Source organism: Lethenteron reissneri, chromosome 12 (genome assembly GCF_015708825.2).
Source record: "Lethenteron reissneri isolate LAM-NWPU_2019-01 chromosome 12, ASM1570882v1, whole genome shotgun sequence".
NCBI classification, from domain to species: domain Eukaryota; kingdom Metazoa; phylum Chordata; class Hyperoartia; order Petromyzontiformes; family Petromyzontidae; genus Lethenteron; species Lethenteron reissneri.
The window spans coordinates 3,727,585-3,794,981 of NC_083790.1; the positions used below are offsets into that span (position 1 = coordinate 3,727,585).

Below are 67,397 nucleotides of genomic sequence, written 5' to 3' on the forward strand. Positions count from 1 at the left end.
TACACTGTCCAGGGGGCTACAGTGCAGGGATGTTCAACCTGCCAATGGTGTAAGCAACGGCCAGGCAACAGCACCTTGACGTTTTTTTTAAATTATCATTTTGCATACACTGTATATACATTTTAAACAGTTTTGCCATCAGCATTCCTGAGAGCAAACATGATTACAGACAACAATGCATAAATCACAATTTGGCATGTATGTGCATAAAAGCCAAGGCCGGGATTTGATCAGCTAGGTTATTCAGGACAAAAGCCTTTGGCCAAAAGATGAGTGGGTGGATGGATGGTGGGTGGGTGGATGTGGATGGAGATGGGGAAGCGGGTTTGCAAATGATCGGAGGGAGGTAGGCATGCATGGTGTGTGAGGGTAGAGCGTTGGAGGGGTGGGGGCGGGGGGGGATGGTCGTGGTCGGCGATATTGAGGCCGGGAACACGGACAGGGAGGGGGTCTGGATGTCATGTCTCCACGCAGCAGGGATGCAGAGGAAACAAAATAAAAAAAATCCCTCCTGCACAGAGAGTGTTTTATGCACTAACCCGGGAACTCGCCTTTACAAGTTGCACATGCGGACTGTGCAATGCGTAATATGTACCCCGGCCAGATTTGTATTTGCTGAACCGAAGACGAATTATTGCTTTGGAAAGATTCTACAATGATTGCACGCGTTGACTGTGAAGTATAATGCATAGAATATGTAATTACACGTTGAATGAAAGGTCATTACGTTTTGATTTATGTAATGCTGTATTACTAAATACTTTAGTGTAGTATCACAGCCTTTTTTTTAAACGGCATACTGAACATTGCTTATGACAAAAGAATTAGGAATGCGTTCACTATCATCTGATTTGGCAAGCTAAGCGGGGCTGAGCCTGGACAGAGCTTGGATGGGTAACCACTATGCATGCCTGGGTGTCATGGGAAGTGGCTACTTTCAACGCCAACCCGCATTGACCAGCGTGGTGAAGTATGGTCACATCCCAACCCACCCCCGCCCCCACCCCCAAGAGCCGAAAGCCGCGTATGGAAGCTTCCCTCATCCAGCAGTGGATTTACAAAAAGGTCCGTCCGCACGTGCTACCGTGATCTCCGGAATTTCAAGGCGCGCTTTTACTCCCTTGTACTCTTCACGGGGGAGGGGTCTTACAATGCGGTACACGTGTGCGCGACCGAATCCGGAATCTTGATTTCGTATTCTTAGGTTTTTTCGGTAAAGTCACGTAGGTAAAAAATTAAAATTAATAAAAGTAAAATAAAAATAAAATAAAAATCACGACGTTTCGGAGGCAACACAAGCTTCCGTCTTCAGGTGAAGACGGGGGCTTGTTTTGCCTCCAGGTGAAGACGGAAGCTTGTGTTGTCTCGGAAACGTCGTGTTTTTTATTTTATTTTTATTTTACTTTTATTAATTTAAATGTTTTACCTACGTGACTTTACCGAAAAAACCTAAGAATATGAATCATTGCAGTCACGAAAGCTTCAAATCTAGAATCTTTATTTCGACTGCGGAAAGAATCCGATGAACTATAAAGCTCTTCTACCCAGGTGTCCAGTAGGGGGCACGGGGTCTGCGAGTTACGTCAACGAAACAGTACAAAAAAACCCGACATCAGAGCAAGACAGAGCAAAGGTAGGCAAGTCGCTCAATAAATAAATGCGCATTAATTAAGTATCGAAGTACAAACATTGCTGCCGATTTGTCCACACCAAATGCAAACTTGGGCAGAGGCAACGAGACAACAACAACAACAGTCCCAGACCACACCGACACAACACACAGTCCCTCCATTGCATTGCACATTAACGTTTGATATAACTGCATTGATACCGGGAGCACAGGTTCCGCGGTGCGTCTTACTTTCCGGAGCGTTTTATAATCCGGAGATTACTACGTTACGCACCGAATACCCACTCAAGAACCAGCCCCTCCGGATTGTGTGCCGCGATAGGCTTACGCAGTCTCGCACAGCCAAAATCGAAGCCGCGTAGGCTGTGCAGGAGGTTAACCAGTAACTACTCACCGAGTCTCCAACGTGTTCATTACAAGCGACAACCCCGACGGCTTTGTTGGCCAGAGCCCAGCTCGATACACACATTCATTTGCCTGTCACCGGCGCTACCTCCATTTCCACAATAGCCCGCTCTTAAAAGTCCATTAAAAACACAACGAAGCCAGAATGGATGTTCCTGCAGGATGCTACCACTGGAAAGTACATTACCAACATGGGTCCTTGACCAAATGAAAAAAAAGAGGGCTTTTTGGTCGAACACGTGGGCTTTCGCGACCAATGTTATTTTATTTTTATTTTATTAATTTTTATTTTTTACCTACGTGACATTACCGAAAAAAATTAAGAATATGAATCCTTGCAGTCACGAAAGCTTCAAATCTAGAATTATCCATGAGAGGTTGTTTTTTTTTTGGTGAGATATAAACGTGTCGTTAAACCCGCCACCACCCGAGACAGCCGATTAGTAAAGTTTATCACGTGAACAAAACATGCCAATTCGTTACTAGTTCAGCACACCGGCGTGTTGGTGAGTAAACCCACAACATTTACAATCTGAGTACGACGTTTCGTTGGTAATTATAACCAGCATCATCAGGCAACAGCCAGAGTTGTGGGAAAATCATCCTGCTTCGGTCTTAAATCGAGGGATGAACGTGATGCCACTTCTGAGTCAATCAGCGTGGGAGTGTTGATGTATGCATGCAAATCACAATGGGTATACATTACCGGTTGCGTTATTCATAGGGAAATCGACATACATAGTGAGTCGATTATCCGAATCAACAGAGGGCTTTTTTTCTTACTTTTCGACCAGCAAAACTATCCACTATCAAGTGTAGCTCTACATCATGTTTTCCTCGCGTTTGAGATTGGATGAGAAAACACTTGAAACTGATCAAACAAAGTTTAATCATTGGGAAACTGCATTTGTGCATCAGTCGCTGTGTTGTACACAATCCTACCGGGCCATTGAGGGAGGAATAATCCGTTCTTGGAACGAAGGATCCAAACGTTCGTGATCAAAGCTGAAGTGTCGGCTGAGAAGTCAATTACTCTATTATTATAGGAAAAGCTGTCGGCCTATTGGCAATACGGAGGTGCGTGTGCGTGCATACACACACGTCTGTTATTTGTGCTGCTCACACATCAAATAAAGAACACTGTCATGGTGCAAGAGACCGGTGGCGTTGTGTCATTCCAAAGAGGAAATACTCCCAGAGACCAACCACCACGGATTGCGACTGTGGCCCTGAATTGATCAGTTACTGTGTCTCGATGACCACACGCAAGAGACTGCTCGGCCACAGCTCCCGTATTGCGATGGCTGCGCAACTCATTTTTTTTATAGGGATGCCTCGGATTGTGCCTGACCAAAATGACAGTTTGAATGGAGAATTTTAACAGCAGAAAATGTTTGTTTAAGAAATGTAAACATTGTAATTGTACGTGGATAATGTTGCATTTCCACTCGTATAGCCTCCCTCCTCATTTCCTGAAATAAATGTTGCAAAAAGACTGCGGGGAAAAGAACATTTCAAAACGTCATCTGAATATTTTGCAGCCCAAAATAGGGCAACCTCGTGGGTTGAAACGTTGATACGCGCTCCCCTGGGTCGCATTCTTCAAGCTCCCAACTTCGACATCGTCATAAGCCGTGGTCGATTCAAGCTGACCCCACCTCCCAAGATCCTGCAATGTTAATAATTCACATGAACGTATTTCTTGAATCCACCGCCTCCCTGTCAACTTATTTTGGAGATGAAAACGTGTAACGATGGGAACATTTATTTATACCATGTGAGACGAGGCTCTAAGGAAAGCTGTCTCGGGTGTGGACCAATGAACTTCAAGGACAGCGCATACGTTATCAGAGTTATGTTTTTGTTTGCATTATGACTGCAGGTATTGTGGTCTATGCAAACATGACTCCTTGTAAAAAAGGTATCAGTTTTGTTGCCAAATAAAAGGGTAACAAACCAATTATCATATTTTTTACTGGCAAATGAGGTTCCAATGATTTATTTGGTTATGAAAAGCGGCATAAGAATGTCCTAAATCGAAAAGTTTCCACTCAGCACACATGTCCTGCTTTGAAATGCGATTGGGAAATATGGACTCTGACTAATTTTTTTTTTACAAAAACTGAAAAGTGTATGACGAAGCATTGAGAAATAAAAAATTGGGAATTATGTTGAGAAACAGAAATACAAATGCATAGATCAGAATACAGATGAAAATTACACATCGTAAGGACTGTCTATTAAAGTACATGTGCATGGGTATAACGCATAACTAGAAAGGATGATGGCTGGTGGAAGAGACTGATGATGGCGTGACATGCCAAAGAGGAAAACACTCCCAGAGGCCAACCACCACGGAAATGGAGCGTCGGTATTTGGGTAGGTTCAAGACGACGCGAGGAGGCCTCCACATCCTGCAGTTGATCGATCGTCACTCTTCACGATGACAACAATAATGGGAAAATAATGAGCGGTTGTCAGGTTAGTTAGAAACCCATCTATCACGTGATGCTGTCACAAATGAGCATACTAGATACACAATGTATGTTGTAACTATGGACGTTGAACTTCTTCTGCGCCGTACGTAGCAAAACGTGCAAATCGGAGGTAACCTGGCCAGGCCAGGAAGCTGAGAATAAATTATCAGCGACTGCTCACGTAGTCTGCTTTGAGAGAAAAAAAAACACGTGCTATGAATTACAGGCAGCAACTCGCCCGCTCGGTGTGCTTGCCCGTCATTTTCATCTTCAGGTCCAATCGTACGCCCATGACATTGCACTGTGCCACCGTATCGTCAAACACCGACGTCTGCCGATGTGTGCGTGGATGCACAGATCCCATGATGCTGTTCACATCATTCGGTCATTTGAAGCGGAAGCGCGTTTGCCGCTTGTGGAAGATGCCCGCGGTTCATTAAAGATCACGTGACGTTGTTCGTGTAAGGGTGAGCCACGTTTACCGGGATCGTGGTACACATTTGCCACGTTTGTTAGGTTACTTGCAAATTATTTAAATGGAGTAGGCGGGGGGGGAACTCATATTGCAAAATTGCTCCCTAACTGCCAAACTAATGCCCACTTACAGGCTGGTGCTGTGTACACTTTGCCACAAAAGGATAGCTGCCACTGGGGGTTCCCTTGGCTAGAATGCAGCAGGGGTATTGGCATGGTGGAGATGAGATGTAATGCAAAGGTGTATTGTGTTGCTGACGTATTTACGCTCTCTATAAATGTAAATCCTTACATCGGTCTTGTTCGCTGATGTTACGAAAAATATTTCAATAATTAATGAATCAGCACCATTTCTAAAATGACACGTGCCGGGAAAGTGGCCACCACAGTGAAATATATTTCCGGAAAAGACACTTCGTATACAGATGACAATAATACCATTTATGTATACAGGAAAGCATCACTGTGTCTCGGCAAGTATTCAGAGATGGAGCGATGACATCAGTTCATGTCCAGGAGTGAGATAGATTGTTGGTATCGCAGAACCACGTTGGATAGCAACGACAAAGGGAGGCTGATGTTGATGTCGGCTGCTTTGCAGTGCTAGGCCAATTCCATTAATGAGCGTTTAGCACTAATTACTATTATTTTCATCATCACCTATCATATTTTGAATCACCGTGCTGCAGTACAGAGAGACCGACAATGCGCGGCCCATTAGTACACAAGCACTTTTGTAGCAGTGCTGCCACTTGTGCAAAAGAGGACATTTCTGGTTCAATCTTGCCATGACAACAGCGCGTAATTGTCACCTCCTGTGGAAATTGATATGGGAGCCATTCAAGTGAATATGGATGCAGAGTGCAATTCAATGTGCACCGGGCGTACATATCGATGATGCTTCCTCTTACACTTGAGCGGAAACAAGGTTGGTGGAGTATCCAGGGTACCTTTGTGTTCAGGGTAACTGCATTACAAACACGGGATGACCTGTTTTGTCCGTAGAATTGTGCACTGTTTCCACTGTCACATACGTAGAACAACCCTTTGCAGTGGTCCAAATGCGCCATTATACAACGACACATCTCAGAATACTGGAAGGCGTGTACAGGCACTTTCATAACGGTTCCTGTTCCTCGACTACAATTTTTTCCAGCAAATGTAAAACGGCAGTGAACACGGGCAGCAGGATGAATAGGTTTCGTACCGACATTTCTGAATCACCATTTCGACCAACTGGCCCTTGGTCAATCCACTGCTGAATGGTTTCGGGTCGGTTGTTGGGATTATTTGACCAGATAACAGCATGGGTTTTCTCAGTTGTTCCGCAAAGCTCTTGAAGAAATATAGCTCTTGATATTGACGGAGTTCTTCCCACGAAAAGCGACACATCGGATATCGTCGCTGTGCCCCCGCTCCACTCTTCTATGTAATATCTTGAGAAAGTGCTTGCAAATCAATCTTGGCAAAGAATGGAGCAAAGCATGTCATGTAAGTGAGAGAAAACCCTAGGCTAATTCTGCAAAAGTGCACGTGTTCTATAAAGCTGGAATAGAGAAGCCAGATTCATCCTATTAAATGGGAGATCTCAGGTGACCATCTGAGCTGTTGTCAGAAGTACTTACTGCAGTCCTTACTGTAGTTATTACCCGTCTCACACTTGGCAGTTACTCCGGCTGATAATTCATCCAGAAACTTTAAACATGCATGGCGGTTTGTGTAAGAACATTTGGATGCTAGAAATACCAATGCTTGTCCCATTGTTATTAACCAATAGTCATCATAATGCACGCTCATTTCTTGATAGCCGAGCAAACAAAACATTTGCACCCGAGGCATTGTTACCTATGACTGTATTGTATCTATAAAAAAAAAAACACAATTAATATAACATTAACAAAGCCACGATTCCACCGTGACCATTACACAGCGCTGTATTAATCACAGAAAAAGTGTTTCGGCAGCTTGATTTTTTTTTCTGCCTCGTCAAATAATCGCCTAACGTGTGATTGAGCAATTGTACAGATCTAGACAGCTGGGGAGGGAGTGAGTGACAGACGAGGCGAATTTGGCAGAATAAGACTGAGCTGTCCGCCAAGATACAGCAATTCACGTCACATGCTATCCCCCTCCGCAATGTAACCGTGGATTTGGCAGTCTACGCCCACAGCCTGCATCCACGTGTCGTGTTGTTAGAAATTGCCACTTATTAATTTCTCTGCAGTTCGCTCTCGGGGTGATAATTTGCCGAGGAATGGGGCCTTGAGAAGGCCTCATTAGACTGATTGCCCTGTTTCTCCGATTTCATCGTGATTCGGGAACACTGATGAGGGTCACAGCTCTCCTGCCGCAACAACAACCTCCGCTCATCAGCACATCAGCCCTCATTTGCAATTCATGATCCCTCGGTGTGGCGAATCAAGAGAGAAAGATAGTTTCAAATCCTTTGGGGGTGATTCGTACTTCAAAAGCATACAGATAAACACTGCATTAAAAAAAACTGAACTGTTACATTTATCACAATTGTGTTCTCAAAACAGTTTTTTGCCTTCTCAAACCAGTTTTTTATTGCTTACTCCAAGAAAGCCTCTTTGCGACGCAAGGGCCTGATTAATGTGTTGACAATCACCACTGTTCTGCTTATTGTCTGACAAATGTTCATTTAAACTCCCTTTCTCCCAACACTACACAAAGTAGAACCAAGATTTAACCCCCTCCCTCCCACCAATGATTTCTTACTTGATATTGTTTGGCCAATTCATTTTCAGAGTTATTATTATTTGGGCAGAACGACCAATCTTCTTGGTTCTTTCGGTAAAGTCACGTAGAAGGGAAATAATAAAATAATACAAATAAAACATAATAAAATAATTGTTGACAATCACCACTGTTCTGCTTATGGTGGTGTTTCATTCTGACACTGTCTTTCCGACAGACCTGTTCTTCACCCGAGGACGGCTGCTTGCGTTGTGGCCGAAACGTCGTGAGAATTATTTTATTACGTTTTATTTTTATTATTTCCCTTTTACGCGACTTTACCGAAAGAACCAAGAAGATGAATCCCTGCAGTCACGAAAGCTTTAAATCGAAACAGAACGACCAAATCACCCACAACGCCCTTGATCTCGTCAGACCTCGGAAGCTAAGCTGGGCGGAGCCTGGATAGGGCTTGGATGGGTGAGCAACATGAATGTGTCAGAGACAGGTGCGATAGGCATTGTGGGTAATAGAGGGCAGTGCAGCAAAAGCCTTTGTTGTTTTGCACTCCTCCAACGTGCACTGACTAGGGTGGTGAAGTATGGTCAAATATCTCTCAAGAGGAGTGGGGAGTCCCCAATTCAGCTTTGGATTGACAAATGGGCTGTGCATGTACATGAGGGGACTCGTGCTCCTGACGAAAACCCACGTATGTCACTGCCAATAAGATAGGTCTTATTGGTTTTTTCGGTAAAGTCACGTTGAATGGAAATAATAAAATAATAAAACATAATAACATAATTCTCACGACGTTTCGGCCACAACGCAAGCAGCAGTCCTCAGGTGAAGAACAGGTATGTCGAGAAGACATAGTCTGAAATCCCTGCAGTCACGAAAGCTTTAAATCGAAAAACAAGATAGGTGATAAACCTACTTGTTGTACTGCCTTCTGCAGTTACCTTGCTGCCCTGCAGGAGGATTTCTCACTCGCAAATCCAACTTGGCATGATCTACTAGCCCAGCTTCCAAGTTGTTGAATTGCAAGGCATGTAATGATGCTTGATTGATCGATTAATATTGATTCTTACATTCAGAAAGCATTCATTAAAAATGTATGTGAGAATACATTACTTGTGTAAGTATAGCAATAGGTGTTGCCCGTTCTGTTTGCATGTTCACATATATGTGGTCAATGCGGACATGATTCCTTTCAAAAGGCTTCTGTTTGGTGTTTTAACATCTTAACACTTGTTTTATTGCCAGAAAGGTTAAAACCTATTGTTATATTGTGATACTGGCAAGGGAGGTCCCATGACATTACTTTAGATTTATGCAAATTATATACAAATTATATGCTCTCGATATGTTTCGGCCAACAGCATCAACACAAATGTGCAAATGATAAAAACAAACAGTACAAACAAGATGGAAAAAAATGAGTTAAACTACCGGTGGAGGTTTCGTGAATTGGCTTAAATTACCACCATGAATTAGAACACGTGTGGCTCGTGGCATATGAATACAGGCGTGCATTTTAAATTATCCTCTGTAGTGGTGAATAGCCAGGACAGCTCATGCCGTGTGGAGTCAACCAAAGAGGCTCTAACGTGGGCCTCTAGAGCTCCCTCTCGGTGCGAGGGCCCTTCTGCCAGCACATAGCTCGAGTGAATAGATGCAGAGCTGCACCTTTACCCCACACCTCGTGTGAGCTGCATTCATGATTTGTTTTGTATCCGAAAGCTGCACAACATAACTGTACATTTCTATTATTATAGTTTCGTGCACGGTAACGCTGTCTGTGCATACTTTTTGTATCATTGGACAAAACAATATCATTATCTGCACCTATAGCTTTTGTAGAAACACTGCATGTGCTTTTGTTCGTTTGCTGTTACATATCAATGGACGAATGCTCCAAAAAAAGTGACTGAATAAAAGCGGAAAAAGATGGCTATTGAATGTTGGTGGGCGGGGGTTCGGGGTGTCGCGGTGATTCATTTTCTTTTTTTTCAAAAGGCGAAGAACGAAAAAACCCGATGCACAAGAAGTAGTCGCGCCAGCGATGAAGCAGAACGTCGCAGCGCAAGGCGAGGAAGTGTTCCTCGCTCGGCACGCCGTAAACTATTCCCGTGTAATTGCCTGTTTGTGTTATTACGTCATAAAAATGCATACATAATACGTGGGTTTTAATTTTGTTGTAATGCAGCTCCGTTGCGATCATTATCGGCCCATGGGCTGGAGTGTTCCACCACGCTGGGAACATTGCACTTTTTTTTCGTAATGTATCAGTTCGTTTAGGCATTATACATTTCTTCACGAGCAGCGTTCCATGCAAAATAAAATAAAAAAAGTATGCGCACTGTTATCATTGTTTACAATTGCAGCTCAGAAAATAGCAAATTCGTGCGATCACAACAACGCTTCGCCATTTAACATATCCCTAATTCTTCTTACTCTGCGGAGAGAGAGAATAAGATGAATGCCATGCTGCATTTCAGTCCAATATTGTGCAGGTTTGGATTAAATGTGGCACGCCACGTCACATTCACAGCCAGTTACCTCCACCGAGACGAGTTCTGCCCCTAAAAAATAATCCTTTTCCCCTGCAAGGTGTATACACATACATGCCGTTGATCATCAAATGTAGCGGGGCCCCGAGTCAGCTCATTATCCGCATCCTGACGAAGCAGGCGTAAGTGGGAGAGTGTAAGGCGTTGTACCGAGCAGTGCGTCCTGGCTTGTACTGGAATCTGAACCTCTACGGGTGAATGCCCAGCCCTAAAGGTTGACAATGGACTATCGTTAGTCTCTCGATATTGTGAGCTCGGCCACCAAAGCACAACACTGTGAAGATGCGCTGCTGCTGGACACTGCCTACCGTCACGGGCACGACTGCGTAATGGTGTTGCCGCTGTTGAAATAAAATATACATAATAAAAATAAAACATAATAAAATAATTCTCACGACGTTTCGGCTACAACGCAAGCAGCCGTCTTCAGGTGAAGAATGAGACACTGCCAAGCTAGGAGCTTATATATAAGCTTATATTTTATTACTTCCCTTCTACGTGACTTTACCGAAAAAACCAAGAAGATGAATCCCTGCAGTCACGAAAGCTTTAAATCGAAAAATATACATACTTTACCTCCGGAAATATTGTTCATGAAATGTGCATTTTGCATATGGTTTGTGTGTTAATATGTGGCCGGTTTTTTTTCTGTTGGAGTGAAATACTAAATCAAATGAAAGTTCTAATTAGCACTAGTAAGCCGTCATTATTTTTTGTACACATGGAATAACAAAAAAAACCGAGTCAAATGACGTAAAGCAAACTGTAATTTTCCGATGGTAATTCTGAGCGGGGAAAAAAAAAATCTTAATTAAATGTTGCTTCCAGTCAATAGCAGTAAGTCACTTATACAACTTTGTTATTGTAAATTTTTGTAGTATTATTAATCTTCGTAACATGTTGCTGACTCGAGGAAGAACGGCGTTTACGCTTAGGTGTGCATTTGATCCGCTTAACAGGACTCCCTTTTACACCATCCCAATTCCCCCAGAGCAACGCACATTTTGGTTTATACAGCAGGAAGGTAATTCCATTGTGGCTGGTGTTCTACCATCGTAGAAAGCGGTTATTGTTCCAAGGTTCTTATTATTTTAAATAATAGCTAAAGATGCAGCAGTTAATTTTACGGGGGGAAATAGAGTGCTTGCCTTTTCGCAGTTAATTCTTTTTTTTTATTAATCTGACCCCTTATGCAAGCATCACGGTCTCAAGACGGCTTTGAAAACGCTCTCGACGAGCACACGCTAATGCGTTTCGCCCCCCCCCCGCCGCTCACCCACTCCCCATTGTGTGCCACAAACACTTTGAACCCAGGCAAATTCATTCCGAGATTTAGAATTTATGAGAGCTTTCATTAGAAAAAGCCAATTAGCCGCGAAGAAAGTTAGCGGGCAGAAAGAAAAGAAAGAACAACCCGTATTCGTCACGGCTTTCGTATCCAACACAGTAGGACACGTGGGGGACCGTCCATATGGCAGGCACATGGCACAACAGAGAAACCTCACTAATTGTCACTTTTAAATTTTATTATTAAAAGGGACGGTATACTGTACGTTGCCGTTAAACATTTGTGCGAGGTTTTTTTAATATTCCGATTTTTAAAAAGCAAAGAGAGATGCCTGCTTGTAGGAACGTGTTATTGTTTTGAGAACATATGCACGGTTAATTACATCATTCACACGTCGCTCAAAGGGATGACGCTTGGTGGTGAGGAATAATGATGCAGTCGCAGCCATAGGGCGAAAAACGCATGTCGGTTAGCCCGTAAACCAAGGAGATGGAGCGATTCAATCGGCTCCTCTTGTAGGTCCTACGTGGATTCGCCACGTAGGCTTTCGTGACCAATGTTCGTAATAGATTTTTTTTGGGGGGGGTTAGATCGCGTAAATACAAATGTGCTGTTAACCACGACCCGACACAGCCAATTAGTGAGGCTTATCATGTCAACAAAACGTTACAATTAGAGACTACTTCAGCCCACCGGTGTGTTGGAGGATATGTGGATTATTACTACGCAGGATGATGAGACACGAAGACGTCTTGGGGAGGCCTTCATCCAACAGTGGATTGACCATAGCCGATGACGATAATGATATGGCGATGACTGGATTAAATCAATCGAGTTGCATGCTAGTGGCCTAGATGTCGTCTGTCTTGTGTGTACTGTGTGAATTGAGAACCATGTGAATGCCATGTTTTGTTTAAATATTTTATTAGAAGCCATTTATCCATCATCCGACAACAGTGTTTGTTGAACATGAAACGCCATGCTTCTTTTTTTCATTAATATTTTTTTTTTAATATAATACAAACATTCTATAAATTAATAAGTACCGTACATTACACGTCCTATGCTGTCTTATCGAAGGTTGGCATCGTTGAATCTTCAAGCCAAGAGTGTGTAAGTTGTTGAAGCAGAAGGTCACTATTTGGACATCCAGATATTTGTGTACATTCCAAGAACACGACTGACATTCAGCTCTCTGTTGCAATGCATTCATCGTCGTGAAATGTTCGTCACTAAAGAAAATCAACTCACGGCGTACGTTTTAGCAGTTGTGCTGCACGGCTCTCAGGGTGAGTTTCCCAGTCACACCACGTGTTTGTTCGGCACCAAGTCCGACATTTCCCCGTACTGGGAGTTCTTCGTGGACTGAAATCTATGCGATTATTGCGCAGGACGGCAATACGTTCGTTCGGCAGCTAAATGGCAATGTGAAGCTCTGCTAGCCACCAAGGGGAATGCATGAGAGGGTTTTGTGACGCTTTTGCGATTCCTCCGGTGAAGGGAGATGCCAGCCTTTATTCGGAGCCCAACACTCTGTGTCGTGTTTCGTGTTACCTTAAAGACAACTAATACAGTCACTAGGCGAAATAGCCGTTCCAAATTAAAATGCAGATATGGCCAGGAGAGCTGAATGCCGAAAAGAGGCCTTTTCACGAGCCAGGGACCGATTTGATGAAGTCTTTTAGTGAACCAACTCAACATCCAATGACAATCAAGACCTAAATATGACTTCCTGGCCAGAAACCTGAGGAAAACAGACATTGACGTTGTTGCCTTACAGCAGAGACGCGCAACTGAACCGGATATTCATTTCCTGACCAGGTTCGCGAATAAGCTCTCAGTACATTGGAATCAAAATCGGATATCAGTTCCTGAAGAAGCACCTAGCACGTGCAGCGCAATGTCGGATATCATGCCGAACAACATGCGGTAACGACTCTAAGGCGCATCTCAAAGAGAGCCGGGAAAAAAATGTATCAAATGAGAAATCAATTTTCATTTTCAGTTCTGTGCTCAGCTTTGACATTTAATTGCAATTATTAATAATTTGTCCGATTTTTTTTTCTCATCTCTTTTTCTCCTCGCAACTTTAAATGTGTAATGGACGCCTGGGGGTGACCCACTTACACAAACGATCCCTTACGGCTTCGGTATATGACTGAAAAGAACAAAAAATTTGATTGTTGTCATTAATCATTTAAACTTGGCGCATTGCTCAATTATGCATTTAGATATTTTTGACAGGAGCGGACTTGGTCCTGTTTGATATCCCGCCACAGAAGAGTATCCAGCTTTGTCAGACAATTTATCGAGCAGAATATGCTGTTACAACATTCATTACACAAATGCCAAAAAACGGTCTTGATTTGACCCCAAAAAAGCTCAACTGATTGCACACAGCTAGAAGCACCAAGCACACTGGGTCCTCACTAAATGCGAGATGATGCGCCATAGAAGTTCGTCCTAACTATTGCGTTTTCTAAAGTGTTTCTTTTCCTCAAATGCGCACGTACAAATTCACGCCAATACTGCCAAAAAAACAACGCATCTTAAGCACAAAATATCCTACAGTCTAAACGTGTTGATGTATGTTTGGAGTATGTTTATTTCTGCGTCAAAATGCCAATTTGGATATTAGCGAAGAGAAACATAAACTTCGATTTAAAGCTTTCGTGACTGCAGGGATTCATCTTCTTGTTTCTTTCGGTAAAGTCACGTAGAAGGGAAGTAATAAAATAATAAAAATAAAACATAATAAAACAATTCTCACGACGTTTCGGCTACAACGCAAGCAGCCGTCTTCAGGTGAAGAATGAGACACTACCAAACTAGGAGCTTATATATAAGCTGCATTGGGGGTTGAAGAGCGCCTTAACAAAAAGAATGTGCATGTGAAGAGGGATTTAGCATATTCATGGAAAATGCGTAGGCGTTGGGCGGGGGGGTGTCAAAGTCATATTATGCCCATGCATTATGCAGGATCAGCAGCAACCAAGGGGGGTGCAGGGATTAGCAGTAACAAAGGAAAGGAATGTTAATGATATGTAGCTGCAGTTACTCAACAACCACGTAGAAAACTAAAGTATAAACTACATAAAAAACTAAAGTATAAACTGCATCGCACCATCAGTATACTTACTATACTCTATAATAAGCTGAGTTACTAACAGCAAGTAATACATTACAATTTTACCTCGTAAAAATTCTATAATATGCTTCCATCTAAACCTTATTCTCTTACATCACACGAGCATATACCGTACTATATACTGCCATAGATAAACCCAACATTAAATTATATACTGTATTGCTGTAAACCAACCTATATCTTATACATTTAATATCACACTATGTATTATTCTACACACCCTAATGTGTATCGAAATGGTTTATTACGTCCTTCCAATGATTGCTGAGCCAGAATCCATCTTCTCGGTTAAAGTTGTCTCTGTGTTTGTATATGTGGATCGCCTCATGAACGAATCTCTCATGATAGCCAGATGGCTTGCAGAGAACCTCTGTCTTGGAGAAGTCAATATCATGTGAGCCCACTGAGTTGTAACAGTGATCTGCCACGACTAACACCTCAGCCGTGGCAGATCACTGTTACAACTCAGTGGGCTCACATGATATTGACTTCTCCAAGACAGAGGTTCTCTGCAAGCCATCTGGCTATCATGAGAGATTCGTTCATGAGGCGATCCACATATACAAACACAGAGACAACTTTAACCGAGAAGATGGATTCTGGCTCAGCAATCATTGGAAGGACGTAATAAACCATTTCGATACACATTAGGGTGTGTAGAATAATACATAGTGTGATATTAAATGTATAAGATATAGGTTGGTTTACAGCAATACAGTATATAATTTAATGTTGGGTTTATCTATGGCAGTATATAGTACGGTATATGCTCGTGTGATGTAAGAGAATAAGGTTTAGATGGAAGCATATTATAGAATTTTTACGAGGTAAAATTGTAATGTATTACTTGCTGTTAGTAACTCAGCTTATTATAGAGTATAGTAAGTATACTGATGGTGCGATGCAGTTTATACTTTAGTTTTTTATGTAGTTTATACTTTAGTTTTCTACGTGGTTGTTGAGTAACTGCAGCTACATATCATTAACATTCCTTTCCTTTGTTACTGCTAATCCCTGCACCCCCCTTGGTTGCTGCTGATCCTGCATAATGCATGGGCATAATATGACTTTGACACCCCCCCGCCCAACGCCTACGCATTTTCCATGAATATGCTAAATCCCTCTTCACATGCACATTCTTTTTGTTAAGGCGCTCTTCAACCCCCAATGCAGCTTATATATAAGCTCCTAGTTTGGTAGTGTCTCATTCTTCACCTGAAGACGGCTGCTTGCGTTGTAGCCGAAACGTCGTGAGAATTGTTTTATTATGTTTTATTTTTATTATTTTATTACTTCCCTTCTACGTGACTTTACCGAAAGAAACAAGAAGAAGAAACATAAACATTCGATGAATAAGAAGAAGTGAATAGCATCTGCAAAATAACCCTCAAATTTATCTTTGTATGAATAAGTTATTGTTTCCGATGGACTAAATGTATTTAAAAGTAAGTCTGTAGTTCTGCGTGTATCATAAATATGGACAGTCTGTTTAACGTGGTGTATGCTTGAGTAAAATTATGGTAGCCTCCTCTATTAGGCTGGTCGCACACTTACACAATAAAAACTGAAGCATTTATAAGCCCCCTGTAAACATTCTTAAGATATGTACATGATTGCACAAAACACGTGACAAAACAAACCCAATAAAAACAAAGCACTTGCTTTCTGTGTGCTACTCGAAACATTATTAACTTGTAGGAACCAATCCCTGACAACCAAATTATTATAATCATTTCCCCCCCCCATCCCCATCCCCCCCACCCAAATTTCTTAAATCAGCCAGTCATATTACAAGCACTACAAGGTATGGCTACAGACTTGTACCAATCACTTCCCAAATTCATACGTTTGTCTCCGTTTGCAAAAGCAAAAAAACTAAACCAGAGGCCGCTGACATTTCCGAATTTAAAAAAGGAAACAACAGCTGAAGTCCTTTCTTTTTTGTTTTGCAGTCATTCTCGTTGGGTGCACGATGAAATTCACCGCAACAGTAGGCTGTAACGAACGGCTTCGGCGCTTCGCCTCAGCACAGAGGCGACGTCTTGTAGCCCGCGTAGCCGGGCAGCCCCGCGCTGTACGCCTGCAGGGCCGCCCCCACGCGCCCCACCTCGCCCAGGCTGAGGCGCAGCCTGTGGCGTAGGAGGCAGGAGAAGAGGTCGAGGCGGGGTCGGTCGGCCTCTTGACTCAGGGGCGCGTAGCGGTTCACGCGGTCGCGCGCCTCCAGCAACAGCTGCAGGGCCTCCCTGGTCCGTTCGCGCTCCGCCGACGACCCCACCTGCTGCAGGAGCAGCGACGGCGCCGATCTCGCGGCCGACCCCGGCGACGAAGCCGCGGCGGCGGCGGCGGCCGCCACAGCGGCCTGCCGGTCCACCCGCCGCACCATGTCGCGCATGGCGTCGGCGTCGAAGTGCGTGCTGTAGCCGAACGCCTGCACGCCGTTCACCTTCATGTGGCCGTGGCCGCGAGCATCGGCCGGCGGCTCGGCGGGAGGCTGCTGCTGCTGCTGCTTGGTGTCGTTGCGCGGCTGGCTGCGCAGGTACACGTGCACTGTCTCGAAGAGGGTCCTCCGCTCGGCGCCCAGCATGATGCTGTAGTTGTAGCACTGCGCGCCGGGGCTGTCCAGCCTCACGATCTCCCAGCTCGGGTAGCGCGAGCCCGGCGCGGCCGCTTCGCTGTACGCGGCGTTCCTGGCGCCGGTTTCTTCCTCCTCGTCCTCCTCCGCCGCCGCGTCTTCCGTCTCGTCCTCCACGCTCGCGGGGACCGCCAGCGTGGAGGACTCCTCGCCCACCGGCATGTGCCAGCTCTCCGTGTGGCTGCCGCCGAAGGGGTTGACGTATATCGCCATGAGCGGCTCGAGGGTGCTGTTCTTGGTCTGGCAGAGCTGCAGGGCGATTCCCAGCAGCATGTGCACCGCGTTGGGCTTCAGCTTGTTGCTCTTGAGGGTGACCAGCATGCGCTTTCGGAACGCCGGGTCGAACCAGCTGCCCAGGCGCATGTCGTTGCTGACGAAGTTGGCGGGCACCACGAGCCGGTGGTCGCGCCGCGCCAGCAGGCCGTGGAGCTCGTCGTCGTGAAGGTCCAACTCGGGCGCCTCGAAGCTCACGAGGCGCTCCAGGAGGTCGGGGTCGGCCATCGTCAGCTCGCAGCGGCCCTGCGACGTGAGCGCGTAGCCCGGGTTGCAGGCGACGCACCTCTGCGTCTGCTGCGGCCTCTGCTGGTCCCTGGTCGGGCAGACGGCGCAGGCGCCAGCGGCCCCCACGGTGCAGCCGAGGGGCCGCTGGCAGGTCGCCGCCGCCGGTGCACCGGTCAGCACGGAGCCCAGCGAGGACTTGGGGCACGCGCAGGTTCCCGTGGCCTCGTGGAACGAGCCCAGCTGGCCGTTCTCGGAGCAGTAGAGGGCAGACAGCACGCGGTTCATCCAGTAGCTCAGCGGCCTGGGATTCAAAGTTTCGGGGTTAATTATTGCAGCGCATACAGATGCAATGCATTCAACCATCCAACAATTTGCGTTTAACCACGCTAGGCTTCTGTTCTTCCCCCTAGCGTCTCTTTTTTCTAGAGTTCACACAAGCTGGCTTTATTCATGAAATGCGCAAAGAAGCATTAAGAAAAGCATGCTTGGAATGACACCGAGAGACAGTAAGAGGGACTCATGGATAAGGGAACATTGGCAGGTGAATGCAATCATTCAAACGGTCAAGAAACACAAGGCGACTTGGGCAGGAATGTTTCATTAAGGCAGTGGCTCTTAACCTTTACTGCAGCCTGCACCGACCCCCCTTTGATTCTCAATCGAAAAAAAATGTGCAATGTTAATAAATAAAGATTAAATCAATTAAACAAAGTAGTTGTACTTACGTGACTGTGCTTAATTTGTATTTGCGATTTACCTTCTAAAAAAAGTGTGGCATGTCTCACACCCCCCGAAAGGGCATCTCTTACCCCCATTTCGTGCGTGCACCCCAGGTCAAGAACCACTGCTGTAAGGGATGATGGCCAATGGTCAAGAATATGACGCGAGTGGCAGCCAAGCAAGAGAACGTGTGTGACAGTCCATGTCATGGAGAAGATGGAGCAATTAAATCAGATCGTGTGCGCGTGCTAGGTGTATTATTACATCGGAAGATGAGGATAGGTAGGGAGCGTGGCTTGGGAAGGCTTTCATCCAGGACTGTATTGATCATGGCTAATGATGATATGTAACTGTTAACTATTACTGCTCCAAGAGTAATCTTTGTTGTTGACTGCGTGGCATTTTAAACCTTTGGGCCTGTGCTTAGTAAATGTGATTACAATAAATAAAACATTCCCCAATGTTGCTTACATGTGTTCTTTTAAATTATTATGCACAATTGGGGTGATTGTACTCATAATTTAATTCAAATATGGATGTACAATGGTTTGTTTGATTGGGTGCAATCAAAGTTATTTTACTAACCCATTCATCATTTGCCTAATATTGTTTCGGCATGGTAGGGAAATAATTTGTGTTCACAAATCCAATTATTTGACCTTCGTTTATTTTCTGGGTCAGGTGCTCTATCTTGTCCGTGGTATATTTAAACAAATAGTTATTCTGAGGCACATATCCATCACGGCTTCAAGTGAAGCCAGTGTTTCCACTGCATGTGTTTTCATTATGAAAACATCAAACTGTCATCTGAAGAGTACGATGTCTTTTATCCCAATGAGCCATGAATCCCCACTCATCTCTAATCCTCATTATTTTAATTAGAGCACTATATGATAGGTAAGTATGCAAATCAATTAACTTATTTTTCCTGCAGCTGTTCTTTATATATATGTAAAAAGACAAGAAGAAATTAAATCCTCCAGAGCTCTGCAAACTTTCTGCTTATAAAACATCCATCATGTTGCTCATTTTTGCAAAATTATGGTTCATCTATTCCTTTACTCGGCTAGATCGTATATATGTGCTTATGTAGGTCAATCATAATTCAGCTCAAGCAGGAGATTTAGTTACCAACTTTCCGTGGGTCACAAAAATAAATTTTGAATTAAAACGGCCATTTGTCTTGAAAACGCAAAAGAAACGATGGTTTATGGTCAAAGGGGACGAAATCGATATCGTGTGCGAGCTATGCAAAGTGGACACTGGCACGGAATGCGAAGTGAGCGTGTTATGAGTTAACGGTCAGAGAATGTGTTCCTTTTCTGGCCCTGTATATGTTTTAAAAGGATAATTACTTTAAACCTTTCCCAAACAGTGATACTGCCAGATCCTAAGGGCAAGCGGGTGGTAATTTTACTTCAGACTCAAAGAGTAAGTGCCAGAATGGGACATTTAACAGTCGGAATGCTTTTATTTAATTGGGAACTTGTGTATGTGGAATGAAAAGATCAAAAACTATGACTGCAGCGATGACATCAAGCAAACAGGAGGGCTCAGATGAAAACTGTCTGTCGCTATCGAAACTTTACACTATTCCATTAACAAATATATGAATGTCTCCGTCTGCTGATTCAAATAACACCCTCCACCAATGTGGCATTCGTTGCAGTGTACGGACAGCCACACTCAACTTTGCTTGAAGGCCATGTTATTGGATCCTTCGTACAGCATTAGACACATTTGGGCAGGGAGCCAGACTTTGACTAACCATTTTGTGGAGATGCCAATGAACAAGAAAAAAAACTTTTTGGGAAGTAATTTGAGCAAATCAACGGGGTGGCTCCACTGCAGAGCGAGCGCCTTGCAGTCAGAAGGTGGCGAGTTCAAATCCCGCCATAGGAACGTGGAATTTCCACCACTAGCTCAGGGCTGTAAATAAGCGATGAGCAGCAAAATCACTTTGGCTTTCGAACTACAGGAGAAGACGAGTGGTGACAATGGATATGTAAAACGCAAACGTATCACAGACAGAGTTATACAGATAATTATGATAGGGCCCTCTTGCCAACAACTTACGGCAATTGTTAATTTGAACATCATCTATTTGATTATATAAAGCACGTGTGGCAAGAGATAGGGAAGCAGTGGCTTTGAACTCAGCTGACGATTTCCAGCTCCAGCTAACACTTAAAGCTTATTTGGACACATCTCCCGATGGAAAACTATTTCCACACCAGTATTTTTATTTTATTTCATTTTCACCGATGCACCCCTTTGTAAGATGTCATTTCCAACTATGAATGCAATCTTCAACATTTCATTTTCGTTGCTCTGATGGACAGGGGTCTGAAATGTAAGATCGTTGTACATTGTTCACTTAAGATGCTGTGCAGTGGTGAAACATTTTGATATTATAAGCTTGTTATTGTATTCTAATGTATCCCACAAAAATGACAGCATCTCCGATGCGTAGTTACGAGATGTATAAATACATGGAGGGTTGGAGCAGTTGAGCAATGGTTTGCACACACCGCGCTATGAGACTGAGGAGCCGAGTTAATTTCTGGCTGTGGCTAATATCAATGGCAAACAGTATTTGGAACCGGGTTTGACCTACCCCTTCACCAACCTGCAATGATAAATCATGGTGAAGTATGTTGATTGTCAAAAGGGCTGAAAATTATTTTGTATTACTTTTACAAGATCTGCTACTTTTTTTTCCAGGTGGAATGAGACATGAGGATCGTCATTGAGACTAGAAGAGGCACAGCATAGAAGCACAAAAAATCTGAGCAGCTGACCCTCTGCGATAATGAAGCTTCTGGTTGAGAAGATGATGCGAGTCTTCGGATCAATGGCTCATGCAAGCGAGTCTACGGTTCTGTATGGAAGTCTGTGTAAGTGTGAGTCTCTATGCAAGTCTCCATTTCTTATCTTTTTAGATTTATATAGTGCACCTTTACCAAGGCACTTTACAGCAACTGATGTACAAAGCATGATGATATCTAATGAAGAAGTGGGTTATTGTAAGTAGGTGGTGTAGTTTTTATAATGGTAGAACATGGGGGGGGGGATTGATAAGGAGGGGTTGGGATAGGCCTGGTCATAGCTGGAGATGGGGGTGATAGAAAACTGGGGAGAGAGGCTGAAGATCAATTGGGCATCATTCCAGTGGGAAGACAAAGGGGAAAGGGGGCTACCGCGACTGAGTCCTCTGTGTAAGCCTATGGGTCACACGAGTGTAAGTTTAGGCTTTCAATGCAAACAATCGGGTCTGCATGTAAGGGTGGTGGATGTGAACGAGAGAAGAGGTACGGAGTCCAAGCACGTGGGGGAACGAAGTTCCGTTCAGCTGACGCCACGTGATGATGGAACTCTGTTGGCGAATAAAACGAAGAGTAGACTCACGGAGACATCCCAATCTGCGTGAGATCAGTAGCTTTCAGTGATCGTCTATCTGTGCGGCATTGCGAGGAAAGTCAAGACTTGCACGGGCGTGTTGCTTGCAGCAGGAGACGTCAAACGCGCAGATGATGTACGGTTCGAGCGCTTGAACACCAACCCCAGCCCAAGGCCAGCACGGCATGCAGCGCAAATCCACGTTTATATATTTATTTACTTATTTTCTATACACATGCTCATGGCATATTGGGGAAAAAATAAGTCAATTTTTACGACAAGAATATTAAAGATTATCCCGTGATACCACGAATAAACCCTCTTGTTTATACGTCCATATGTTTTGATTAATGTTATGAGTAAGACGATGCCTGAAACAATACGTTCGAGCGAACCGAACAAAAAAATATCCCCGGCTCCCGCCGTGGTTGTTTCATGGCTTTGCCAACAAATGATTCACAGACGCCGAAATGAAGAACGTTTCCTCATCTACGTACATGTGCACCCTGGACCGCTGTTTACGTGAGCGCAAGGCTTGGGGTCCCCGCATGCCAATGATCCCGTTTGTTTTCGTGTTCTATTGCAATATTACATGTGAGCACACAGCATCACACACTGCATCACGGATATGCTTCTCTTGAAGAAATGAGTTTTCCTTCACGATTGAAGTATGACACCGAATACTTAAATATCACCTTGAAATAAATGAGTGAAAAGCATTCGAATAGTTAAATCCAGTATTTTGAAGGGCTCGTAAAATTGGCTCTAAGTTACTATAGACTATGTATGACTTTTACCTATTCAGAATTTAACTGCTAACAAATATTAAGACATTGCACAAAGTAATTTTAATAGCAAAGGAAATTAAGTTGTGGGTGGCTGGGAGAAAAAACAACATCACGGAATTCTCATGTGCCACTGACATCACATGTAAAGAATGATACTAAAACTAAACTATTTTTACTTTACCAGGTAAGGTCCACTGAGCTATATAGCTCTTTTTCAGAATCGACCTGGCCAAAAATGTTAGCTCAACGAAGTGGCTTATCGTGTGGAAATTTATAGCAGCCAAATACTCTAAACATATTGATTATAAATGTTTAGGGAAAAACCGGAAAAAACTCCCCACGACCATGGGGAGAGCACGCACACTCCAAATATACAGCAGGCGTCAGGGTCGGGATCGAACCCACGTCCCCTTGCATACCAGGCAAGATGCCCGAATGAGCTGAGATGCCCGAATGCATATGACTGACTGATATCATACCCATTCAAATTACCATGAGCCCTGTCCCTGGCCCTGTTTGGCTTCCAGGTCCAGATTCAGATAGTGCGAGGCCAGCGTATCATGGTTTGATTCCAGACCGGCATCACAAATAACCGGTGGTAAAACCACCCACACGGTAAGGGCCTCACGCCGGCTTGGCTCGGATGTGCCAGTGGAAAACGGGTGTCAAGGGGGCGAGTGTAAAAAATAGATCAGGCACAAAAACCTGTCTGCACATGGTCTCGTCAAACGGGATGCTCGCTCTGAAACCCGGGCGCGCTCACCGATCATCACCGTCAATGATGCAGACTTGAAGCCTATCACAGGAGGCTTGGCTAGGGGCGATGGACCCTGACACCTGGGAGGAACATCTGAATCGGTGGGCCCCATTGATGGCTCTGCGATTGCTATTACGGGGTGATGAGGGTAGTATACCAGACCGCGTCCCCCCACATACCGCTCTGCTGGCAGGCGGATGGCCGGGTTGATGGGGCAGCGGCGGCTAAGGCTGTAGAGGCGGTGGACGGCTCGGCTGATCTTGGCCTTCACACCTTGCAGGCGACCTCGCACGACCCCGAGGCGGGCCTGCAGCGCGTCGTCCCGTGTCCAAAAGCGGAACACCACCGACGAGTTCAAGAGGCGCTCCGGAGGCAGTCGCCGCACAAACGCCTTGAACTCCTCTGTGAATGGGTGAAGGAATTTGTTTGTTTGTTTGTTTTTCAGAGGGACAAGAGAAAATTAATGTGGCGGAGTTACAAAGTCCGCGGTTGATCAGCGTTTACAAATAGAAAGAAAACATGTGAACAAAAAAGCCACCGCTCGGTGGTAGTTTGCGAATCAAAATTTCCTCTGGATTCTTAGAAATTGCTTTTTCAACTTAGGATGCACTTAAGAGGCAATTGTGGTTCGGGTACATTGTGAGTTCAGGTAAAGTGGCACTGCAATGCAAGAAGAACAATTCCATGGGGGTTGGTAAAAATTGCTCAAAAGTGGGAATTTGCCAGACATTCTACTATTGGGGACACGTCTTTGAAAAAAATTACGTTACGACTCATTGAGTTTCCCACAGGACAAACACATTGGCTATTATGAAACTGCATTCATTATGTTTGCAAGTCTAAGTTGTTTACTGTGCAACTGAGCAGAGTCCATCACTCGATGTTCTCATCTCGTGTTGATAGTCCTTTGCTTTTGACAAAATCAGGCGATGGAGTATATACCTGATTTCATCTCCTCTTGGAAACTAGGCTTAAGCCTGGAACGTTCTTGTATGGGTGACCACCAGGGCTTGATTGTTATTTTATTTTAGGGATGGGACTATGAGGTGACCAGGAGATACCGGTATTCAGCATTACATTTTCACATCTCCATGGGCTTTACTCTAGGGTTTCCGGTTTCCTCTCACAAGTCAAATATCCAGTAATGGAACTTGCTAAACATTTCAATTCAGGACACAATGAAAAATTGTCTAAGACCCAGGTGAAAGCTTTCCTGGGTAAATAATGAGCACTTTTTCAAAGAAATGGGCAAGTCATTAATTATCACGCATATTCAGTGTTAAGCTACCCACAAAGTGTTACTAATTGTATTGATGATGGAGGTATGATGGTCAGAGTTTGCCTCCAACGTGTAATGCATTCACAAAGTTACGGCTGTGAGTTCTACCCTCTACCACCGTGCCACCCAAATCAACCTACGCATCTTTGTTTAATAAAGGTAACGGTGCAGCTTTGCAATTACCTGATCACGTGACTGCTATCAGACCAAACCACTACACCATGGCAGCAACTCACGAATTGTTACCAAAACTAAATTGTAAAGCGTGATTGTTCCCGGCTGCCGTGCACTACACTCGCACGTGCGATGATACAATCTCATCAACGGCAAAGTCTGGGGGATGTGCATATTGTCCAAAAAAAATCGGGGCCCTAATCGACGGTGGCACTCTCGTAGGATTGCGTGAAAGTGCACTGTGGAACAGACGCACATCAAGGCCAAATGATGATCGTTTTTTCAACAGCTGGACTGCTGTAATTAACGTAAACCTCCATCATTTAGTGATCGCGTTGCAACGCAAGTTTCACGTATCAGTAGGATAACCTTATCATCAGCATAAAGCACTGGAGCACATCCAGTTTTAATTACTATTGTTTTATTTATTAATTAATGAGCTCCCAGGGAGCGGGCGAGAGCAGTATTTTTGTGATGTATTACCGCAGTTTCATCCCCACAGATTTCGTCCCGCAGCTGCGGCTGCTGTAGCCGTGATGCAAGCGCCAGCGTTTGCCTTTCGAAACGGGATCCCTCTCAAAGTTGGCCCATAAATGTTTCATTCGGGAATAAGTGTGCGGGGAGAAAGGGGCCGTTATACCTCGACGTGTGGACAGTTTTAATAATGATGTCAAAACACCTGGAGCATACCGCAACCTCTCCTTACCGTGTATGCATTTCAATATTAAAACGTTCACTCCATAGCCTATAAAAACCCCTCCAATGAACATTACGCTTGCAATAGAAACGTCGTGATATTGTTATTGTTGATTATTTTTTCTATCTACGTGGCTTTACGCTGTAAGTTTGGAAATTGCGTTAAACTGTCATCATCATCGTGTAAATTCTATACTGGCGTATAATGGCAATATGGTGCAGGAGCTAAACGCCGATGTTGAGGTCTTCTGGCCATAATGAGTGGGGCTTTAGGAAAGAGTTGGTGTAGTTTTGCTATTCCTCCTCCGTTGAAGGGAATACAGGCCACGTGGTTTAGTGGTGCAAATGCGATCTGCTGCCCCAAGGAGAACATTCACTCGGGGTGGAACGAGCCTATTGCAGTGTGCGAGGGCTCTGATGGAATACTTTTGGACTTCCACCCACCCACCCCAACTTATTAAACGAAATAGTTTGTTTATGTTATCAGGTAAGGCCCACTGAGCCACAGAGCTCTTTTTCAGAAGTAATCTGGCCACGAATGATAGCTCAATGAAGCGGCTGATCACGTGGGAATTCGTAGCAAGCCAAATGTTCGAAACGCACACGTTGATTCTAAACGCCAAGGGAAAAATTGGAGAACCCAGACAAAAATCCACGTGAGCACGGGGAGAGAGATAGGAAAACTCCAAACATACAGGCGACCCCTGTATGCCAGGCGAAGTAGTTAGCATCTCGTCTCACACCACATACACCCCTTAAACATATATATATATACTACTTCTAGATTTGAAGTTTTCGTGACTGCAAACTTTTAGTTTTTTCGGTAAAGTCACGTTAGTAAAAAATAAAATAAATTAAAATGAAAACAACTAAATTAAATCACGTTTCAGACTCTGTCTGCTCGACAGACCTGTTCTCCACCTGATGACGGCTGCTTGCGTTGTGGCCGAAACGTCGTGAGAATTATTTTATTATGTTTTATTTTTATTATTTTATTATTTTATTATTTCCATTCTACGTGACTTTATCGAAAGAACCAAGAATATGAATCCCTGCAGTCACGAAAGCTTTAAATCGAAATTTAGTGATGCACTTGTTAAAAAGCCCGCGTTCGAGGTGAACAACACTTTGCTGGTAAATCACACGAAATAATGACAGTAATTAGAGACATAAGTGCTACCTTGCCATCGTTAAAGCACGGTCTCCGACACTTCTGATTCTAAGTCATCAATTATATCACCGTACGACAGTTGTCTCAATAAATAATGATTGATGCTGGTACTTACCAACGAAGACAAACGATCCTGAGCCGATAACAAATTATTATAATAATAATAATAAATTAAAGCTATGCATGAATTGGGCAGGTCCCTTGAGCTGCTTGGGGCCCAAAGCAATGGCTGATGGCCGAGTCTTCCCTGGCCCAGTGCTGTGGCACTCACTCTCACACCCCACGTGGCATGGACACAAGCACCCCACACATCATTCAGCAAAGAATGTGTCATTTGCACCGTGAACCCGTCGACTGAGAATGTTCGATTCCCAGCCAAGTGCTAACATCAACATCGAGTGATACCTGAACTGGGTTACGTGCACTGCACCATGAATCAGTTGACCGAGTTCGATTCCCAGCCAATGGCCAAGATCACCATCGAGTGATACCTGACACTCTCACAAAACTACAAATAACCACATGCCCAACATGGTGTGGAGGCCTTCATCAAGCAGACCATCGACAAAAGGCTGTGCATATTAACTTGCAGTCACTGTGCATAACCATTAAAATCACCCGTGAAATATATGAACGTGACCAGTGTTGTTTTCGGATGTGTTTTCGTGTCGTCGACAGAGCTCCCAGCACGTGGTATAAACACGTCACACCAGATCGCGCCGAGCAAGACACGGCGCAACCCGAGAACACGGCCGGATAGCCGTTGCTACGTCAATAACAGGCAACCTGTATGATGGAAAAAGGTAAGGAATGAAATAAATAACCCTCCACTCAAAGACTGACAGGGGGGGGGGTGGGCGAGCTAATTACACGCATTGTGGAGTGATCTGTTCTTTTTTTACACGCGACCTCACCGGATTGCGTAAAGTCCTCTTGGGTCTGCTCCAGGTCTTGCCCAAGCTTGCGAATGGAGCTCTCCAGCGTAGCGATGTCAGATTCCGGGCAATTACAGTTGGGGAACTTGGGCAGGCAGAGGCAGGAGCATTCGCCACCGTGGCATCTGTATTCTCCCTCGGCATTGCACAGCAGGTAGCCGAGTGCCGCGCGCACAAAGCGCTCGCGAATGTAGTCGGGCAGGATCGTCTGCAGGCCTGCGATGGATGAAAGGGCAGTGGTGTGCGTGGTGGTGGGGGTGGGGATTTAGACGGCGTTTTGGAAAGGTAATAATCGTATGTACAGTCTTCGCGTGTGCACTCGACGAATGCGTACGGACAATTAAAAATGCACGTACGTGATTCTTTTTTTTTTCTACGAAAGCGGAATGCATCTAACGCTGGGACCGCTCGTGCATTCCTGAAGTGAAGCTGCAATTTCCTGGGAGCTTTCGTCAAGCACTCGGCGTCCCTCGACAAAACGAGTGAGGAGCCTCCTCAATTGGCTCCTAATTGGCTCCCATACACGATTGTCATCGGTCTCCCAGGTAGGATTTAGCCTTAATATAAACACGTCGCCCGGGAGGTCCGCTGCTGTTGGGGAGAGGAGAATGCTTACGATTTTTTTTTCTCACCTCGCCGTACGTGTGTAATGGACTGACCTTAAACTGACGATTGCCAAGGTGATTGCCTTTATTGTTTACGAACGTTAAGCGTGACCGTATGAAGGAAAAAAAAACAAATGCGCGTGTGTGTGTGTATGTACTCTTTGGTTCTTTCGGTAAAGTCACATAGGTAGAAAAAAACAATAGATCACGACGTTTCCATCGCAACACAAGCAATCGTCATCAGGTGAGACAACCACAGCAATAAAAAACTTCTGAAGTACTTCAAATTGACTGTGGGGAATTTATCATCATCTATGGACGAGCCTATATGCCGTATCAGAGGCATTGTGATATTTGGTGTGGGTGTAAGTGGTGGTGCAGCGGTGAAGTACTTCAGCAGTTTTTTTCAGCAGTTTTTTCTTGCTGTGGTTGTCCCACCTGATGACGATTGCTTGTGTTGCGATCAAAACGTCGTGATCTATTATTATTTCTACCTACGTCACATTACCGAAAGAACCAAAGAGTATGGATTCCTGCAGTCACGAAAGCTTCAAATCAAGATTGTGTGTATGTATATACAATGTGTTTTGTTACAATAATATCGCGTGTTAATTTCTATTTTAATTCGAAGTGCATTTGATTTAAGAATGCATTTTGTGTATATTGACATCTGCATACAGGGATGCGTGTTCGCATTGATTACACAATTACATGTTTTGTGTTTTGCATGTAGGATTGGCCGGGAAACTGCACACCGCTCTCTCAACGTTTTTTTTTTTACTTTTGGGCAGTTTTAAAACGTGAGCTTTTGGCCTGATATATATAAAATCAGAACACGAATGTATACGGACAATTAAAATGCATTTGTCTATTTAAGACCTCCAATGAAGACACACGAGAGGAGACAACAATCTTAGTAAATGTCCACAAAAATTACAACGTGATCTGGGCAAATTCACTGTGGGGGATATATCATCATCTACGGACAAGCCTATATGCCGTTTCAGAGCCATTCTGATATTTGGTGTGGGTGTGAGTGGTGGTGCAGTGGTCCTGGGCCTCCCCTAGGTCGACTCAGCCTCATATGAGTAGCTGGTGCGATGTGTAAATATTGCCACTGGGGAGACAAAGGCGGCCGGGCGTGGTGCTTACCACCCACTTGCTCGTGTGCCGTGCCGGCCTTTATAGGTGCTTTCTAACAGCACTTGCCCCAACAATCTATCAAGGCTATATGGGTTGTTTTTGGCTTTGCAGTATAAGCGCTATGGTGCTATGAACCCGGCAACCCGAGTTTGATTCCCAGCTATGGCTATCAGCAATGAGAGATGTCTGAACCGGTCCTGGGACTTACAAAGGGCAGGAATATATCATGAGTGTTAATGTTGCCCATATTGCAATGAGAGCTAATTTTAAAAATATGCAAAAACATTGGAAGATAACATAAAAAAGTAAACAAACACTAAGTAAATGGCCAAGATTCATTAAGCATGGCTACTCAATAAATTCGTAATTAAAAGTTAGCCGAGCATAGCATATCATCACAATCAGTTGCCAGTTAATTAGGAAAGAAAATTGTGAAACACAGATAAATGGCAGATGCCTGGCAGGGAAACTGAGTAGGGACAAAGGCTGCCGAGAAATTACGAGAGTGATCCATGATGAGGTTATTAACCCCTTCCCACCACAATTCCCTGAGCGCCGAGATTTTAAATACCGAATTACATCGCCGAAGCAAGACGGGTTTTTTTTCCCCTACCTCCCAATTCCACGAGACCGCAACACACCTGCAGCCGTGGTTCTGTCCAGAGATATATTCAGTCCGCCGACAGTGTATGCATGTATGTTAAACTTCCTATTCTTAGGTTTTTTCGGTAAAGTCATGTAGGTAAAAAATTTAAATTAATAAAAGTAAAATAAAATAAAAATCACGACGTTTCGGAGGCAACACAAGCTTCCGTCTTCAGGTGGAACCGTCACAGCCATGACAGCTGTATCAAGTAAAAAAAAAAAGCTTGTGTTGCCTCCGAAACGTCGTGATTTTTATTTTATTTTACTTTCATTAATTTTAATTTTTTACCTACGTGACTTTACCGGAAAAAACCTAAGAATATGAATCCTTGCAGTCACGAAAGCTTCAAATCTAGAATGTTAAACTTCGTTCGCACCGTACGTAGCCAACCGTGCTAATCGGAGGTGTTGGGGAAGACCAAACTAAACACAGAAATCACTTCTAGAAAAATTCGTTTTCAATCTAGGTTTGAAAGTGCACAGCTCCAGTGGCTTCCTAATATTGGAAGAAAGAGTATTCCAGACTACCGCTGAAGCGCATCTGAAATCGTGCGATGAGGTTGTCCGTTTTTGTTTGATGGCCAGCCAAAAGCCACTGCAAGGATGACTGGAGCTAGCGTGATGGTTTACGCTCCGTGATGGGATCAGCAAGGTATTGTCCTTCACATGTGGCAATGACTTTGTGTGTAATGAGTGCGACCTCACAGTGGCACGCTTTACAAGAACAACAACAACGTCACCCATCACGGAACAAGAAACGGAGAGAGACAAAAGATGCACCGGATTTGACAACGGCGAAGAGTGATCTTGAACCAAAAAGGGGTGAGCAGTAAATGAAGCTGTCAAAAAGTCCCAGGGCGAGGCGGATAGAGGTGGAGAGTTTATCATTTTGGCCCCCTTTGTCTACGAGAGAAGTCGGAAGGGAACTAAGGAAAAATGCTGGCACGCCACGTTTTGGGATTAAAACATGGCCGGCGACTGCAGAGTTTCTGGCGAGCAGTCAGGCTGCTAGTTATTGGATTCCACGTGCTCCAAATTTTAAGGTCCAAACCCCATCGCTCGTGAACATCGAGCCCAAGGGCACAAACACATCCAAAAAAACTGTAGCGTGTGTGTGGAAACTTTGCAGGAAAGCACAGCAGAAAATCAACTTGCAGTCCATAAGAGAGTGATTATTTAAACGTGAACTCAGGGCCCAATGCCTGCCCACGTTGACAAAGCTGCATGCTAAACGCGACAGTAATTAATTTTGATATCGCGTAAGGTTTTTAATCTAACTAATTGCATTTGGAAGGTAAAGGTGCAGCACTGCAAGCGCTTGCTCAAGAGTGCTGCTTTTCAGTGCTGGTTAGATATCTGGGAAGAGGTGGGAGAGCGTAAACTTTTCGCCACGGGACACGACCTGCAAATCACCTGCCAGTGTTGTATCCGGTTTTATTGCTGGGTGTACAGAGGTGTGGAGATTCAAGAAACTCGCGCCATCATATCAACTGCTGTGCCTGGAAATCAAATTAAATCGGAGACCTCTGGATTGAAACTCCAGTGTGCTTTTTACCATTACACCACAACAGCATTCCCCCAAAAAACAACACAGTACATAGTTTGGTTCGAAACAATTCCAACAAAACCATACAAACTAAAAACGAAATGTGGAATATCTGGGCGGCTTAGTGAATTAGGTCACGGTGTCAGCATAGTGAATGTGCAACTTGTGCGATCCAGAGCTGAAGCCCCGGGGTGGGACAACAAAAACACAGAACTTTGTCTTCTACGTCTGAAAGAATTTCCATGGTCAGTGGATTTCATGGCTGTGCTTTAGTCAATGATGACAATTTTGCACACACACACACACCAATAAAAAAAAACTTTTTTTGAATTGTTGTTTACAGTAAGTTCTGATGCGGCCAGACATTACTTCAACAACAACAAAATCTGGCTCTCAATTTTAACCCACTTGTGCCAATTGCCTCACAGTCAAGTGACAAATTATATTCGTTGAGGTCTCTTGCAGAGCAGTGCGACCTTTCGAGTTAGAGAACACAGAAGCGGCTACATCCCTTCAGGTGACTGCTGCTCAACAAAGTAGGGAGCAGCAACACCTTTGCACCAGCTCTTGCCACCAAGAGTATTTATTTTTTACACAAGACAGCAGTAAAAGAGTGATTTTTTCATTCTCAGTTCTGGAATATGGTGAAGTTAAGCGCAGAACCTAAGTTAAGATAATGTTTTTTTTTTCTTTAAGCAGTCACTGGTGAACGGACTGATACCATCATACTCGCTTCACAGGTAGCCACCCACAGTCAACTCGGTGTTCGAGCCTTTGAGCCAGACTGCCTCCCATGGAAGGCAATCTTTTAGCTGGTGTAATACTGGGTTGGACACGTTTCACTCGCTTCCAATTAAACTGTTTAAATATGTTGATATGAGAGTATTTTTTTTGCAGAAGCTGAACTTTGTAATAAATTGTAACGTGCAGATGTACACGAAATGTTTTTTTTCGAATTGCGTACTTCCTGCTACGACGTACGGTTCAGAGACACGGTAATTAACAACAACAGAAAACAATGCACCAGTTTCAAGTCGATGAAACGATTGCATGCCGATGTATAAAATGTACCACGTGTACGGACGCACTTATGCAGGGCTAGGCTTGTATGGCCTTCATTTACTGTTTGATGAAGGTGAAAGTGATGGTGTGCAGCTCATCGAAGTGGCTTGCATCATATTTGGAATGTGATAGTCGACAAATAATAAGATAAGCACACCATTCTACATGTGGAGGGAAAAATTCGAGGACCTGGAGGAAAATGGCACACAGCCACCACGGAGAGCGCACACAAACTCCAAATACATACAGACGTCAGGGTGGAGATAGAACCCACGACCTCCTGCGTACCATGCAAGCGAGATAACAAATCGCTACCGAGGTGCCCTAAGTCTCAGCGTGCCGACCTGCAGAGACTGCGTGCAGTTAAAAGGCCGCCTGACAGCTGTAGTGCACGGATGTTTGTTGTTGCCAGCAAAAAACCAATAAGGAAGACCCTCTGACCTTAGCGACTGCCAATAACATAACAACAACTATCAATAGCGCCCCACGACAAACTCGTGACGGCGGACAAGTGTGAAATGTGACGGTTTGGTAATGTGATAATTGGGGCCGGCGTAGAAGCAAGCTGTGGCTGACCTTAGCATGAGGTGTCGATAATAACTGAGGTGGCTATCAATAAACCTTCAGTCAAGGTGCTTTCGAGTGTTTGCTTATGAAATTAAATTTTCAGCAAACAAGTTGGATACACGGTCGAGGGATGTTGCCGCGGTTGCAACCGTTTGCGCGCTAAACGCTGCAACAGCCGCGGTTCGATTTCCCAGCTTGGTAGTTGAGACGATGGTGCAAAGTTTGTTAAATCCGCACCGTCACGGTCCACCCAGTAGTGGGAAAGGAGTCGCCACGGACAGTCGTTCGGCGGGTCGTGTGTGTGTGCGTGTGTGCGCGTGTGCGCTCCCTCGTCTTCAAAAGATGTCTAAGCAGTGTGGAAGAGTAGGCCAAGACTATCTAGACGGGTCCTCCAGAAATCCCTCGAATGAATGGCTGCACCTTTTGCTTTTACTTTGGAAGTGAAGCGAAAGCAGGTCGGAGATGTAATTTAACATTGAAAAAGAATGTTTTATTTGAGTGCCTATCACCTGCTAATACGTATGCATCAGTAAATGCTAACACATAGGTTAAACAAAAATTGAAAAAATTATCTCAAAAGCACGTGCTGGAAATTATATTGGAGAGGTAAAAATCAGGAGCACATGGATGAGGGAACAGCAATGCGAATCACAGATATCATCATGACTGTTGAGATAAACAATCGAGCTTGGACAGGGTACATCACGGCTAGAAAGGATGATGGCCCATCGGCGAGACTACTGATAGTGTGGCAGCCACCAGTGGGATCACACTCCAGAGGACATCCGCCAGAGAGATGGAGCAATGATATCAACTCATGGGTGTAAGCGAGATCGGTCAGGGCACTGTGGGACTACCGGAGCGGTAGCAACGTGGAGGGACCATTACCCAGTCTGGGACGAAATATTGCTGCAGAGGCACCAACCCCCTCCCCCCCTCTCTATTTAAGGCCTCGACACAGAGGCGTTGTTTCTCTGTGTGTCTATGTGTGTGTGTCTCTCTCTCTCTGTCTTTGTGTGTCTTTCTCTGATTATGTGTTTGTCTATGTGTCTCCGTGTCTGTGTTTTGTCTCGCTCTCAAATTTAGCAATCTTTGGAAGAACGTAATCAACCAGGTAGGGTGTTGACTGTTGTGTTAACCGACTCTCTGTGTTGTATTGCATTACATTTCTAAGTTTACTAGGTTTGTTTTCTCATTCATTCTTACCTGATGACGGTTGCTTGTGTTGCAATTGAAACGTCGAATTCTATTATTTATTTTATTTTATTTCTACGTGACTTTACCGAAAGAACCAAGAGTGTTTTAAAGATGTTTAAAGTTAAAATACAACTTAAAATTGACAAGCATAGATTACTAGTGACCTAGATATGAGAGAAAACTCTTCTACGCCTTCTAGATTTGAAGCTTTATACGCCTTATACGAGCTTACCGGACAATATAAGTGCACCTACACGTACAACTCCCCTATTTGTAACACCGATTATCCCCTATTTTTCATTATCCTCAAGCCCTCATTAATCTGCCGAAAGTCAAATTCACACAACAACGAAAACCCTGGATAAAAGGCGTCATGTGGATAATTCACCCAGCGTTATGTTCACATATGTTCACATATAAAACAAGTTATTGTCACTATGGGGACCTCATTTGCCAGTAAAAATATGATAATTGGTTCTTTACCCTTCTATCTGGCAACAAAACTGACACCTTTTTGCAAGGAGTCATGTTTGCATAGACCGCAATACCTGCAGTCATAATACAAACAAAAGAACATAACTCTGATAAACACACTTGTATAGACACACTTGTATAGTTACGTATGCCTTCACTTCAACACAGATAAGCGCAATTTCATTTGCATTTATATTCAGTTACATTTTATTAAAAGTAAAAAAAATCTGAAAATAAATTAAACTTTATTGCATGTCACAAATACAAATGGAAAACCTAGCTTAATTATTATGTAATGCACAACATAATTTAAAATGTTAAAAACCCAGCGCCATAATTGTCATTATGATGTACTTTCATCGAAAGAACATTATAATTTACCATGCAAATTGAATTTAATTGAAAATGCTCCACAGCTTCACCCCATTAGATCAATTTCCCAGAATATTTGGTTCAAAAAATACACGTAGAGAAAATGCATTCAGTATGTTTAAGCACAATCAAAACCCTTAGATTTTTATTACATATTTTTTTGCTCTTAAAACACGCGTATGTTCAAATGCAAGATTAGAAAAGCAAATTGCTTCGTGGCTACAGTTGGGGAAAATAAACTAGTTGCAGACCTTTTTTTTTACCCATTAACAATTCATTGACTGCAGCGTTAATTGGATCCCTTCAGCTAATTACCCATTTTAACGTCATACATCAGAAAACCAGGAAACACATGAACGCTAATATGCAAATGACGAGACGTCAAATATATTACGTGGCTTATTTTGATTTTGGGTCAAAGAACATCCATGCCGTTCCCACATCCCAGCTGTGCGGCTATAGATTTAAAAGAACAAATGTTCACCATGACCAGCAATGAGATTAATTGACTTGTATATATAATGAGCATGACAAAAAAAAAGTTAATAGCCAAAATCACTGAACACAGAATGCTTTTATAAATTGCTTCACGACGCTTACGTTTTATTACTTGTGAACACGTTTCAGTAAAAAAAAAAGAACGGGAAAACATTCAACTTACTTTGTTCTCATTTTAACATGTAGGCTTTCACTACCAATATTTTTTTATAAAAGGTGTTTTGCGTTAGATTGCAAATTAATTGTCCTCATTACTGCGAAGAGTACTGGAACATAATAGACGTGTGCATGTGTGTGTACAGTATATATAAACACGATTATTATGTATATGTAGCATGCGCAATGAACCCAGAAATCAGATTTTGAATCCCGGGCCAGGGCTAACATCATTGGCAATTGATATCAACACTCGCCACTGGTCTCCCCTGGGCTGATTCAGCCATTAAATGAGTACACGAAATGGTGTGTAATTATTCCAGCACTGGGCAGACAACGGTGGTGGCCACACCACCCTCGAGTGTGCCATGCCAGCCTGAATAGTTACTCACCAACAGCACTTTCCCCAATAGTCTATTCGAGGCTGTATGAGAGATCTGTGCCTTTACATAGTATAGGCATGTGCACGTTCTTTACATTTCGAACGCACATTTGGAGTGGCTTATTACACTGGTCAACAAAAAAAACGTTTTTTTCTGGCCTGGACTTTTGCAGCTGTTTAAGACTAATTTCAGGATGCTGATTCCAAATCTGATCTCAGATTTGCTCTATCACATCTCATTTTATGCTATCGGCATACCCCATTTTCATTGATTTTACCCGAAATTAACTCTGTCACTTATGATTGCAAGTTGTTGCGAGTCAGTGACTGCTCGTGTTAAAATATGGTGCTGTAATTTTTATGATAGTGTGTTTATAATATCATTTAATGTAGATATCCACATTTATTTAATATTTTTCTTCTGCAGCTTTTATTGAAAATGCAATATTTGACATCTCAAAAACCTGATGTGATAGACAAAAACTGATGCCAGATTTGGAATCAGCACCCCAAAAGTGCATTAAAACAGTTGAATACCTTATACCAGAAAAAGTGTGTTGACCAGTGTTATTTTTTTCTCCCATCGACAAGCGTGCGGCGTACGAGCGCACTTCCGATGCATTCAGTGAAATATCAAGAACCGACAATGGCAGCAGCGACGATGCACATGGCGATGCGTGAGCGCAGGTGGCGGGGACCGTCAGTACCTTGCAGCTGGATCTTGTTCTCCGTGCTGTGGATGAGGACGGAGCTGACCAAGTCCAGGTTTTCGTAGCTGCTGCACCCAAGGGGCCCCTTGCGTGTCTCTGTTACCTATGGCGTAACGGCACAGGAATTAATTGCTCAGTTTTAATTGTTCTCACCACCAAAAGGAGAAGGCGGTGTTTTTTTTTTTGCCCGAAAATAACCCCTAACTCCCAATCGTGATAAATTTGATAACCTACACAGTTTGTTTTCTTATCATGGGAAATGGGTTCTCAGGAAAGGCCACTCTAATTTGTGGCTGTTCGTGGTTGCATGAAAGGCGTTCGTAAATGAGGTGTTCTGCCGTATCCGGCACAGCTTATTAGTGAGAACGCGTATCCGTGACCATTGCACTTCTTGCCTATTAAGTGCAGATCATTTCGTTGCACGAATAATTAATCGTTAAATTTAGACAACATTCCCAGGTGCCCGCCCCTCTCCGGTTGATGTAGCACCCCACCTTTAAACTGCTCCCGGGCCACGCTCCGGGAATTCTAGATAAATGCGGGGAGGTGTGCTGTGTATGAATTGCGTAGCTGCAAAAAATTTGAGATAATGAGTTAATGTGGGAATTGAAAGCAATGGAGAGAGAGAAAGAGAGAGATAAATGAAATAACTAATCATTTGAAAGCTGCAGGCTGGAGAATTGCCCACAACTTCTTTAAACGTAACAACTTTCTCGTGCTCAGCTAAAAAAAAAATGTGGCGTTTCAGAAAATTGCAAACCATGCAATAGCAGATAATAAACAGTGATGTTAAAGGTCAGTCTCAATATTTCCTTTAATAATTCCACTTGAAATTTGAGGTGAGACGATACACATTGTGAGCACGTACACCTACACCACATTCTGGGCAATTCCATGAGGATCTACAATAAGTAAATCCTCCAATGATGAGGGTTCAGATGTGTGTGTGTGTGTGCGCACGTGCATCTATCTGGCTTTGAAATGCCACAAACGACGGTAAGGAGCATCTCAACAAAACACTTGGGAAGTTCACCTTTATTAAAATGCCGAACCGTCAAAACAGTGGGGCATATTTTCCATTTCCCTTTCCAGCCATCAAAGCGCACACACACACAGCATGTTCTGGAAGAATTGATGTTGGTCAGAGAGTGCTTGAAAAATCTAAGCAATAAAATTGGAGATAGGCCACATAAGAGTGTTGTGAAATTCTCTCAAGCCTCTCTAAACTTGTTTTTTAACAGGCTTACGGCAGTTCATACTCATTATATCCCATTAACAAGGCAATCGCAATGAACACAGAAGGCATTTCATTGGCCAATGAAAAATACGTTTATGAACCACTTAAATCCAGGGAAAAGAAGTGAATTAATAATTTACACGTTTACTCATTTGAGCACAGCTAATTCAAATTTCACCTGTATTGTAGTATTTACACTTGCAAATAGATTCGTGTTGTAATTCAACACTTTCTGCGAATTCGTTGAGACAAAACGACACGCTCTTTGTGTTGGTAACATTAGAATTCGGACAGCGGTAAAGAGCATTAGAAATTCCGTATCGCCACTGCGAATGCAATAATCGATGCCGTATTCTTGCACAAGGCTACATTTGCTAATATTTTACATCTTGCGAAAAGGCCTCCAGAGTTTTGCTCGACGATTATTGCACAACCCACTCTCCAATAAGGCGAGCAGGGCTCTGTGCTTTTTAAATTGGGCTAAAGTCTGGGCCACCTCGGTGGACTTTTCAGGTTTGCAAATTACAATTCGTTGACATGGGAGTATATTTTAAAACTGCAGTCATTCATACGGAGGCTTTTGCAATGCGCATCTACAATATTTCTGATGTAGTAATATGGCTTCGGAGAGCAATCTGTGAAGCCTTCTTGCTGGAAAAAGCTAAATCGATGAGTTGATGAGCACTCATAAACACTTACAGGCCATTTACTTGCACCGAAAAGTGTTTGAGAATTTTTTTGCCTTCTTCAAATGTTGCACTTTTACACAAATATTATTTGACGTAAAGGATTACAATGCATTGGACGAAGAATATAAAACGAGGCCGCAGGAAGCATTTTGATAAAAAAAAAACATCGAAACAAAATGTCTGTTCCCGCTGTGGCTTAATCAGACGGGAGCAGTTCTTTTCCAAGTTAACTGAATGTTCTTTTTGATGTCGTGAGAACAACACCGAATCGAGAGAGGCTTTAAGAATGGCACACAATGGTATGGGTTTCTCAAAGGCGCTATTAAAACAAAGATCGATAACGTATTCATCCACACACTTATTATTTTTTACAGGATTGAGAAGTGGCACAGGGGATTCGCGAAGCACACTCGGAACCTGGTGACCCAAATTCGATTCACACCGAAGTCGGAAACAGTCCTTGTCCTCCCCCTTTCACCATTCTACACTGTGACCAGGCAGTGCTGGATTATCCTAGTAGCAAAAGTAGCATATGCTACGGACCCCCCACTTTCAAGCTATCAATTCCGGTTCAGTGATTCTGCACTTGCTCTATTACTATCGTACTATACTGCCTTAATCTTTTATGAACGACTGTGTGTTTAAGGTTAGCGATTTGTCATATTATCTGGCTGTATAGCAAATGAAAAAATACAATTACTTTACTATGCAAGTTAAACATTTGTGTTTTGATGTTTACGTGTTTTTTTATTTATTTCGGGTCCCTTGATAACAGATGCTACAGGCCCCGCACTAGCTTAATCCGGCATTGTGACCAGGATTGGTAAAGTATGGTCACACAACCCCTACGACTGACATATCATGGAGGGAGGCCCTCCATCCCAACGGGAACTGAAAAAAAGCTTTCAATTTAAATCTATATATATAAAATCGTGCATGTCTGTCTGTCTGTGTGTGTGTGTGGATTTCGGACCATACGCACTTTCATTGGACGGCGGTTGCCCCTGGCAACGGCTAGCGACGCCTTCACCGCTTTCATTGGACCTGGCAACGGCTAGCGACGCCTTCGCCAAGGGCTGCAGTTTCATTGGACGGCGATTGCCCCTGCCAACGGCTAGCCACGCCTTCGCCACTTTCATAGGCTCCGTAAATAATTAAATAATAGCCATTACACAGTATTGTTGGAGCGCTGAGGGGGGGGGGAAGGCACGCCACCCGTACCCCGCCTCTGCCGGGTGGACAATTTTGGCGAGGCCGCAGGCTCTGCACGCTACTAGGCCTCGACACCCACCACGCCACTCTGAGGTAAATTCATCAAAGTTTTTCCTACTCTTCACTCCACCCCCACCACAATGTGTGCAATTAATATTACTTTTAAACCCAACGCGCCAACAATCGATTACTTAAATGTTCACTGTACAAATAGTCATTAAGCTGGGTCAGCGTACTGCCAGTCTATCATGTAGACTGTAGCCTGCTTATTAAACTCGGTGAGCGTACTGCCACTCTATCATGTACACTCTAGCCTGCTTATGAAGCTGACTGCGTGTACTGGCAGTCTATAATGTGGACTGTAGCCTGGTTATTATAATCGATTCTTTATATGTTCTTTGTACAAATAGTCATTAAGCTGGTTGAGCGACCCCAGTTCCATTCCAACTCACGCCCACCACCGCTGACGATTATTTGAAACGGACCTGGGCCTCCCCTAGGTCGACTCAGCCTCAAACGCGTAACTGCTGTCGTGTGTGAACATCGTCACTGGGGAGACAAAGGCGGCCGGCCATCGTGGATCCAAGTCCCGGGCGAAGCCGGGTCATGTGTATGTGTGTATGTGTTTATGTGTATGTCTGTGTGTCTCTATGTATGTGTGTATGTATGTGTGTGTATGTGTTTGTCTGTATGTGTGTGTGTATGTATGTCGGTTTTTTTGTATGTCTTTATGTGTATGTCTGCGTGTCTGTATGTATGTGTGTATGTACGTGTGTGCATGTATGTGTGTATGTATGTGTGTGTATGTGTTTCTGTGTATGTATGCGTGTGTTTGTATGTGTGTTATGTGTGTGTCTGTGTGTCTGCATGTATGTGTGTGTGTATTGTGTATGTGTTTGTGTGTATGTATGTGTGTGTTTGTGTGTCTGTGTTTGTTTCTGTGTAGGTATGTGTGTATGTATGTGTGTGTATGTGTTTGTGTGTATGTCTGTGTGTGTATGTATGTGGGTTTTTTTGTATGTGTTTATGTCTATGTCTGTGTGTCTGTATGTATGTGTGTATGTACGTGTGTGTATGTGTTTGTGTGTATGTCTGTGTGTATGTATATGTGTGTATGTGTGTGTATGTGTTTGTGTGTATGTGTTTGTGTGTATGTGTGTGTATGTATGTGTGTATGTGTTTCTGTGTATGTATCTGTGTGTATGTATGTGTGTTATGTGTCTGTGTGTGTCTGCATGTATGTGTGTGTGTATTGTCTGTTTTTGTGTGTATGTATGTGTGTGTTTGTGTGTATGTGTATGTCTGTGTGTTTGTATGTGTGTGTATGTGTGTGTATGTGTTTGTGTGTATGTGTGTGTATGTATGTGTGTGTATGTGTTTGTATGTGTTTGTGTGTTTACGCTCGCATTACACAAATGTGTTGCAGGTCTAAGGCGTTCCTCGCGCAGCATTGCCGCTTTCTTTTTTCAGTCGTTTACTGCCGTACGCACCCTGACAGTCGTGTGTGTCTGCAGCAAGCGCGTGTATGTGTACCTATGGACGCGCGCGCGTGTGTTGTGTAGGGGGAACGGTAGTGTAGTGCTTAGCGTGCTGTCTGTGTGTGTGTGTCTGTGTGTGTGTCTGTGTGTGTGTCTGTGTGTGTGTCTGTGTGTGTCTCTGTGTGTGTCTCTGTGTGTGTGCGTGTGTGGTGTGTGGGGAGCGGTAGTGTAGTGGTTAGCGTGCTGTCTGTGTGTCTGTGTGTGTGTGTCTGTCTGTGTGTGTCTGCGTGTGTCTGTGTGTCTGTCTGTGTGTGTGTCTGTGCGTGTGTGGTGTGTGAGGAGCGGTGGGTGTAGTGGTTAACGCTACGCTGCGCTACAAACCCGGCGAACCGAGTTCCATTCCCGCTCACGGCCACCACCGGTGACGATTATTTGAACCTCCCCTAGGTCGACTCAGCCTCAAACGAGTAACTGGTGTGGCGTATTAACATCGCCACTGGGGAGACAAAGGCGGCCGTGCGTGAGTGGTGAGGGAGGGAGAGTGGTGAGGGAGGGAGAGTGGTGAGGGAGTGAGAGTGGTGAGGGAGGGACAGTGGTGAGGGAGGGAGAGTGGTGAGGGAGGGACTCAGCCGCAAAAAGAGTAACTGGTGTGGCGTATTAACATCGCCACTGGGGAGACAAAGGCGGCCGGCCGTGGTGGATACAAGTCCCGGGCGAAGCCGGGTAGTACAGCTAGTTATTCTATATTATTACCATGTCACAGGACGGCTCCTCCTTATCTGCAACCATATTACCTGTGACTCCTATTATCAGAAGGTAGCCATTTGTTGAACAAAAACTCCGATTATCCGCGGACCTTCCTATGAGCCACGATTTTTTTGCCAAGGTTGAGTGGAGTCAAATCGTAGACAACCCCATGAATCTTCTTGGTTCTTTCGGTAAAGTCACGTAGAAGAGAAATAATAAAATAATAAATAATAATACTTCTCTTCTACGTGACTTTACCGAAAGAACCAAGAAGATGAATCCCTGCAGTCACGAAAGCTTTAAATCGAAACCCCATGAATAATAGGATCGGTGGTAACGGTCCCCCGGCATCACCGCGGATAAGATGAGTTTCTCCTGTATAACGATCAGAGCGGCGTCGAATTTCCCTGCTTTTAAACGTTGGCGAGGGGCAGTGAAAACGCACGATGCCAGAGGCGGCCAGAGGGCGCAACAATCTTGGGCGGCCTGCTTAATTGTTGAGCGGCGATCGGAGCACGGGCGCCAACGATGGAAGCCGTTACCTGCACGGCCCAGCCGGTGATCTGGATCTCGTGCAGGCGACGCAGCGTGCTCTCGCGGTTGATGAAGTAGGAGGCGGCAAGCTGCTGGATGGCTTCCAATCCCTGCGCAGAGCCGTTGTCTGGCCGTCCCTCGAGCCGCGCCAGGTCCACCAGTATCGTCAGCTTCTCCTCGCCTGCGGGGAGCGCGGCGGCGCGAGGCAACGGGCGTGTCGTCGCAGATTAATAACGGTGAAAAAGGGGGAGGGGGGGAAGGCGCGGCCTCTGCGACTGCTGGCTCTTGACACTGTTGGCAGATAGGGCCTCTCCAAAAGGGATCTTTAGGTCTACTCTTTCCTCGTTGGCCAGACGTCTTTTTTGTTGTTGTATTTTTGGTTGTTGTTACTTTATGACCCCGTGCCCCTACTGGACATCTGTGAAGAAGAGCTTTCATAGCTCATCGGATATCTCCAGGATAAAAACTAATTCTGATTCTGTCTTGGAAGAGGTGGGAAAACCCATATTTTACCCCATCACACGTGACCTGCCAATCAACTCACTGCAGTGCAACCATTTATACTGCTGGGCACGCATAGGTGGGGGGGGGGGGGGGGATTAAAAAAAAAACTTCGCCCAGTGTTTCCACTACCGTGCCTGGAGGTGCAATCGCATATGCCACCCTCTGGGTAGCATATCTGACACCATGGCAACATCCATAATAATGGTAACCAATGTTAAATGATACCCTTCTTTTCAGCCGACTATAGATGCGGATTTAAAATTATCATAAATGAAGAGAAGACCAGATAAATTAATGCCTTGTCTTGTCAGCTCATTAGCAAGCACGACAGCGGTCTTTCTCATGGGAATGGTATGCAGGATGTAAAATTATAGGTATGGCCACACGGGCAAAATAAATTGCGTTGGTGTCCCACTATGTTCCATTACGTGTGTTAGTACCCACCAAGCCGATAACTTTGAAATTCCCAAGGTAGTTTAATGTACCTGGTTGAAAAATTCCTCTCGCTCTGGCGGAGTGAGATATCAGGCCCTCGCTGTGTATAATAATTATATGTTCTCTCTCAAACCCATTACATGCCGGGGTAAGAAATATGTTCCACTTTCACATACTGACAAGTCATTTTTGGCTCCGTGGAAAGTCTCTGCCCGGCACAGCTCAATTGAATCAATCATATAATTATTAAAAGTTGTGTGCATGAGCGATATTGGCCATAAACTGACAGTCGGCTATCTCGGAATGGAACAAAAAGTATATTTTTTGTTAAAGGAAAATTCAAAAAAATTAGAAAACCTTTGAGAAATATATCCCGGCACGCAATATCGAACATCAATGTAAATGTTAAGCGGCGTTTGCTCACCACCGAGCTTGCCCGAGACGACATAATGCGTGCCGTATTTTCGAATGAAGTTATCCAGGAGCTGCTGCTGAGTTGGCCGTCGCCCCAGCTGCCTCACGCTGCGCATGAACTCCGGGGAGAGGGGCAAAGGTGCGTGCGGGAACTCCGCCCGTGACTCCACCGCGATATTACTCACTTTCCAGCGAGCAAATTCCCTGCAATAAAGAAAAGAAGCAAAGCCAATAGACTGACTGCGTTGGGGTGGGGGGGGCAAGGCCACGGGGCCACAAGCCACCGAGTGATCTTTCCAAGATAATAATGTGAACGGAAAGAAGGGAACGTTTGGGAATAAAATTAACGAGGGCGGCTGCGTTTTTGGATCGCGATGAGACCTTTGCACAGAACGTAGTTGTTTTGAAATAACGATGACACGTATTTTTGACTAAATGCAGAAGATGTATGAACTTGATTAAAATATTTCACACGTGAGAATATTCCGTGACGAACTCGGATCTCTTGCCTATAAACATTTGGTAGTTCACAAGCGTTGCTTCAGGCAAGCCAGACACTACTGATGAGACTTTGCAAGTCGCTTGCATTGAACCAATCATGCTGAAATGATACACTCCCAGAATGCCGTGTTTGCTGATGGGCTGTGTAAAAATGACTTAATTGTTTTACGCGGATGGAAAGATACGCCGTCTGCTTATTTATTTTGTAGCTTAAATATTCCACGACGGCGCTACTTATTATTTTGCGTCACGAGATTAAGTGATACACTGCGCTGTCCAAAGACTGCACGTGATGTATATAAACAAGCAACGAACACAAAAAAACACGAGCGTATGTTTAAATTTTTGTTTATTCTTTCCTATACTAACGACCTAATTTGTTTTGGAACACAACGTGACACATTTGAAAAGTACAAGACGAGGATTGATGAGTTGTTTTAATGTTTTTGATCAGTCAATGCAAACGGTACCCTGAACGATTGCTTTGAAAGGCTCGTCAATTGCTTTATCAGGTCAGTAAAAAAAATAGACGTTTCTTTACCGACGTTTTTCAGCCATTCATCACTGGAAGTGCATTACTTGAGCTTAGTAAACACACACACACACACGCAGCCCAAATCCAAATGCAAGCGATGCTCCTGCACATTAATCCAGTTCCTCGTGTGATAATTGATGGAGCCATGAATAAACACGTTAGCATGCGTAAATTTAGTTCTGCGTGCGATGGGACTTGAAAGAGAGACACAGCTGGATTGCATGTCGGTCAGAACACCGTGTTACCGATACAATTATCCAAATTCCAATCTAAGCACCTCACAGCAACTGAACCTGGTATTGATACTTTAGCATGTGCTGCCACCCCAGGCACTTAAACCTAAAATTGGAATGAAGTTAAAGGTGCAGCCGTGCAATTGCTTCCTCACGCCACTGCTGGTGGTCAGTTCTCCACTTTAGAGATGGAGCTCTGGAGGGCGCCTATTGGAGGAGGTATTTTGGCCTACTCTTCCAGGCTGGCCAGACGTCTTGGAAGAGGTGGGAGTAACCCATTCTTAAATTTCGATTTAAAGCTTTCGTGACTGCAGGGATTCATCTTCTTGGTTCTTTCGGTAAAGTCACGCAGAATGGAAATAATAAAATAATAAAAATAAAACATAATAAAATAATTCTCACGACGTTTCGGCCACAACGCAAGACGCTGTCTCCCCGACAGACCTGGTCTTCACCTGAGGACGGCTGCTTGCGTTGTGGCCGAAACGTCGTGAGAATTATTTTATTATGTTTTATTTTTATTATTTTATTATTTCCATTCTACGTGACTTTACCGAAAGAACCAAGAAGGTAACCCATTCTTGCCGATCGAATACGGAGCAACCATTTACAAACGCCGGGAGGACAGAGGCAGAGGGGATTTAAGAAACTTGGCAGTTGGTTCAACCGCCATGCCGGGAAATCGAATCGAACAGCATGCAAGCCGCTACACCCATGGCAGCAATTCGAGGGCGCAAAGAGTAACTAACGTATCGCTACAGGGCAATTGGTACGGTGCAAGTTCCAACGCCATAATTTGACAGCATTGGCCGTCGACGGTACTCAACACCAGGGAGCTCTACAGAGCCCCTCTAGCGGAACATTTTGGCCTACTCTTCCATACGTGTGCATGTGTATATATCGAGGTTGAACTTCGTTCACGCTGTACGTAGCAAACTGTGCATAACGGAGGTGCGGGAGAATGACAACAAACTAAACCACATGGGCACCACGGAAATCTTGCAAATGGTACGGCTCTCTTGCTAATCGACTGCTAGATGAGGGCCCACCAGCACCGTGCGGGTTTGTGGGGGTTATTATTGGGCACGCTTCACCACGCTGGTTGGTGCTGGTTGGCGACGGTGCAGAGCCGTGGACTTGGCAGCAACAACAGATTTTGCGGCGCTGCCCATCTGCTGCCATTGCAGCCCCACGGCCGCCTACGACGCTGATCGTGCACGACGGTCGCCAGTCCAAGTGCCGGCCAGGCCTATCCCTGCTTAGCTTGCGAGATCCGATGAGATCAAGCGCATTCCGGGCGACTTTAAATCAAAGGCGACGTCAACGTAATACAAGGCAAAACGAGTGTTTGTGCAATGTCTAAATACATGAGGAGCCTCTGGGGCCTGTAAACGGCAGACGGTAACTTCTGGACAACAGTTCTGGGGCCCATAAGTCTAAGCCAGATGAAATTAAGATATTTGTCTCTGCCTGTGCATGCGTCTGCGCGTGGGCGATTGCGCGTGTGCACTGCTGAATGAGACGCTGTGTGCCTGCGAAGCTGATCACTTTAGACAGCACTTTCGTTGTTTCCATGGCAGCTTTGCCCACTGCCTCACTTGTGCTGGGGCCTACTTTAGCACACCTCATCAAAATACTAAAGACAAAGCATTTATTTCATTTTAACGATCATCCCCGCGTGTGTCACATTTGAAATTAGGCCTGATTTATTTTTGTTTTAAGAAAGCGTCTGATGTTTTTTCCCATAAGTAAACAGGTGATGAATTTCCAATACGGTTTTTACTATTTATTTATTTTGCTTACCCAGGCCTGACAATACCAATTTATCAAGAACAGTTGCACAATGTAATTGTATGAGTAAACTAAATATGTCACGTTTTTTGTGTAAATGTGAAGCAAAGAAATGTGACCCGTTTTTACACAGTCCAGGTGATGTGAAAACAACTTTTAAGATATCAAGAAAAAGGTTAAGGTGGAGCCTTGCTCTTGCCACTGCTGATGGAAGAGGCCTTCAATGGAGAAAGCTCTATAGAGCCCCTCTAGCAGAACATTTTGGCCTACTCTTCCATACGTGTGCATGTGTATATATCGAGGTTGAACTTCGTTCACGCTGTACGTAGCAAACTGTGCATAACGGAGGTGCGGGAGAATGACAACAAACTAAACCACATGGGCACCACAGAAATATTGCAAATGGTTGGAGTACAGACACGTGAGCTGCCGATTGACTCTGATATTACCCACGTATACAAAGGAGGGAGAAGGGGGCCGGAGGGGGGGGGGGGCATTTTATGAATCTTTCCCCGTTGTTTAAACTGCCGCAGCAAAGACACTGAACCGGCGACCTCTTATGATTGCAAGAGTAGTGTGGCGCTCACCACTGCACCGTGGCAGCATTCCCATATCAGGCCTCCTTGTAAAATGTCTATTCATTTGCATTGTTTTTCAATGGCTCAAAAGCGAAACAAATTGGAGTGCCCTCTCTGTTGAGATTCGGCGCATCGCATCCCCCCCGGCTTTCGGCTGCAAAAGTATGGCAGGAGTGCAGCTTCTGCCGCGGCAAGTGCACTAATGCGGCACGAAATGAATCCGCACAGTGTGTGTGGCCACGGCAAGCCGAGCACTACTGACAAGCAATGCATACAAATATTACGAGTGCACAGGCACCAACCGAAAACACATTACTTCAACTAATTTACAGCCGCCCGGGTGCCTCCGGTGGCAGGGCGGGCAGGCAGGCGGGTGGGCAAGGTTACGAGTTCAAATCCTGGTTCGGTGAGGGCTGGTGGTGGAGCGGGTTGAGTCAACTCATCATTAACATTTGGGTCGATAAAATTGCTACCACTTAAATGGGGAAGTCGACAGCAGTTACCCTATGAAGACCCCCCCCCCCAAACCCTACCATAGGAATGTGGAATTTTCCCCACTGGCTCAATGCTCATTTGTGTAGGAAATCACTGTTGACTTTGTTTTCCACATGTGTAGCGAAGACGGTTATCAAATTATTGATGACGATGATGATCTCATGGGCTCTAAATCCAGCAATTCATGGAAACAGAAACAAATGGAAAAATTATTCACTTAAAAGTTTTGTTCAATTCATACCAGCTTTGGCGCTACAACAATGTCATTAACATCACGTAATACATTTGCATTGACGAAATAAATGCCTAAACCAAAAGAAAAAATCTGTTACAATTCACACACTTGTACAAAAACGACACGGACCAATAAAGCACTGTTACCTGTAGATTTTGTATCGCACGGTGTAGCCCTCGCTATATTTCTTGAGAAAGTCTTTGTACTCCTCTGCTTCGTGGAATGGCCCGCGGTCCGTGAGCAACCAATCAAACGCGTCGCTTCGGCCCTGGCTTCGCCCGTCTCCTGCCGCCACTCCTTGCGGCAATCCCAGCGTGCCGTGCATCTGGCTGGTCACATGGTCCCAGGCAGCCAACAGGCAGAGGGCAGAGAAGATCCGCGGCCAGTGCATGTCTCCCAGCGCCCCTCCGCCGTTCTCTCATCATGCTCGCTCCATCGTTCCGACCCCCCCCCAACCCCCCCCCCCCTGAGCCCCCCCCCCCCTCCCAATTCCTGTGGCCAGCTGTCGTGGTCTCAGTGGCCTGTAGAATAAGATTTAGACACAATCCCAGGTGTGGTGGAGCTCGCCTGTGGGTAGGGGGGGGGGCAAAGAGAATTCAATTTTGGTGAAAAAATGAGAGAGCATTGCAAGGGGTAGGGCAAAAAGGGGGGGGGGGCGACGGGGGTTGGGGTTGTGGGGAGGAATGAGTAAGTTGGATGGTGAGGGGGTCTGGGAGAAATATGGATAGGAAAAGGGGATGGGACATTGAAATTGAAAAGAACGCAGGGATTGCCGTGTGGATTTTTACTCAAGTGTAAAGGAATAACATTAAAATATATATATATTGCACATCTTAAAATATGTATTACACTGGGCTTCGAAAACATTTAGAAAACTCCACCTGAAAAGTCAACGGTCACACTTATTTTTCATGCATCAGTGTCGCGTTCTGATCGGTAACTATATCATCGCTAAATTGGATGTGCTTAACACATACATACAGATGGGGCTTCAAAATAAAACGCAATTTCTGCCAAGAACGTTTGAAGACATACATGACCGAGCGACAATTAGCCAAAAAAACAGCATTAGAAGGTGTTCAGAAGCCCACGCAAAAACGTGCTCTTAATCCTCATTAACATGCACACGATATTGCGTTCCATCCAGTCGCGCGTGCCATTGCTTTGTGAAGGAGTTTGCGTTGCCTGACGTGTCGACCTGACCCCGGAACCGGCCGCCCGCTGTCAAAAGTGGCGTCGTGTTGTTCCTCTGGCCGGTTGGCATTAACGGCGGATTTAAAACCAAATGGAGGCACCGTTCGGCGCCACGTGAACGAGCGGCATTTGGCGAGCAGAATTAGGGCACTGCATGTAAAACTATTAACTATTTTCATTTCATTTTACCAGGTAAGGCCCACTGAGGTACAAAGCTCTTTTTCAGAAGCGACCTGCCCACAAATGATAGCTCAACGAAATGGCTTATCATCACGGAGAAATGTCTAGCAGACAAATACTCCCAAACCACTTTTCTAAAAGTGGAGGAGGGAAAAGCCGGAGGACCTGGAGAAAAATCCACGCGGCCACGGGCAGAACATGCAAATATACAGGCGTCAGGGTCTGGATCAAATCCACGACGTCCGATATACCAGGCGAGGTAGTTAATGTCTCACCACCGTGGCTCCCAATACCTGTGATACGGTGGTCATTTGGGTGTGAGATTTGTTGCAATCTGCATCAGGCACATGTACGTCTGTGATTAATGGTAACAAACGCCCATCAATGTGAATGGCACTTGATGCTGTAAATCAAACGCAGAATATGTCAGGATTTGCTACCGAAGGTGACGGCAAATTGAGAGAAATCGACTAAAAATCTGAAAATTCGGTCCCTGATTTACGCAGCAACCTTAAGTTTATTGACATTTTCGTGCGGTCTAAATGGCCCTTTTGTGACCAGTTTCCAGAAGTAGTAGAAAACCGTATGGATTTGTGCCTAAACATGATAAACAATATGGCATTAATGTCAATTTTCTCGAGAGTCCTATGCTCCATGTATATAGAGCTTACATTTACCTTTGGTACAGGCAGCATTTCACACAGATACTTTCAAGAATTGTATTTTAAAACAATTATTTAACGCTCCCACAACAATTATTGCATTGGCCCGAAGCCTGTAATTCGCCAAATACAATCAGCAATGTTAAACATAATATTGTATTGCTTTTTTAATATGCACGCTTAAGGGACCAACACAAAGCTACCCCACGAAAACATTTCAAATTATGAGCCAGTGGAATTTCACCAGTGTAAAAAAAAATATAAATCAATTTTTGATTAAAAAAATAATACACTGCATAGAAGATTATTTGTCTGCCACGTCGTGCTGATGGAAGATAGATTGATGACTTCAGGGCTGATGTAGGAGTGAGATGGATTGCAGACCAAACGACAGGAGTTGATGGAATAATAATCATCATCATCATCATCATACTATGAGAACTAATCAATTAATTTACAATTACGTTAACTCTTTGCTTTCCTGTCAATAAATCCCATGGCTCCCGACGGGCTGACTTTCGCTTTTTGTTCAAACCCCCCTTTGGTGGTCCCTCACACCGATGCCATTATCGAGTCCACATTCATCCTGCCCTGTGGGAGATACCAAACGACCAAAACAAGACGGTTGTCCAACCGCGGCCATTCGTCACCTCCCACGGGCCCTTCCATTCCCTACTTACAAGTGCCGACCGCGTTCGAGAGGGGCGCATAATTGCAAGTTCTTATGGTGAAGCGGGGAAATCTGCTGCAGTTGTGGAATTACTCAGCGGTCATTAAAAAGTATGTGTGTGCGCACGCACGCTGCGTGCGTCCGTGTCTTTATTTTTTTACCGTTGCCGGAGGCTGATTTTATATCAACGATCGTTTCTGACCGTGACTTAAATACAACAAATATGTGACGAACCACCCAGCAACCTCTTCCATTGTAAAAATGCATTGTGCATTGTCATGCACGGCTAATTCATGATCATCTCGCGTACGTTACATTGGTCAGGTTTCATGCCGCAATACGAATGATTGCGCTCCCATTGAGAAGGACAGTCGGACCGCCATCGGCAGCGGGCACCGATGATGCGTAGACATCGGACTCTGGACTGCAAATTGCTTGGCTCGCAGAGCCCTCCCGCCCACTGACCCCCCCCGGCACCCCCCGCCCCCCCCCCCCCCCAGCCCCCACCGCCCCCCCCCCCGGACCCCCCCCCCCCCCAATCTCCGCCCCGTACTCCCTCCTCAATTTCCTTCTGAAGGCCTCCAACTTCCAGCCACCTTCTCCCAGCTTCCCCCAACGGTGCGATCGCACGCGTTTTAATCTGGTCGGCGGTGATGGTGAGCACGTTTCATCTGTCTGCTAGTGCTCTGAGAGGGCATTTCATGTGCCCGCTGGTGCGGAACAACACGTTTCATCTGTCGCTGGCATGGGCCAGCGTTTTTCATCTGCCCATGCATTCGATGAATGTCCTTAACCCACCCCATCCCCCCATCCCCCAACCTTAGACTGCCAAAGGAAAGGTTAGAGCGGTAAATGGACGGAACCTGAATCGCTCTGGGACACCTGGAGTCGACCATCGTATAGAATAAAAAAAAACTCCGCACTGTTACTCACAGGTGCGTAATGCGCAAATAGAGGTGCCCACGGATGAATATTCACTACATTCCAACTGTTCGTGCTTAACCGTGGTCATTATTGTCACATCCTCGATGGAGATTGGTGGCACAATGACGGGGTGGGCGTGGGGGGGTTCCATCGAAGCTCGGAGAAGATGGAGGCACGGGCGTCGAAGCGACGAGTCGTGTGATGCAGTTTCTCAATTACAGGTCGCCGTCGGCGTTCCTCGCTGGCAGGCAAGAGCGCTGGCGGTCTCTGTGGTCTCCTAATTGTCCTCGCGCAGCGTCTGAATTTCCACGCGGTGTCGGATCTCTCTTATTGGGCGGCACGGTAATTATCCAACTGTGGTCAAGAGCCACGGTATATAAACTGCCGCTGCTCCAACAATAAAGTGCAGACATGTCAAAATGTTGGCAAAGTGAAAGGTCAAGACGTGGCGCACGGCGGCGCTTGTCACTGCAGATCAAGGGACATTTGACCTATTCTGGTACGCGAGACAAGGAGGGGTTAGATGAAGGGGTGAGACGCTTGCTTGGCCCCACCACAAACGATCTGCCAATTCGCCATGCGCTCGGCCGCACCTTGGAGCACACTGACTGAAAATTGAATCTTCCATGTCCGGACTGATCGTTCATCTTGACAAGGCCCCCCGGGATTTGCCGCAGAGTTAAACACAGGTGTCATTTACGCCGCGTTCCGCTCGCAATCCCAGAGTGTGTGCCACGGTGGCGAGATGTTAACTACCTGGTATAGAGAAGGTTGCGCGTTCGATCCTAACCCTGACGCCTGCTGTATATTTGGAGTTTGCGTGATTTATCTCCCCGTGATCACCATAAATTTTTGTCTGGGTCCTCCGGATTTTCCTCTCCACGTGTAAAATGAACGCGTTTAGAGTGTTTGACTGCTATACATTTCCACGTGAGGATAAGCCACTTCGTTAAGCTATCATTTGTGATGGCCAGGTCGCTTCTGAAAAAGAGCGACATAACTCAGTTGGCCTTACCTGGCAAAATAAAAAGAGTATTTTTTATGCTTATTCATTAGCGCACCACTGATGTCTTGCTGTACGAGCGCTCCACGTGTTGGGAGATTTTCTTCAGCAGCTGATGGAGAAGTTCTTAAAAGGGGCGTTCGGGCGTGTGGATCGTAGCATCCGGACTTCGTGCCAAACAAGACACAGCTAAAAGCCCCAAAAACATTGGAGGGATTTACATTGCTGTATAGGTAAAATGTATACTCGGCAAATTATGGAAGTCACCGAAAATAGGTTATAATTTTCGCACGAGCTTAATCTGCGATTCACGTGGCTTGTTTTCCTCTCACTATTGTATTTATTCGGGTTTCATGAGTATCATAATAATAATGCTATTTATTTACCCAGGAAAGCCACACTGACTCACTCAAGAGGGTCCTGATAAAGGGAGATGTTTGTCCAAACCCATAAATAAGCGTTTGGCATGTGGCAAGAAACCAGAGAACTGGAAGATATTTTGCACACGAAGAGAGATAACGCTTAAATGTCTGCACAGATTAATTCAACAATCCATTGCTCTGCTGCGAATCTCCTGGCTACCTCCCTTCCCAAGCCGACCACAATACCCTGTGTTCTCAGGCAGTCTCCCATCCGAGTCCTGAAGAGACTCAAACCTGCTGAACTTCCAAGATCTAGCGAGGTCAGGTGTAATCCTGGATGATTTGATCTCTTTGTTAAACTTCATAGCCATTCACTAGGTATCTAGTGAATGCCAGATGCTTGCAAATGCATTTTTGTAGTTGTGCTGCCACCCAGACTAAAGAAGCATGCATCATTTATAAACGGGAAATATTTAAAATGGTGTAAAATGAAACAGCTATAAACACACACGGAAATCGTTTAGAACATCACTATTACTGCCGTGTTACATTTCTTTCTAAGGACAATATTTTAAAGCTTCATTTCCGAGTACACGCGGATGCAAATCGATGGATTATGCGCCGGCATTAGGCGCAGATGTGTGCAGCATGTGTTTCTGTCGACAACGTCTATTTGGCAGGCGGCAATTTCTCCACCGAATGCAATAAACATAATTAGACAACTCCGCGAGTGTGTCGACGATAGCTTCGTTGCCGCTAATGCCAGACATCGGGGAGCGGTGGGTGTAACGGAGAAAAATCAGCGGCACACAAGATGTTTTTAAACAAATGATCGTCTTTGCGAAACTCAATATCAGACAGGCGAATTTGTTCGAGATCCAGACTGAAGCTCATTAAAATCACCTAATGGTTCCATTGCCGTCGCTGCTGCTGGCAACACATCACGCAAGGCAAACATGGAGACAGAAACTGACACGCCCTGCTTTCCACAGTTCCCAGTGGCAATTCACTTCTCCAATTAAAACAAAAACGCTGGGAAGAAGGTTTATCATTTGTCGTTCATTTATCCTGCCCAAAGAGCTATGGCAAAAAAAATTGTCACACGGGCATGCATGTTATTTTCATAGCCGGTAAAGAGTTACGTGTTCGTTGCGTTTTGACCCTGCGCTAAAGCGAAGGCGAGAAACGTTTGTGTTTGTATTGGAACCCTTCCTCTCTTTCCGAAAGTGCCGAATGAAGCAGTGAGCATGGATGTGATCGCAAACCCATGGGGCCGACAAACACCTATCGTAAAAGAAACTATTAAAATTAACTAAACTATTTATTTTATTTTACCAGGTAAGGCCCACTGAGCTATGTAGCTCTTTTTCAGAAGCGACCTGGCCATAAATGATATCTCAACGAAGTGGCTTACCACGTGAAAATGTCTCGCAGTCAAATACTCCAAACGCACGTTTCCAAATGTGGAGGGGAAAAAACCCGGAGGACCCTGGAGAAAAATCCACGCGACCACGGGGAGAGAGAGAGAGAGACACCGCAAATTCAAAATATACAGTAGCAGGCGGTCAGGGTCGGGATCGAACCGACGAACCCCCTGAATACCAGGCGAGGTAGCTAAAGTCTCGCCACCACGGCGCACAAATGAGTGCCGCGTGAGTGTGCAGACGCGGCTGTTGCTGCGCGTTACGGGAGAACACTGGGCCCGCCGGGCATCTGCCTGCGGGCGGGTGAGGGTTCTCGTGCGCACGGGAACCGACAATAAGCAGCGTCGAGTTCGAGACGTTGCCGTGGTGCGGGGGGCAGGGCGCGTTCACGGAGCCCTCGCGCGGTACACGCGGGGGGGTATTTGTCCTAGGAGGTGCGATGCGTCACGTTCTGTGAGTGTACTTTGCTCAGAGCTAGAGACAAAGGCGACGGGGAGATGAAACAAAATGGCTTTGGAGGGTTTCGTATTTTCCTTGTTTTTGTGGTGGTGGTGGTGGTGGTGATGGGTAGAGTGGGGTCGGCGTGGGTGTTACGTGACACGGTGGTCGACCTACGATCACACTGCGGGCCGCAAGGCTCACACTGAAGATCACAGTCATGCTCACACAATCGTTACATTTGCATTCACGTGTTGCCGCTTAATATGCCTGGGCAGCTCAAAGCGCCTTACGTCACATCGCATCTCAAACAATTCAGAGTGCACCCCCAGTGCCAGCTATCACCACGCAGCACATTGTGACTTAGCACTGGCCTGCAAGTGGGGATTAGTCTCCAGTAGGGGGGAGATGATTGATCCGTGTAATCCAACATGAAGCAATTTTGCCGGTTATTTTTGAAATGTGTCAACATTGTTTGGACAACGAAGCCAGCGCACAACAACCTACTCTTTTCAAAGGCCATCACAGGATCTTTAACGTCCACTGCGAGTGAAGCAGGCAGCCTACCGGTGTCGTGGAACTAAGGTCACATCTCTCCTTAGTCCACGCAATGCTCAGCGGATTCATGTATGATATGGCGATGATGCCAATTTTTGGCGAGGGCAGCAACAAAAAAAAACGGAACGCATCAGAGAAGCCAGAGAGGACGTCCGTGACATCAGTTGGTGTCCAGGCGCTATGTGGGTTATTGCATCGAAGGATTGTGAGAGGTGGCGGCGATTTTGGGAGGGCCTTCATCCAGCAGTGGACTGACCGTGGAGGAGCTGGGGGTGGAAGTGCATTTTCTCGGCTAAGAAAACACGAGCAACAACACCTGCTGGATGGACATTTTCTACGCACGTCAAATTCCAGGATGAACTATGCTCACAAGCTGTTGTTTTGGTCAGTATTGAATCTTCGAGGTGGGTGCAGTGACACGCTGGTTAGCGCACTTCCATGGCTAACATCATTGCCGAGTGATAACAGAAGCGGTGCTAACCCTCCGGCCTACAACTCGCGCTCGCCAAGTGTGCTGCAGTGCGGTGAAAACACCCCCCAATGACGGACCAGGCTTGGTTATGGATTTATCAAGCAGTCTATTTATGAAAGAAATATGTTAGTGATTTTTATGATTGCTAAAATCATGCAATGTGTGGCTATTCGATGCTCAGTGTGCATGGCGAGCTGGTATATGTTGGGTTGAATAACAACAATCCATGACTGCCGTTGTTGAACTGGAGATCCAGTCAGTCGCAGCGATACAATTGGAACCAGAAGCCAATGAATAGACAATGACGATGGGAAAGCCGCCATACATTGTAACACTTTGTCCGAGCAATTACAGTTGCTATTCAAAGTATGTTTTTTTCTAAAAAAAAAAAGTTTAATTGACATGCAATGCGGAATGCCAATTTTACACAAATTAGCTTCGATGTAATACAATGGCTTATAATTATAACTGGCCTAAATTCACACGCATCTCTCATTGGTTAGCAACTTTGCACCACTGTCAGAAAATGAAATATCATTGTTGACGAAGAAATTTGGAAATTATTTTGAGAGTGTTTCTTTTTTATAAGTAAGTATATAAACGTGTACTATTAGTGTCATACAATTGTGAATGATCTATATGATTGCTGCTGGAGTGGGTATATCTGACTGAATAGACCGTCCTTCAGACACAATGCCCTCCATCTGACTTCAGCAAGGCTATCAAAGAACAGAATTTTCACCGAACATGTTATTCTCATAGTCGGTTAGATAATGTCATCCATTACGAGTTCCAAGTTACCAGGACGTTTCAATTCAAAGCAAATGCACACGCAGCGAAATGCCTCTGTTTTCTCACATCGCACGCGACGAATCATCAGCGACGCTCCATCCGACTTCGCTCCTCACAAAACAACGTCCCAAGTCAATGCTCGGAAGCCGTGCAGGCCTTTTTGGACGCCGCGCGCTTAAACGTCGAACAAATGTAACTTGAACCCTGACTAAAAGCTTTCGCGACTGCAGGAATTCATATTCTTGGGTCTGTCGGTAAAGTCAGGTAGATAAAAAAATATTGAGTAACAAAATACAAAAAAAAATGAAAATAAAGTGAATAGAAAATTAATAAAGTTGCCGAAAGACCCAGGAATTTGAACCCTGACGATGTGCACTGGGAGTCACGGACAAGCACCGTGTGAAAGACGCGACGCGGACGATCCCTGGCTTCGAATCATCAGCGAAGCTCACGGGGCCGCAAACCATAACAGCAGCTGGCGCGGATACTCGATGGTGCGCGAATGGAAAATAAATAATAAATGCTCACCGTAACAGAGGGTTTTTGGTTAGATCGCGTAAATATAAATTGTCGTTAAACCCGCCACCACCCGACACATCCAATTAGTAAGGTTTGTCACGGAAACGAAACATTCCAATTCGTTACTAATTCAGAACATCGGTGTGTTGGAGAGTAAACCCACCAAATTTACAATTCGAGTACGATGAATTGGTGGCGAAAGCCTACGGGTAAAAACAAAAAAACTCTGCGGTTTGCGACTGTGGTCACCCAGAACAAAGACCACGGGACATATATCGACTCGATTTGCGCGATTCACAAATAAGGAGGCGTCATCACAGCGACACACCAGTCCACTACTCCCGACTGAATCATCTCGCTCAACCATCTCGGTGTAAAACTACAGCTGCTTGCCCTACATTAATATTAGCCGAACGGAGAAGAAGGCTTGGCTTCTGAATGAAGGCATCAGCCAAGCAAGCTGTTGCCATCACGCATGCTCGCTGTGATATAACCATCTATGGAGCACCTGCACATGAGCTGGTTTCATTGCTCCATCTCCCCGGGGGGAGTCGGACCTCTCTGATGCGTTCCCTCCCTTGCCTGCCACTCTGTCATTATTTTCGACCTCGTGCCGCCATCCCGTCTACAGCATTGTCCTGCCCAGGGACACTATTCTAAACAGTCAGAATGATGTCATTAACCTTCGTAGCTTATCTCATCCGCGTGTCCCTCCCTCTGTCTCTCAATATAATTCAGAGAACTCTTCTCTGAACACTTTTCGGTTCCGCTACGCTTCCTTTGTTAGCGATGAAAACACATTTCCAATCGAGTTTCCATGCGGCGTATGTCTTATTTATCGTTCTGGTCAAAGAGAGAATTAGTGTAATTTCGCATTCACAAAGCCAACAGATATGTACTGGAGACACCTACACTGCTGCAACCTTTGTTGCCACTGAGAAAATAGAAAATAAACAGCAATTTATCTTTATATAAACCTAAATCCATGTCCATGTCTTGTTCTTGCAGCTCCATTCACTTAAACATCATTTCTCAGTACTGGCCCCGTGAATGCATATTGGTTAGCTCAGTCACACCTGTGTCAATCATTGAAGCCCCTTTTGTTCGCACTTGACATACAAAACGATAATTACGAATGCAGCTACACATGAAAGAAAGCCACGTTGCTCTGGATGGCCACGCTGCGTGCATCGCCTGCATGTGCAATCTTAGAGCCGAGGCCCCCGTTAGAAACGGTGGAATACTTCCAAGTGAAATTACTATCATTATTATCATCATCATCATCAATCATCAGCCATGAATCAATCCACGATTGAATGGTCTCCCCACGCTGCCGCCAATCTCTCACAACACCCGCGATGCAACAAATCAAACGAGGACTACCGCAAAAAAGTGTCGATTTTAATTGGCTCCATCTCCGCAGTGGCCGTACCCTCTCAAGATGCTTTTAATGCATCTTGGCTGCCGCTCCATCGCTCTTCTTGACCGTCGTCCATCATCTGTTCGAGCCGTGATGCGCCCGGCCGAATCTCACTCACTTTCTTTTTTTTCTAAACATCACGAATTTTGACATTAACCTGCGCATGCACTCGAATTGTGTATTTTCTTGGATTTTCTGTTTGCACTCAGTCACATGTTCACTTTAAGATGTTTTTTTGTTTGTTGCGGTGGCACCCGATTCAAGAGCCGAATGGCTCACAGGGCTATACCTAATAAATGCACTTGAACTTGAACTAATTGCACGTATGCCTTCCTCTGTCTCTCAATGTAATTCCAAGCGAGCGTCTCTCCCCTCTCTCTATCCTTCTTTGGCCACCTCTCTTGCTTTTCTTCTTATTCTACATTTATTCAATAATTCATGGGAGAGCGGTGTGGGTGGGGAGACGACAGCACGAGATCGAAGGTGGACGCGAAGACTTTCGAAGCGTTTAGAAGCACGCGATTGGACATTTACACGCGGGGGCATTGCGCGCGCGGAGACAGATTACCTCGAGCAACCGAGACGTGCAGAGATGCATGGGTTGGGTTAGGGATACGCGCACGCAGATTGGCTAATCTATCATTAGCTTTGTCCACTTCGTCAAAGCGGCGACGGAAGAAAAAAAATCGAACTGCTTTGGCCAACTTGGGCAAAGTGAGATTTTGAGCGAGTCGCTGACACGGCTGCCGGGGGATCGTTACCATCAGATTTGTCAAAGTCCATTTGCCGTGTCAAGCCCCAACTTAAGGAGGCGGCGGCCGCGGCCCATCGCAACGCCTTAATTCTGCTCGACATTAACTGGGCGAATGCTTGTGAGCGATGGGCGGCGAGTCGCAGTGAAAGCAGGAGAAACTTCAAGTGCGCAAAAAAAACTGCTTAACATGGGGATAGTTTATTTCCGATGCCTGCGATGGCAGTGGTGCACAAGCACAAATAACAACAAAAACTATCCGTCAATGACACTGCCCGAAAGAGAAACACATACGATCGGCAATGTTTTGACCAATGGCCCCTATTCATGAAAAAAGCCCTGTATGTACATGTACATCACTATAAATGGGTACGAAAATGTGTAACATTGAGAAAGAAGGACCATTGCCTGAAAGGATGCGTTGAGTTTTCGATGAACGCATGGGATCTTGGACTGCTTCTCAATGTTACTATTTTCGTCCCCCGTAATTTTTAGTGATGTACGTACAGGGCTTTGTCCATTTAATGCTGGATGAAGGCCTCCTACACCATGTGGGTCATGGAAGGGTATTTTGACCATAATTCACCACGATGGTCAGTGCAAGTTAGTGAATGCGTGGGTGTCACGGGATCAGTTCAGAAATATCGCCCCCGATGTTAGCCGTGGTTGAGAATCCTACTCGGCTGACAGAGTTAGTAGCACAATGCGTAAACCACTGCACCACCACTCCCACCCTAACATTCAGAAATAAAGTGACTAAACATAACTTTGCACAAAGTTGGTTTGAACGTTTCTGAAACAACTTAAGATGTTGTGCTGTATAGCTGTCGAGACTACGGTGCTGCCCATGATCCATGTTTGGGCAAGGGTTTAGAGCTCAGAAACACTTTCGTAGATAAATAGAGCACTAATATTTTCATCAATTATGTACTGATGGCACATTAACGGAAAAAATGACGCATTGTAAATGGTTCATAATTGATTTTTTTTCTTCACATTCGAATACAATTTTTCGTGCATAAGTTTACATATTCATGAATTATTTATAAAGCAGATGTTTTTTTTTCAATTAATGCTACTTAAGTATTACATTGCAGGTTTATATTTAACGCAATTCATAATATCCGTTTTGGCACTAGAGTTTATAAAGCCCAAGCATGAGTCTTTAGCAAACACACACAAATAAATGGCTATACCCTCATAGACGTGGTTTCAAATGAAAAGCCCTCCCATCACAGCATGCACTTTTGCATCAGCCTCTCTCTCTCTTTGGCAATAATCTATGCTCAACGTGGCCTTGCTTATAATTTCATAATAAACGGCATGAAAGCCATTTCCCACACACAGACAATCAAGTATGCTATAATCCTTTCCATAATCCATAAATGCTGCATAATCCAATGCCTTTCAAACCCGTGAACCACAGACGCTGGCTGAGGTGTCTGTGATCAAATGGGCACGCTCTATATATTCCTACATAGATGCACGAGGGATTTGCATGATGGAATAGATTGCCCGTTATCACCGTACGACTATTATCATACATGTACAGCTCTTTGTTAATCCGCTGTTGGTTGAAGGCTTCCTCATTCAGTGTCAACTACGGCGGTTGTTTGACCATACTTCACCACGCTGGTCACTGCGTGTGGGTGAAGAGTAAGGTGTTCTGGACGAGTGTGCAGAATTTACTCTTCACTGATATTAGCCAAAGCCGGGAAGCAAACTCACGTTGCTACCAAGTTTCATAGTGTGGTGCGCTAGCCACCGAGCTGCAGTGATTTGGACATCTAAATAGATTGTAAGTGTATAATAACAAACAAACAAATCCTAGTGTATACATTTTTTTATAATTACTCTCCTAATTCAGATGTGGGCAATTACTTCGGCTGTGCAGATGAATGAAAAAAACGACGATGTCATCGCTCATGTCTGACTGGCGAAATTTACTCATTACAGGACATTTTTATTATTTTCTAGTTAAAGACTGAAAATGTAAAAATCCCAACGCGAATGCAAAGAACTTAAATGAGGCTCTATCTTCTGTCTGTTGATTTCTTCTGGTGCTATCTTTGACAGATGATTCTCAGTGCTACGTGATTAAATGTCATTACGGATGATTAGTTATTTTTTTTTACATTTTTCTCCGATTCAAGTACCTAACTTGTCTGAGCAGAGATAGTTTAACGCTATTAAAGAGACGTCGCATCTTTCTGCTAAATCGAAATCAAGTGTAAACAGATACAATTCCTGCGGAACAAAACGATCAACACCTTAACAACGCACAAAACAGTTTTAATTACTTAGTCTAAATTGAGAAAAAAGAAAACATTTCACAGTGCATTTTTAACCTAATAACTGTGTACTGATGTTGTTTTTGTTGCTAAATACAAACTGGAATTACTTTCTTTTTACATAAGCATATAAAAAGTCTATAGTTACATCGTGCTTGCTGGTGAATATATTTGGTTAATTATCTGAAAATGAACAGTAGGCTCGTAACATTATGAAACAAACAGAGACAATCTTATCATTTTAAATTAAACTTTAAATCAAAGGATGCTTGCTCAGTCATGTGGAGATGTTCATCTCTGACCTATGAGTGTACGCGCTGTGGACTTGGAATCCCAATAAGCAATCAGACCAACACATGGCGGTCCTTCCGAGAAATGCAATCCTGGCGTGCAAGCTCCTTATTCGTACAAGACGCTGTGTGGAAAATAAGGCTACTGTAAAGAGGTTTAACACATTTTGATGTAGTGTTTACGACCAACAGACTTACCGTGACATAATCCTCAAGAGGTCTATAGTCGGAGGGGAAAAAATCAATAGGTGGGTCCAAAGTGCACGAGCAAATTATAACCGATATGACTTGAGGCACACTCATTATAGGCTGAATACGAGCCAAGGTCCCCCTGATTAAGCTCTTTCATTGGAACATTATTCATGTCAGTGGGGTGATATTTAAAAGGTATAACATATGCTCGTCTCCCATTCGTTGGGGTTTCATATTTTCGGTGGACGTTGAGATAGTCTGGTACGCCAAATGTCGGTGGAGGAGTCAAAAAAAGAATAAGTTCTGAAAGACAACATCAACAAAAATTGCGGTTTGGTCCGTTTAAGCTGTTTTGCTTCGGCAATATCAAACCGAGATTTCAACGGAACGCAAACAAATTAATGACATTTTGATTGCCGATTGCACTTTTTTCATGCTTCAGTCGGCCGTTTTTGATCATCGTACGGGCATCTGTCAGCCGCGTCCGCGGCGTGGCCCGCGTCTGTCTTGGGTTCAAATGCAGGGAGGGGGCACCGTGCCAGCGCATCGCGTGCTTCCCAGCAAGCTGAACACGTGACACGGCAACGCTGTCATCTGCTGCTGCTGCTTCCCGTTCTCTCGTCACCACTCTCCCGTGTCTTGGCTCCTCACCCACCCGCCTTCCGTTCGCATTATCGAATCCCCCTGATAGAGCCCCCCCCCCCCTTACCCAGGCGTTGACAGGCGCGCTGCAAAGTAGCGCAGATGAAAGTGACATGTCGCATTTCGACAAAATAAAAAAATTATCCCCTTTGCGCTCGCTGCAGCTGTTCATGCTTGTCTCTCTCCTCTGGTTGAGAAATGTTTTCTTGTTTACACCCCCCCCCCCCCCATTGCATTGCTTTTCACGGAACAAAAATATGTTGGTTGGGATTTAGATTATAAAAAGGGGAGGGATGGGCATTTCAACATCAGTGAATAATGTTTGGCCATGCGGGGTGACTAATATGCAGCAAAGAGGTCGTGTGATTTATGCATGTATATAAACATGGTTGTTACGAGCGTCCGTAACGTAGTCATTACAATTTCATACAAAACACGTATTATTTGTTTGTCGTAACCTCCCACATCAATGTACAGGCTCTGCGATTAGTGTCTTGGCTTAAATTACGTGGCTTCAAAAAGGCCGAGCGTTAGGCTGGCGTCTCATAATAATAATAATGTACCAGCCCTTTGTCAAACCACGTATGGACACAACACATTCTCCCTAATACCACGTTCATCACGAGGGTTGTTCGACATACTTGACCGTGCTGGCTAGTGCCGATTGGCGAGCGAGTTGGAGTGGCCCAGTACTGGTTCAGATTTCAATCGCCACCGATGTTAGCTCTGACCAGGAGGAAAACCCATGTCACCAGGTTGATTAGTAAAGTGAAAAAGCCACTGCATACCGCAAATCAACTGCCTCATACGGTGCTTGTACTCATCTCACATATAACTTTTGATGACATTTTTATTTGTTTATAGTGGGATGCCTTATAATGAGCACATCTGTGCATTTGTGATATCGCAGTGGTTAAGGAGGAATTTAGCTGAGCATTTCCGACATCCTCTGCAAGGATAATGCACGAATAATAATGACTTTCATAACCCAGTGGCAATCTTCTAGCTAAGTGGTTTCCTCACCGAAATACATTTGTGGTGGTGGTGCTCATCACCCGTTTGCAACCCTTAGCCAGTCGTGGAAACTCCACATCCCTATAAAAGAGACATGCCCATCGATACGACAACAACACACGTATATACAGTATTATATTACCGTGAAATGTATTAATCGACCAGTCGTGTGCGGTGCGGTTAAATCGTAGGTTAGCCCCAACCTCGTCCAAGACGTATGGCAGAGCGTGGAAGAGTAGACCAAATAACCCACCCCTGGGAGCGCATTCTAGTGGAGGCCCTTCCTGCCAGCAAGTGTCGTGAGCAAGCAGTTGCAGGGACGGCGCCTTTCCCGTTCCGGCGTTGGCTCCCAATGGTCATAGCAGTGCGTGCGACTTCGCCAGTGGCAAAGCGGGTGGGTGGGTTTCTCGTTCTTCCGCACCACTGCGTCCTCAACTGTTGCAGCGCACCCCACACACGCCGCCTACAGGCAGGGAGTCACTTAACCCTCCTCCCTATCAAGCGTCGCACATGCATGCGATCATCATAAATATATTATAATAATAATAAAGCGCATTACATTATCGGACACGAATCAGGCGCATAGCAACGGCCACAAAAAATAACTCCCCCCCCCCTCCCCACGCTCTGCTGGATTTGGCGATGCACAACTCCTTATTCACGGTACAGCGACAATAATTTAATGGCAATAATAGGTTTCAAGTAGTACAATGTGTACGCTAGCAGCCCTCCTTTGTCAATCAATGCGGGGATCGAGAGAGGCGCTTCCTCGCGCCATGCGGGTCATTTGGAGAGTATTTTAGTCGATTATGCAGGACGTAATTAGTACGATATTCGCTTACAAAAAATCCCTGCAACGCTAATCAGAAACGGGAGCATAGCATAGGTGTAGAAAACAGTACAACCAATGATATTGCTCCCACTGCTGCTCGCAACACTATATAAAAATCCCCAAGAGCAGACTATATCTCACCCACTTAAGCACCAACAAGGCTCAACCAAGCTTTTGCCGACGAGATCAGACGAATTAGTGACGCATTTCGAGTCATATTTTTCCTTTTTAAGTCACAGGTCTGACGAATGAATGCAACATTTCTAGAACAAACATTGACTGCCGTGGATATATGTTTGGTAATTATTGGCTTGCGGCAGTTTGAGCCGGGAGTGATGATCCTCGGTATGTGGAAAAGTGGAAGAGTTCTTAAAAGGTAACTTTGTTCAAGCCCTGTGACATCTTGCTCATTCCACTGCTGGCGGGAAAGGCCTCCACTAGAGGGAGCTCCAGACATCTTCTATAATGGGTGGTATTAGGTCATAGATTCATACGAAAAGTAGAATTTAGATTTGAAAGGCGCATTTCATCCGGGGATGCCAAAAGCGCCGTTCAGGAAAGGCAGGAGACCAACAACAGCCGAGATAAACGGCCACATCTATGGGGTTAAAGTAGGGGAGTATTCAGTATAGGACTTTCCATCTGCTTGGCGTTACACATTTATACTGCTGGGTGGACAGAAGGTGGAGATGTTTAATAATGTTGGAAAACTAATTTCAGCTGCCCCACCTGTTAGGTCGAACCATATGGTGACCTCTATAAATATACGTCCAGTGTGCTCGCAGTCACACAACGCCGGTATCAAAGTGGATTAGTGAACAACAACAATAAAGCACCGCTGTCTACGTACGGTGCGAAAGAAGTTCAATATAATACATATACAGGCTGAGCGACGAATTTATGCAGGGTTTCCAAAACGCCAGTCCTGACGGCCCACTACCACGCTACATCTTTCCCACGCTTCACCGATGCACTCCTGCCCATCCAAATGAACTCGTTCCATGCTGCGCGCGACCGATGATTGTTAAACACGTCCCACGTGACGCGCCAAGCAATCAACGCTGTGTGCGTTAATGGAGCCTATTCAGATTAAAATCTCAGTGTGCGCGCGCGTGTGTGTGTACAACGTGTTCCACGGAACGCACACAGCGTTAATTGCTCAGCGCGTCACGCTGGGGCCTGTTTGACAAACATCCGGCGCGTGCAGCGTGGAACGCTTTAATTCGTAATTTGAATGTGGGGAGAAGCGCGGAAAGAAACAGCTTGGTGGGTGGCGAGGACTGGAGTTTGGGAAACTCTACATTAATGAGGGCTCACGGATCGCACGCCGTGGATGTTCTTGAGATCTTGAAAGTCACTGTCAGTGCGGTGTCCATAATTCGCTTATTCCCGAGGGCCGGCAGGAATGTAGTGCCTCATTATGCCCATCGTTCGAGTCAAAATTACGCCCCGCCAAGTCAGTCAGCGAATGTCTTTCGACTTATAAAATAAGTAATCAGGGCTTAATCTCAGCCGGAGCTGTCCGAGGCTAAGCCTCGTGGAAAATATTCCATAGAGTAAGCCGTCTAAATTAATATAGGAATAATAACAACAATAAAAATGTAAAGGCCTTTGTCAATCCACTTCTGGGTGAAGGCTGTGTTAATCATGGGGAGGGGGGAGGGGGGCGAACATACTTCACCACACTCGTCAGTGCGAATTGGCGAATAATGGTTGTGGCCCCTGTCAATGAGTTTTAGATGATCACTCGACAACTGAACTGGCGTTAGCCGTGGTCCTCTGAAAATCACTGGGCCACCGGCTCCACCAAGAAAAACAGAAGAAGAAGAAGAAGAAAAAAGAGAGACACGGCACCGTGCAAAGTGTAATGGGGCAAACGTATCGCACATAGCGAGAATGACGGAGAACGCGCGAGTTAGGTTTCAAGTCTGTTCGTAAGTCGATTTGTTCGTAAGTCAAACTGCACTCCTGTCGATTTCAAAAATGTTGTAGGGCATGTACACTAAACACAGGGAATGGCTTTAAAAGTTGTATAATCTCCAGTAGATGTA

The 67,397-nt window shown here is 44.8% G+C and overlaps 1 protein-coding gene across 1 annotated transcript; it reads right to left on the reverse strand.

Annotated features, from left to right (window-relative positions):
- Positions 1–16,026: 16,026 nt before the first annotated feature.
- Positions 16,027–49,185, reverse strand: LOC133341767 (BMP/retinoic acid-inducible neural-specific protein 3-like). Its single transcript, XM_061550449.1, has 7 exons — positions 48,863–49,185; positions 44,359–44,552; positions 43,004–43,176; positions 37,096–37,201; positions 27,721–27,957; positions 23,666–23,888; positions 16,027–18,123 (listed from the first exon to the last, which is right to left on the reverse strand). Exons 1-7 carry the CDS (start codon positions 49,105–49,107, stop codon positions 16,713–16,715), a joined length of 2,589 nt encoding a protein of 862 aa, XP_061406433.1. The 5' UTR covers positions 49,108–49,185; the 3' UTR covers positions 16,027–16,712.
- Positions 49,186–67,397: the final 18,212 nt, after the last annotated feature.

Excerpts from the sequence above, each read along its gene's own strand:
- LOC133341767 (XM_061550449.1), bottom strand. The coding sequence starts at position 49,107 with ATGCACTGGCCGCGGATCTTCTCTGCCCTCTGCCTGTTGGCTGCCTGG. Across the intron at positions 27,958-37,095 it reads GAACAAGATCCAGCTGCAAG|GCCTGCAGACGATCCTGCCC; the intron begins GTACTGACGGTC and ends CATCCATCGCAG. Across the intron at positions 18,124-23,665 it reads ATCCGCCTGCCAGCAGAGCG|GCCGCTGAGCTACTGGATGA; the intron begins GTATGTGGGGGG and ends TTTGAATCCCAG.